Raw genomic sequence first — 57,907 nt, 5'->3', positions numbered from 1 at the left:
GTTCAATTAGTTCAACAAACTATGTTTCAACAAACTCTGATTAAAACAAACCATGCCTTATGTGGGAACTCTTTTTTTTTTACAGCTGGCCATAGGGTTGATCATTTTTACAGGTTTTTTTATGCTGCTGTTTTCCTTCAGCCGAGGTGGAGATAAAACATTCCTTCCTGAGGACTGAGCCCTGCATGAGGAGCTCCCTTCATAAAAAAGCATTTTAAGAAGCGAACAGAGCACGCCAACATAATGTGCTGCCTGGCAAATATATTACAACTGTTCTAGGACTACCTCCACAAATCTGGCCAGGTTACTCCAAGGTGTAGAGAAAACACATTTTTCTCCCTCTCAGCTTCAGGAAGGCATTCCTTATTCAGATATTCCTTCTTCCAAAAGGCATTCCTTATTCATACAGCCTTCCCAAACTTACAGCTCCAGATGTGTTGGGACTACACTTCCCAGAATTCCCAGCCAGCATGACCCATGCTCTAAAGCTGTGGAAGGCTGCTCCTGTCAACTGGAAAAGGGGGTCAGCAAATGGACTGTAATGAGATTAGGTGATTAAAAATATCCTTCCATTAAATTCCATTGGCCATGGCTTTCTTCCAAGCAGAGATATTCAGACTGTACTGACAGTTACAGAAGCTGCTGCCTTCCAGATGTTTGCAATGATAAGCCAGCCAGATTTGTTGAGAACATATCGAAAAGTCACCAATGTTGGGAACTTTAGACAGGAATGGCGGCAAGAGCAGACTTCACAAAAAAAGGTAGGATTTGAGAAAATATTTGAATAATACATAAGTTTGTAGTAAAGCCCAGTTAGTGAGAACTAGTTGCAGATGGAGCATTTTAAAAATTGTCTCTAAGCATTTTATACTGCGTTACTGTATGAAAATAGTAAGCTTCCTTTTAATGTCTGAGCACAAAGATGGCTTGGAGCCTCCCTTCTATCTTGTGAAAACTTTCTTAGAGACTCAAGGTTCATCTTAGAGTGTTGTGTCTCAACCTTAGCAAGTTTAAGATGCGTGGACTTCAACTCCCAGAATTCCCCAGCCAGCGCTGGCTGGGGGATTCTGGGAGTTGAAGTCCACGCATCTTAAACTTGCTAAGGTTGAGAAACGCTGCCTTAGAGCATCTCTACACAGTGCAGACGCTTAACCACCAGAGGGTAGCATCGTAATAGGCAGAGCAGCAACAAGGTATTTTCAACCTGATTTCTGTCCTCTTCAGGCTAAACCTTTCTCAGGGTAATTGGAGTTCCTGGCAGCTCCTTATTTTGGGCACAGGATGCAAAAACCTGGCTCCCTTAAGAATTCTCTGATTCTGGGAAAATTGGAAGGAAACCTCCAGCAGAAAGATGGATAGACTTGATTATAGTGACAATGAATGCACCCCTGACAGCCCTAAAGGGTCAAGTTGAGGACAGATCTTCCTGCAGAAAGTCTATCTATGGGGTTCCTAAGTGTTGACACCAACTTGATGGCACCTAATCAATCAATCAGTCAGTCAATCAATCAAATGGGGTTAGGACCCATTTCTTTTTCTTCAAGTCAAGGAGGACTGGAATTTGTGTCTTGGCCACCACCTTGACTTTTTTGACCATGCCCTGCAGACACCCCTGACTGAAATAGAGATTTATCTATCACGAATCATGTCCTCGATTCTCTTTCTCGCCTTTTAGTTTCGGTTTTCTACCCATCTCATTTCCCTGAGACAGTCCAAGAAACAGGGAAGTATTTCTTCTTTTTTTAAAATAAAATTTATTAAAAGTTTCACAAAGAACATAAAAACTAACAGAAACTAATAAAGAGTAAAAAGATGAAAAAAAAAAGGAAAGGGAAGGAAAGGAAAGGAAAAGAAGCAAGCAAAAGTGCAGAAAGAATAAAAAGAAAAGAACAAGCTTCCAATTTCTTTGCAGCAAATATAAGTACAATTACAAAATTATCTCCTACTCTCTGATTCCAAAAAAAATACTCACTTTTTTCTACTATCCAATTTTTTTCTATTCATCAAAACTACAAGTCATAAGTGCATTTTTTTCAGTTTCATGCAAAAAGTCTACAAGGAGTCAAGAAACAGGGAAGAATTTCTGATGGTCTTTGGACTCCCCCTATAGGGACTGTGGGGATGATGGGGAAGGAGTTTAACCCAGATTAAGAAGAGTGTTTGGGGGAAAGATACTCCCCGGTGCTGAATGGGCTTCCTTGTTCTCTGTTACTTGCTTAGCTTGATGCAACAACAGTTCTAGGGAGCAATCTTTGAATGTGCCCATTGATGGCGGTTTTGCCTGGCAAGGGTGCGGGGGGGGGGGGACAAGGGATTATTCCCTCCCCCCGCCAATACACATTGCATTGGGTTTTGGGAATAAGCAAGGCTTCCTAGCTCAGCTCTCAGTGATGATGGATCAGAGGGCTGGAATTTGGTTCCCTAGAACTAAAAGCAAAGGGAAGATATGTTGGAATAAATTCATGGCCCCTCCCTCGGTGCCCACCATGCTTGCCACCCCTCTGGGCTTTAAAAAGAACAATTGATTCTTTGATTAAAAATAAATAAATAAGAGGGAAATTGGCACGATACATGGCAAAACACTGACCCTGAGCATCTTTTTCATTGCCAGTTATATCCAAAGGTCACAAGACCCAGCAGCATTTGCAGAAAATAAAGCTGGCAGCTGGCTTCGACCCAGAAGCATGTCCTCCCTGCCCAGGAAAAGATGGCTTGGGACTGGGTTACCTGAGGGACCGTCTTTTCCCAGTTGTTTCTACCCGTTCAATCTGGTCCAGCAGGATGGGCACGCTCTGGGTCCCGGAGACGCACCTTTTCTGCCGTAGTGCCTGCCCTCTGGAACATCCTCCCTCTGGAGATTAGGATGGCCCCGATCCGGCCAGCTTTTCAGAAGGCCTTGAAGACCCAGCTCTGTGCCCGGGCCTGGGGTCCCGAGTACATGAAGGGCCCCATTTCCTGGTTGTGCTGACACTGACAGATTGTAGTATCTCTTGGCAGCTATTTGTATTTAACTTTTTTTTTTTGTGCTGTTTTAATTGTTGACTGTTTTTATGACTGTTAGCCGCCCAGAGTCGCTGGTTCGAGTTGGGCAGCTATATAAATTGAATGAGTGAATGAATGAATGAATGAATGAATAAGTAAATAAAATAAAATAAAAAGATATAGAGATGCGTGGGTGGTACAGAGCAAAGGGGCTGAGAGGAGTTGAAGCCCCTTCCCACTTTACATTCTGATGCAGGGGGTTTTAGGGTTAGGGCTAGGCAATATGCTCCTCCACAGCAGCCTTCTTGTAAGTGCCTGGGATGCGCTCTCCAGATGTGCCCGCTGGTGCACAAGAGTTGGGGAGGGGGTTCCTGCTGGAAAGTTTGGCCCAGGGCTGAAACAGAGGCCCTGTTTCAATGCCACATTAACAGTCGTACTACAGAACCAGATTGAAACTACTGTAGTCCCATTTGTGGCAAACTATGGCAGGACATGATGATCATACATCAGTGAGAGCATTCCATTGCGAAAGATAAAAAGGTTGCAGATGAAACAGTGTAAACAAGAAGCGGGGCGAGGGGAGATGTCATAACCACCTCTTGGCAGAAAAGGAGTCTAAGGCTTCCACTGCCTTGCCCCCCTTTATATTGTAGCTTGGCAGCCTTATTAAAAAAAAATATGTAAAAGAGGTGTCATTTACAGAGAGGTGACTTTCATGCTAGAAGAACAGCAGAACTGTGTTATCCTAAGATATCCTGGGATTCTTGGTATCTGGGGATCAACTGGCTTTCACTTGGTCATAATGACAGCATGGATACTAGACAATTTTGTTGTTTGTTCGTTTAGTCGCTTCCGACTCTTCGTGACCTCATGGACCAGCCCACGCCAGAGCTTCCTGTCGGTCGTCAACACCCCCAGCTCCCCCAGGGACGAGTCCGTCACCTCTAGAATATCATCCATCCACCCTGCCCTTGGTCGGCCCCTCTTCCTTTTGCCCTCCACTCTCCCTAGCATCAGCACCTTCTCCAGGGTGTCCTGTCTTCTCATTATGTGGCCAAAGTATTTCAGTTTTGCCTTTAATATCATTCCCTCAAGTGAGCAGTCTGGCTTTATTTCCTGGAGGATGGGCTGGTTTGATCTTCTTGCAGTCCAAGGCACTCTCAGAATTTTCCTCCAGCACCACAGTTCAAAAGCATCGATCTTCCTTCTCTCAGCCTTCCTTATGGTCCAGCTCTTGCAGCCATATGTTACTACTGGGATACTAGACAAATAGCTATCAGCATCTTCATAAAGCACTAACTGGGACAGAGATAGGAAGGGAGAATGCATTTTCCTGCAGATACGTTGCTGAATTTACTGAATGTCTATATCTCCAAAAGAAAGGCCTGCAATTTGTAGGGATAAAAGACCAAGGGTCGAAATTGGCATCTTATTCATGCAGATCCCATTTCTACTACTAACTTCCTTTTCCCCTGTGGAATTAAACTTCTGAACCAGATTTTCATCTCTCTCTTTTTTTTTAAAGAAAGTTTTTATTTATAAGCAAAATATATCACAGAGCATTCTCTAAAAACAGACCTGAGTGGGAGACGTGTTTTTACAAAAGCAATGGAGTGGAAAAACATTTCATATACAGCATTTTTCTTTAAAAAAGTATATACATTTATATATTTATATATATATATAAATCATTAATAAGAATCTAAAGGAAAATAATTCACTGGACTGTGTGCACATCAACACAATACACAGACTCTAATCTTAATGTAATAGCAAATAACGTCTAAAAAATAACAAACCAGGTACAGGGGATGTCAAAAGGGTCAAGAGGTGAGATAACTGCAGGGTTTTGACTGGGTGCATGCAGCTGCCATCCTGACTTTTTTGACCCACCAGGGAGGTCCCTGAAACCAACTGCAAGTGGAACACACTTTACATCAGTGTTTCTCAATCTTGGGAACTTGAAGACATGTGGACTTCAATTCCCAGTATTCCTCAGCCAGCCTGGCTGGCTGGGGAATTCTGGGAGTTGAAATCCACATGTTTTTAAATTCCCAAGGTTGAGAAACACTGCTTTAGACTAACAGAAAATGCCACATTTCCCCAATCTAGCCATTCCTTACACACTCCAAAAGGGAGATGAGGTTTATCAATGCATTCTGGCAAGTGGAATGGAAAATATGATTTTGCAGCTGAAATGAAGTCCCTGAAAATATGATTCAAGTCAGGGCAGGGAAGAAAAGACAATGTTTTCTCAAACAAGTTAAGAGAAGCGGCAATATTCAATTCTTTCTGATTGTCCCAAGTTGACACTCTAAATGAAATCATGGCTGCAAGTCTCACTTAAGAAAATGGATCTGCTGTGTTATGTAAAATGGGAGGATACCAACCCCTTCCTTCTGCTCTTAGCATCCCCCCTCCCCATACTACACCCTCTTTTATTTTTTCCAGCCGGGCTCTGAGATTGGAATTACTGTTGACTGAAATCATGACTGGTCACACCCAGCTGTGTTTGCAGAAACCTTAACTTGGTGACTAAGTTAACCCCTTTTTCTACTGTAAGTTCATACAATACATTCCGTTAGTTTCTGTTTCAAAGGGCTTGGGGGTTGCACAGCAATGTAACCCCCCCCCCCACACACACACATCTTAAAGTTGCCAAGATTGAGAAATGCTGATCTAAAGGAACAATAGCAACATTAAAGCTGGCCTGTAATGTCATCACCACCGGCAGGGAATCTGCAGGCTGGGTTTTTCCCAGGACAGCAACATGGTGATTTAGAAAGGTGTGCCCGTGATATTTCCATCTTCCATCTTCCTGCAGCTGTTCAAGGTACAGACTTTGCCAGGAAGAAACAGAGCTGGGCTTTCTCCTAGTTGATCCAGGTGGGCTCATCTCTCTTTTCCGCAAATGCCCTGCAAAAAACCTTCCCCTCAAAGCGGGGAAGGACAAGAGGAGTTGGCAATCCATTTTAATCATCCTGAGGTCCCCATCGGGATATGACTTTTGTCTTTGCAGCATCCTTGGTCAAAAAGGGCTTCCCAGAGATTGGGTTTCGCACGCTTCAGTTATGGCTAAAAAGGGATGGTTCTGCTCAGTCTTCCCGAGCGTTCCATATGCTACGGAGGATAAAATGAAGTTGTCTTGAGAGCAGAACAGTCTGCAGGGCCGAATATTTCACTTGGGATTTATCTCTGGAGCCAAACCGGGGGGGGGGAGAATTGTTTCTTGAGAAGCAACGGTGATAGAAAGGTTCATCTGGTAAAACATTATTCTGCTCCATCCAATCCAGGCTTCGGGGCAGAGGTGATCCAGTCTCTGTTTCATTTGCCCTTGCTGCCAGCTGGCACAGAGCAGTCAAGGGTGATGAGCAGAGAAGTCATGGCAGTGAAATAGCTGGATGGGAAAATAGGAAGGGGCCGGGAGCTGGAGGGAGAAAGCTACAGAGTATTCTCATTGGGAGATACAGGATAAAAAAGGCTAACTTGGATTTGGACATTGCTTGCGTTCACACAACACCCTTAATCTGGTTACTGAATTAACCTTTGGGGGGGATTCACACAGTGCCCTGAACTGTAAACAAAACTGAATGGTCTGGGTTTACGTGACATACGCATCCACACATCCACAAACACCTAACCTAGGTGAAAACTAGCTAAGTGTAGCAGGTTGTGTGAATGCAACCTCTATAGGTCTTTAGCTTACTTGGCGTGTTGTGTGAATACAATTCATGGAGGAATTTAGTGAGTAAAATTTTCCTCAAACCTCTACAGATGGGATGACTGGGTTCACGCCTTATGCTAAGATGTTAACTTGGTTCATATGTCACGCTATGCCATAAGGTGTCTTGCTTTGGCTTAGTATGCTGTATGAACCCAGCTAACTGTGCTTTTCTAAACCCTGATTTATGGCTCACAGCAGTGTTTCTCAACCTTGGCAACTTCAACATGCTGGCTGGGGAATTCTGGGAGTTGAAGTCCATGCATCTTAAAGTTCTCAAGGTTGAGAAACACTGGCTTTGGGTGATGTAAGAGCCAGTTGGGTTTTGTCCAATAAGGCAAACATCATTAAGAGAAGAGTGGCATAGCACAGCAGGTGAACCCAGCCATTGTTCGTAAGCCATGGTTTATGGCTAAATGGCTTCTGTAAATCCAACTCATTGTGATTTATTCAGTAAATTTGGATTGAGCCAACCACAGCTTTTTGCTTCAGGCTGCTACGCAGCATAGAGGAGAGAAAGATTGCTGTCCTGGTCCTCATCAGGTAGACTTTTGGGATGGAAGAAAGACAGAAAAGGGGAGATCAGGTGGCTCTGCTCCCTTTGGCAGCGGGAGAAGGAACAGGGCAACCTTTAGCTGGCCAAGTTAACCCCGAGCCCCTTCCCGCCAAGTCCTGAGAAGTCCTCCCTCTCTCCCCCATCTTTGCATCTCGGAATCTGCTATCTGGTTTTGCCTGATGGAAGCAAAGAGGGATGCCCTGCCAAGATATGGAGACAAAGTGGCTGTGAGACCCACGCAAGGGTGGCCGGCTTCACGTCACTCTATCAAGGGGAACTGACCAGGGAAGGAGGACCTTTTGCATCCCAGCAAGGGAAAGAGGTCAGCAGAATCAGGAGAGTGATTCCTTGTGTGAAGGGTGAGTGTGGGTCTCAAGGGTTTGGCTTTGGAATGCCCCTCCTTGGGGGGGGGGGTGTCGTCACCAGCAGGGCAGATTGCAACTTCTCCCCACAGCTCATGTGTCTCCAGAGCATCCCTTTTAGGCTCCTTCCTCAGTGGCGGCACAGCTGAGGGCCTCGGTCAACAGCCGGCTGTTCTCGTGGGGAGTGGGACACATCACATAGCGGCCCATTGCCTGCGGGGGATGGACCTCGGCTGCCGTCACTGTGGTCTTCAGCAGCTGGCTTTCCTTGGCCAGTGCCTCCTCAGGGCCCAAGCCCCCGACGGCACCCAGCTCCGCCTCTGTGGGGGCCACTCCATCGTCCATATTGACATAGAGGATCTCCTCAGGATCTTTGGCCGGGGGGAGTGACTTGAGGGTCTTCTCCAGCTCCTCACACAGGATTTCAAAGGTGGGCCGGTCCCGGGGATTCAGCGCCCAACAGCTCGTCATCAGCTCATACCTGAGTGAACAAGAAGATGGAGAACTTATTTCTGAAGAATAGATCTCCTGAGACTGTGGTTGTAAAGACCCACGTAGCTGGCCAGCTCAGGAAGTGAGAAGCACACCGATTGCAGAAAGGGCTTGTCTGGAGTACAAACACAATCTTGAAAACTCCAGCCACACTTATAGCAAGTCAATCTCCCCGATTTTGGCTGTGTCACCTCTTCTCACCCCAACTATACTCTTCCTCCTCTGCTTCCTTTCCAGTTCCTCACAGTAGTACAGTGACCTTCGATGGGACCCCTTTTCAGCCCACTGAGATTGTGCCAGACTTACTCAAGAGGGGGAAGCGGGAACTCTTGTATTTTCTGACTGCATGAGCAACTAAGGTGGAGGTACTTACAGACTGTCGAGGCAGTCAATCGGCTGCTTGAGGCGGTTGCCTTGACGCAGGTAGTCGTAAATTTCACTGTTTTCCACCCCTGGGTAGGGCGTCTGGCCTCGCGTCGCAATTTCCCACATGGTGACACCAAATGACCACTGCAGGGTAGGAATTAGAAGAAGGGATATAAAGGAGGCAGAAGCAAATGCAGTCCGCTGGCCCACCATGGAGTCCAGATTCTCCCAGTGATGCAGGAAGACGGAAGCTAGTTCAGTGGGAAGCAAAAACCAGCCCCACCTATTGGCTGGTAAATGAAAGAGGGAGATGTTGGCTCACCACGTCGCTCTTGGTGGTGTAAACCCGATCTGCCAGGCTCTCAATGGCAATCCACTTGACCGGCATCTTGGAGATACGACCTTGGCGGTAATAATCCCCGTTGTAGATCTTCTTGGAGAGGCCAAAATCAGCCACACAGGCTGTCATGCTTTCGTTTAGCCTGTGGAGTGAATGTGAAGGACACTTGTTGGAAAGGCTTTGAGGGTGAAGGCAAGGTGATAGTGTAATGGGCAGGAGGAAGAACCTTGAGGAACAGGAGGAAGAGCACCAGCCAAGACAAGGGTCACTTAAAAGAAATCTGTGTCCGGGGAGAACTGTAATCTGAGGAAGCATCTCAGACACGATCCTCCCTAGTTCTCATGAAGATAAAGGGAGGAAGCACATTCAGACTTGCAAGGTTCTGTTACTATAACCTTATAATAAAAGTGGTATTAACATGCATGACTTTGGTTTCCTAGTCTGGTCTACCTTGAAATGCCAACTTATACCACTGTTGATCCCTTAAATCAGAGATTGGAAACCCTTTCAAACAGCCTGTGTCTCCTCCAACCACTGAAATCTGGTGAGATTTGAATGATTTACCTCCTACAGGCCTGCTCCTCTGAGATTCCATGAGCTCTCTTATGAGAATAATAAAACATCCTAGCATTTTAATGATTTTATTTTAAATTAAGACTATGAGCACCCCAACCCAGGAACCTTCTGGATGTCAAGACTTCAACTCCCAGAATCCTCAGCAATGGCTGGGAAAGTCTGAGAATTAAGGTCCCCAGATCTGGATGGGGCTGAGCTGCAGAACGTGGAGATGGGGCCTCATGCTGAGCCCTGCCTCAACTCTCCCTTCCCAGGGTGCTCCAGCTGTACACACTCACATGCAGTTGCGGGCAGCAAGGTCACGGTGGATGAAGTTCTTGCTGCTGAGGTATTCCATTCCACTTGCAATGTCTGCCATGAACTTAGCCAGAGTCTGCGTGGGCAGGTACTGCAAAGGAGGAAGAACGCATCAGAGGAGACACAAGTAAGGACTGGGCTACCGGCCCCATCTCCTCCATGGGAATTCTGGTGCCAGGGACAAGCCAAAGACAGCTTCACACGGCCCACTAAACTAGCTAAAATGGGTTTCAGTAGCTTTAGCTTCAGTGTGTTGTGAGAAAAACAGCCCCTGGGTATGTAAGCTCCACAAAGCAGGCCACCGCCTTTCAACACAATGTCAGGGCATGGCATGCCATGTGAACACAGCCTTGCAATCTAACTCTAACCTTTGGTGTGATGTGTGAACCCAACGACAGTTTTGCTATAGTGCTTGGAATTGCTTCTTAATGGCCATTCCTTTGATAAGAGTGGCCTGTCAGGGCTCCCTGTCTCCATCCAGGGCAGGGATAACTAGTGCTTCAGATGGAACTGAACTACACATCCCAGGATCCCTTAGCATGGGCTTTGCTTCCCAGGGGTAGGTAGGTCTCTTTCCAGATGTACTTCTTTAACATCTGGAACGCTGCAGGTTTTCTGCCTCTGCTCTCAAAGCCCACCAGGGTGCAGCAAAACTAACTTCTTTGATTTCCTTGGACTTAGCCACTCTCTGAATGGAGCCAGCTGCTTCAGGGCTAAGAATAAACGATCTTGCAGGATTTCTACATACCACTGGGCTCTCTCCGAGCCGGGAATATAGCAGGAAGCTGTGCAGGTCACCATGTTTCATGAAGGGCAAGATCACAACAGGGGAGGGGTATCCTTCACTTTCTGTATTCTGTAGACAGACTCCTTGAGGAAAGAGAGAGAGGGAATTCCTGAATGCCCTCCAACAGAAGAGGATGTGGCTGATCCAGAAGGAAAAGGAAGGGACTGGCTTCTCTCATGCTAAACCGTGATGTAGTTTGTTTAGTTGTGCGTATGCTGTGTGAGCCCAGGTATTATGGTTTATGAACTTACAGGTAGTCCTTGCTTAACAACCATTCTTTTAATGACGGCCCAAAGTTACAATGGCTTCGGAAAAAGTGCTTTATGTCCTGTACTCACATTTACAACCATTGCAAACCCATAGTCAGGTGTTCGCAATTCAGGCACCTAGCAGCCGGCTCACATTTACGACCAGTTGCAGTGTCCTGTGGTCACGTGATTGTGATTTGTGACCTTTTTTTCCTGGTTAAAACGTCCACTGGGGAAGCTGGGTTCACTTAACGACCTGTGACTCATTTAGCGACCTTCATAAAAATGGTCATACAATCGGGTCTGGTCACATGATGACTCACTTAACAACCACACTGCTTAACAACCAGTTTTCTGGTTCCTATTGCGGTAGTTAAGTGAGGACCACCTGGATTTAGGTGGGCAAACTCAGTCAGTTATGATTCCTTTAATAAATCCAAGGGAAAAAACCAAAGATCCATCTTGAGGCTTTGAGGACTAGAACAGGAATGGGAAATCAACAGCCTTGTAGAGGGTTCCCAGTCCTTCAGAGTGTCACTGGGTTCAACAAGCAGCAAACTGCATGAGCCAAATCTCTGCCAGTCGTGACATTCCCAGAAAATAACAGTTTTTCATTGGCAACCCCTTCTGGTTTCCATTTAAAGCTCAGGAGAGATTGCAGAGTAGGGTGAATGTTGCAATCTCTAATGACTGCAAAAAGTGGGACACTGTGGGGCAGGAGGCCTTAGCACAGTGTTTCTCAACTTGGCAACTTTAAGAGGTGTGGACTTCAACTCCCAGAATTCCTCAGCCAGCTGGGGAATCCTGGGAGTTGAAGTCCACACCTCTTAAAGTTGCCAAGGTTGAGAAACACTGCCTTAGCATGAAGACTTCATCAGTCAACCCAGGGTTATGTGTTGGCTAGTCATGTTCCATGCACTCTGGTCAAATTCCTGGATCTCCAGCACAACTGCGAACCCAGAAGGTTGCCTTTGGGCTCCTTTGCAAGTCATTCCACTGCGCTATGGCAGAAAACCGGAAAGTAGACTAACTGGATACCCCAGCAGTGAGAGAGCAAACCTGCTCCTCTAGCAGCAGAAAGAAAGGAGGTCATGCCAGCCCCATTATTCTCAAATAACAAAAGGAATGGGGACGGCTTTCACGCAGCACCAGCTGCAGCATTATCTGTTTGGCATTGGCAAGAGAGTTTGTGGCAATCCCTTTTAAGAGCATTTAAAGTGGCAGGAGAAAGACAAGAGCCCAAGAGGACTTCTTTGTCCTTAATGCTAAACTGGCCTCGGACCCCTCCATGCCACACACCTGCCCCTACCCCTTCGCTTTGCCTGGGTTTGCAGCAACCTTTTCACCCACCCAATCCATGTGATTTCCGCATGCCTCCTGGCCGAATGTTATTTTTACCGTATTCCTCGTTAATAGGAACCAGAGGGCAGGAAAAAGGGATGGGGAGTGAGGACTGTGTGGGAGGCTCCCACTTTGCTGCCTTGCAAACCCCAAACAAGCCTGATTTGCATTAGCCGAGCTTCCGCCCACCAGTCTGTCAGCCCCATCCCAGTCAGGGCTCCCAACACCCTTGCCAACATCTGTTTTCCCAAGCAATGTTCTCTCCTCCCTCTCACTCACAGCCCGGTTCCCCAGGGGATAGTCTCTCCCTTCTGCCTTCCCCAGCCCGCCCCCACCCCAAGCCCAAGCACTGTTTCCTTTCTTTTCCATCATTCTTTCCCAGGCTCCAGCTGAAAAAAGTTTGCCCCGGATGGCATGAGCAAAGGTGTGTTTCTCAGGTCTTCCCAGGCTGGGCCAGCTCCAATGCCGGATGATGTAAATCTGCACATGATTAAGATGTCATTTGCAGTCCTGGAATTTACTATGAGGAGGAACCACGCAGAAGCAGGGGGAGGCAGTCCTTATGGGAAGGGGTAGGTAATCTGGCGTTCTCCAGGTGGCTTGGAATCCCTATACCAGTTTTTCTCAGCCTTGGCAACTTTAAGATGGGTGGACTTCAATTTCCAGAATTCCCCAGCCAGCCATGCTGGCTGGGGAATTCTGGGAGTTGAAGTCCACCCTTCTTAAAGTTGTCAAGGCTGAGAAACACTGCCCTATACTCTTAGCTGTCCTCAGCACTGGCTGGGGCTCACAGGATTTGTGGTCTACGCAACCTTTCTCCGTCGGTAGAAGGAGAATCCATCCTCTTTCTGATCTGAATCCATCCTCTTTCTGTGGCCCTGAGAATTCTCTTTGAGCCCAACTGCCCCAAATCAGCAGCATTCAAAAGCAGGAATCACACAAGCACAGGAACATCAATCCCCAAAATAAGTAGTAGAGCCGAACAAGATCAAATACTCAAAACTTCTCTCCCGTTAACAAACAAAAACAGTTTAAAAAGTCTTAGAAAATCCAGACAGGTCATCCTGTCCTGAGAGCCAGTTTGGCTTAGTGGTTAAAGGCACTGGACTACAAATACCCACACACACACTCTTCTCCTGCCCCAATAGAAAAGCATCCTATAAATGGAACAAATTTCCTATGGATCATTCTTGGACCTAGCTGTGGTCAAAAGGTCACCATTCGGGACGCTTTAGAGAAGTTTGTCAAATCTAGCTCACAAATACTACAGGATGAAAACTAGGTCCTTATTCTAGTTTTTCTACTGCTGATTTCTCCCCAGTTGTTCAATGTGATATCTGAGAGAGATCTTCCAAAATCTTCTCTCTCTCAACGAAGAGAGTTTTTCTTTGGCCGGTAATCCCGAACACACAAAAAGCTTATCTTGGATCTTGGGACCAGCTCATCAAGTTGACTGAGGAACACTGCAGCTCTGCAGATGTTTCTCTCTCTCTCTTTTGCATATACAGGTAGTCCTCGACTTATGACCATTCATTTAGCGACCCTTTGAAGTTATGACAACACTGAAAAAAGTGACTTATGACCGGTCTGCGCACTTACAACCAACGCAGTGTCCCTGTGGTCATGTGATCAAACTTCGGGCACTCAGCAACTGGCATGTATTTACATGCCAGCATCCCAGCTGTAGCATCCCAGGGTCATTTGCAACCTTCCCAGCTGGCTTCCGATAAGCAAAGTCAGTGGGGGAAGCTGGATTCACTTAATGACCATGTGATTTGCTTAACCACCATGGCAAAAAAGATTGTAAAATCAGGTGTGACTCACTTAACAACCACCTCGCTTAGCAACAGAAGCGCCGGTCCCAATTATAGTCGTAAATTGAGGACCAGCAGGACAAGAGTTTGTTTGTTTGTTTATTTAATCGCATTTTTCCACCGCCCAGAGTCATTGTTGAGATGGGTGGTGGAAAAATGCGATAAATAAATATAAAAACTCTTGTCCTGCCCTCTTCGCATCATTGCTTCACCCTCTCTGCTCCTTGGCATTGTTGGCCACTTTCTGTGCTAGGAGGAGATGATCATGGAAGCTATATGGGTCTGCAAGAAGCCGGGCATACAAGAAGAGGCATCCTCGTCCCTCACCGATCAGTTTCATGACGTTGGGATGGTCGAAGTCCTTCATGCAAACAGCCTCACTGAGGAAGTCCTCCATCTCGCTGCGGGTACATATGGCAACTGCCGAGAGAAGGGAGAAATTAAGGCTTTGAGTATCTCGAGGATTTCTGAGGGTAAAACTTGCTGTTCACTGCCAGGCATCGGCCTTGGAACACTTACTAACTCTGAGGAAAAGGAAAGGAGATCTCTGGGCATATGCAGAGTGGTATTTCTTCAGGACAGTTGTGATCTCCCTCAATATATCGGGGCTGGGACAGCTCTCTCCCCCCTCTCCCCCTGAAAAGGGACATGCTTTTTTTTTTCTTGCGGCTACTTACTCTTCATTGTCTTGACAGCAACTTTAAAGACAGCTCCATCTTGGCTGAGCTGGCCCTCCATGACCGAGCCAAATTCTCCTGCCGAGACAGAAAAAGCCAAAAAGGCTTGTGAGCAAGGGGACAAACACAGCCAGGAATATCAGAAAGGTGATGTCCCAGGAAATTTGGGCAGCGAGCGTGGCTTTTTTTTAATCTTCAGGACAATCAGGCAAAGCATAAGAGGCTAAGGTTTAACCCCCAGGCCAAGATGAGCTCCCAGACTGAACCCACTGCCTACGCCTGCACAACTTCTCCAGCTTTTTCAGTTTCCTTTAAAGGCCCTGCTACGAGCAAGGGAAGTAGAATGAAAAAGCAGGACCTTCTGAGCTGCAGCGCCTGGTCTTGGAATGAGTTCCTTCCGTCTCCTCATCGGGTTTTTTTTAAAAACAGGATATTGTTGATAACGAGAAATTCATATCCGACAGGGGAATCAGAGCATCTTAGGTTTACATACCGGTCTATTCGAAATGCCAGCAACGGGCCTTTGCAATGTCTTTCCTACTGCGCCGCTCCCAGGCAGGTATCACAAAGCTCCTGTCACCTGCTGCTTGTGCCCACAGGGTATGGAAAGGATCAAAACTATTGCACGTGTGCTTTTGCAGGTAGTCCTCACTTAACAACCACAACAGGGACCAGAAAACTTGTTGTTAAGTGGTGTGGTCGTTAAGCAAGTCACCAGGTGACCGGACCCGATTTTACGACCGTTTTTACAACAGTCATTAAGCGAATCCAGCTTCCCCAGTGGATGTTTTTTGCCGGAAACTGGCAAAAAAGGTCACAAATTGCTGCAACTGGTTGTAAATGCGAGCTGGTTGCCAAGTGCCTGAATTGCGATCACGTGACTGCAGGGGTGGTGAGATGGTTTGTGACAGTTGTAAGTGTGAATACAGGTCACAAAGCACTTTTTCCAAGGCTGTCGTAACTTCGGACTGTCGTTAAAGGAACAGTCGTTAAGTGAGGACTATCTGTACATGGAGATTTTGTTTGGCCTTATGCCAAAATTTCATTTCTCCTTTTTCAATAATAATGCCAGGGCAGACAGACAATGCTCCTACGGCCTTTGAGTTATGAGTTTTCAGTCACATATCACATTGCCGAATCTTGTTCCTCGGCTTCAAGATTGTGGCACGTATACGCTGAAGACAAATTTTCTCCTATATTAATTATTTGCCAGTCTCTTCATATTTGACTGTCAATTGCTGTATGTCTTTTAGCCACAATAACGTTTTGGATTCGCTGTTCATTTGATTTGATTTTAGGTAGACTGGCCTCCTCTAGAATTCTTGTGATTCAGAGGCAGGCATGGAAGAATTTCAAATGAAGAAAAGGAATGTTATAAAATTCAGCCACGTAGCAGGGAAAAGGGCTGGCATCCGAAGCTTCGAAGGGAATAAATATACCCCCAAAACAATATGTTGTTGGGTGTAAATGACAAAATGCTTTTTTCCACAACCCAGAAATTATCTTGAGCCAGTCCTACTTGAGTGAAAGAAAAAGAAATAGATCAGATAGGAAAGGAAGAACAGCCCAGATGGTAATTGCATTTCCATGAAAAAACGACTGATTTTCACCCCAGGCTCGCAAATGACATGATCGCCTGTGGTAAGTAGTAAATCACTTCTAGGCGACCGGCCAGAGAGATTTAACAACAATTGCTTCCTCTTTCCCGTTTTGAGGGCATGTGATTCATCTAGCCAGGACCAGCTAGTAATTTTTATGGAGGATTCCACTAGAGCACAACATTCAAGGAGCAATAATTAAAAATATTTAAGGAAAAATTTAAAATCCAGCTATTGACAGTCCTTTACAGAGGTTCCATATTTTGGCCTTCTGACTCAACTTTGGGAACTTGCAGCCTCCAGAAAGGCTGGTGGCCTTTGGAATGGTATTTAACCAAACAGTTTGCAAGAAGTTGGCACGCCCATTCAGATAGCCAGTTTAAAGTGCTTTCCTATTTATCTGACTATATTTATAATTTGTATGTGAGCCAGTTGGTTGTAGTGGTTAACGGCACCAGGGAAGAAACCAGTGAATTCTAGTCCTGCCTTAGGCATGAAGTCAGCTGGGTGACTTTTGTCCGGTCCCCCTCTCTTAGCCGTAGGAAGGCAAGGGCAAACCACTTCCAAAAATCTTGCAAGAAAACTGCAGGAACTTGTCCATGTAGTTGCCAGGAGCCAACAAGGTGCCCGCACGCACACAAAATTGTGTGTGTGTGTGTGTGTGTATGCATATAGCAAGGCTTGTGTTGAGAGAGGATAGAAAATGCCAATTGGACATTGCGTCAGATAAATAGGATGTCAGGCACTCAGCTGTGGTCTGTGGATGGTCTGCATCATCAGGATTGGTCCTTAACAACCAGTTGGTGAGGCACAGTTAGAGGGACACGTGGTGAGCCCTCAGTGAGGAGCACAAAATGGAACTTCCATGTTCACAGGCAGTCTACCTTTCTGAATGCTGGATGTTGGAGAAAAGGCAACTCTTTTCTCAACAAACAGCCATTGCTCGATGCTTTATTTGTGGGCTCTGGAAGTCTGGCCATTCACTCTTGGAAACGTGATGCTGGAATAGATGGATTCTTGGCTTGATCTTGGAAACCTTCCATACCTCCATGCATGGGATACAAATGGGATACAAATCTGGAAAAACGTATAGCACTCTCTGAAGCTGAAATAACCATTCATCTTCCCTGGGGATCATGTAACTGTAGCCCTGGCAGGAGGAAAGGAAATGCAGGCAGGTGGGAAATCCATTTCTCAATTTCTCCAGGAGTCTTGAAAAGGGATCTGCCTGCAATGCAAACGCCACTACTAACATTGCAGGACCAGATCCGACTTCCAGCCTCTGACTCAGCTGCTCCTGCTGCCTTTTGAAATTCAGGGCCCTTGAGGGACAATTCCAAACAACAAGATCCAGGCCATGATAGTACACTCCCCCCCAAAATACACGCCGTAAGAATGGATTGGGAGGTATAAGCAGTAACAGGAACCAAGGCAATCCATGCTGATTTTGAACTGTGCCAACTGAGTGGCAGGCTTCAGCCCCCAAACAATGGGAAGCTAGGAGAAAAAAGGTGATTCTGAACATGTGCAAAGGGCTTTTCTGCTCCCACTGGGCTGCCATAAATTGGACCTCTAGCCAAAACTTCCATGGCAAGGAATATTAAGTCGGGCATCAGCCATTCTTTTGTTACAAAATGATCTTTGAACTTAATTTGCTATGAAAACTTTTTGTGTTCAGCCAAGAGAAGCACAACAATTCTACAATTCTGTGTGTGTGTGTGCGTGTGTCTGTCCATCTATTCCTTCACATCAACTTAGATGCCTTCTTTTTCATCTTCTCTCCTTTCCTCCCCTTCTCAAGATCAGTTCGTAAATGACATTTATTTTGGGATACTTCCATGTATTTTGGGACAGAAAATTTGCAGTCTTCTAGATTTCAAGGACAGGTTAGTAAGTGGCAGCTGTGAAGTTACACCCTTCTCCCAAAGAGAATTTGCAGGCAAGATGCTGTGAAGTGGGGCAGTGTTGTAAGACCTGGGACAGGACAGACAGGATGGACAGACAGGAGGAAGGAAGGAAGGAAGGAAGGAAGGAAGGAAGGAAGGAAGGAAGGAAGGAAGGAAGGAAGGAAGGAAGGAAGGAAGGAAGGAAGATCCACTGACAAAAGCTTCTCCAAATGTTTTCCTCCTTTCAAAATGCTTCCAAACTAATTCCATCTGTGCTCAAAGGAAACATATTCATTTCCTAAGTAAAGATCAGAAGGAAAGTCTGCCAAGCCTCTGACCTAAATGAGCAAAACAGCTCTTCATCTTGTTCTATTCTGACGGCAGGAAAGCCAGGGAGAGTGCTTAGTAATGGTGTAGTGGATTATTAGGGTTGTTTTAGAAACCAGGCTCTACATTTATGGCCAGTTTATATGTCATTAAGCCATAAAGTTAGATTAGGGGCAAACCCCACTCCTGTTGCTGCCCAGTGCAGGTCATAAGCCACCTAACCCTAACCCAGAGAATGAAACAATTAGCAAATGAAACAAACCATAGTTCCATTCTCTGGCTTCCTCCAGGAGACTGGAGTTCTACAATCACAAGTCCCACTAGATTTCTGAGGCACCCCCCACCCTTGCAAGGGGTGCAGGGGTGCTTGCTATTGTGCAGGAATGTGGTCCTGGTCTTGGAGAGGGGGAAGAAATGAGAACCGGGAGGAGGGGAGTTTCAGAAAAGATTCCCCAGGATGAAGAGAGAGGAAAGTGTGAGAAAGAAGCTTGACATAGTCCCATCTTGATTTTGCTTGGTATAAGATGGAGTAGAGAGAAAGCAACAGGCTTTCTAGTTACTGTTTATTCCTCCCTGCAACAATAAACAGCATTGCTGAAATTCTGGCTGGGCCTGTTTCTTGCCTGCCCTACCTTGAAGGGCTGACAGCTATGAATCACCATGATGATTAGTGCAGAGGTGGGCAACCTACAGCACTCAAGCTACTTTCAACCCTCCTCTTCAAGAGAGCAATTCAGACATCTGGAAAAAGTGTTCTGTCCCTTTTGTCACTTCCTCAGGTGAAAGAGGAAGGTCTCCTAAATGAGTTGAGAGAAGATAGACGCCCATTTTTAAGTTCTACTCTGCCCACCACATCACCCTCAATAGCTGCCCCTGATTATTCCAATCTCCAGAAAAACAGGATTGCCCACCCCAGCTTAATGTGATGTGCAAATGAAGTCATTCTGAAAGGAAAAAGAATTGCTTGATTGGGTCTCTTGTGCAGCAATTCTCACATTATCCCAGAGGAAGCCATCTTGGAGTTGGATGGGTGGATGGATAAACAGATAGATATAAATAGACCTGCTGTGTGGTTCTATGGTGGCAAAAAATCGGGAGTCGGTAGCACATTTTCTGACCTACAAATATTATTAAAAATAATATATTAAAAAAGCTAGCAAAAGCTTCTGACTTTTAATAAAATGTTAGTCTGAAAAGGTGCTCTGAGATTCTTTTCTTTATTTTGGTGCAATAGAAGCTCAGGTGCAGTGTACAGAGAAGTCTTTCCTTGCCTCCTTCCTCTCAGCAGCCAGAGTTTCTACTCCCTGCTCTGGACAAGAAGTCAATTTAGCAGGCCAAAAAATGAGACAATTTTCAGAGTCTTCTAAGGCTCTAAAAAATTCCAGGGACTGAAATGGATTGTTATGCAATACTAATAACCTAGGATACATCCAAGCAATTATTTCCATGATGCAATTAGAGGCTTTTCCCCCTGGGATAATTTTGCAAATGTGTGGGCTATATTTTTTCCCCAAAAAAGTTTGCATGTGTTTAATCTTATGCAAGTGTTGCGGTTGTGGATTATTATTTTCCAACATATGCAAAAGGAGTCTCTCAGGCTGGTCCTTGGCTATGCAAGCTTGGGGATCTTGAGAGTTTAACCAATTAGGAGATCTCCCCCACCCCCCATCCAGGTACTGTCAAGGCAGGGTCATCCCCAGGGAGAGGCCAAAACAGTTAAGATGGTGGCTTCAAGATCGAAGGCACCATCTTGGCCCCACCCCACAGATGTCCCTCTAACAAGGTCCACTTAGCTTGGCTGGGAGCTGCTACCTGCTGCATTGTTAACCATGCTTATTTACTTTCTAATGAGACTGAATTGGAATGGAATCAGATTTTGTTTTTCAATCTGCTCCTGCCCGTCTCCATCTTGTGCAACCCTGCCTGAACGTTGAAACCATGATCCTCGGACAAGGGCATGGCCCATTACGGAAACCCGACAAACTGGCCACAAGACGTACCTTCACCAAGGGTCTTCCCCAGTGCCACTTTATGGCGGTCAATCATTACATCCTGAAGTTTTTCCTTCAACTCCTCACTAATGCCCAGACTGTTCACTGCAGGAAGAAAAAGAGTTTCATTTTGCACAAAATTAATGCCCAGAACAAATCACCCACCCAGAAGTGTCAAGTTTAAACAGGTGGCCGTGGGGGAAGAAGGAATGGTTTCTAAATGCACTGAAAGAAGAATTGGGGTTACAAGGGGTTTGCCCTGCTGCAGAAGGAGAACCAGGCCTCCTTGAGATACAAAAACAGAACCCACAAGGGAACTTGGATATAAGTCAACCAGCAGGCCAGCTCCGTCCAACTTTCCCACCCTAATGTTCTGGAAGTGCAATTGCCAAATTTTCAGATAGTACTGCAGAAGGCAGGGCTAACTCTTTTCATTTTCCACTGCTGCTGCAAACATCTCCCCACCTTGATTGACTTATATCCAAATTTCCTGATCGGGCTAGGAATGGGAACCGTATCTAAGTTGGGTCAATCTCCTTCTAGTGACCAAGGCCGGCAGATACTCCTGACGTGGTTCTGATTCCACATGGGAACATTGTTCTTTGATCTTTGACCCATCTTCTATATGTCACTCAGTGGAATGCACCTTGCCATGAAATGGACTGCTATTGATTATATGTATGGAACTATCACAGCCCTAAATTCTTACAGAGGTCCCCTACCTCAGGGCCTAGCCCAGCTTTGCCCATCCTGTTGCCTTAGTGGCCATGGACTGCAACTGCTAGAACTGTGGGGAAATGCGAATGCTTCTTGCTGGATCTTGGTGCAAAGCCAAGAATGCACACTGGACACGTGGGGAAGAGGAACTCACAGGTGGCTTCAGTGGTCCGGCGGCTGTACGATTTGCGGGCACGATAGTGAACCACCAGCTCCCCCTGTTCTATACTGGGCTCAAATGCTTCCCTGTTGGTGAGCAGAAAGAGACAATGAAATGGAGTCCTGATTGGTCCCACTATGAGAACCATCCAAATCAAGACTTAAATATTGAGTAGTTTTTCCTGAGGGCCACCTTTTCCCTACCCATAGCGTGTTTCCTTTTTCCTCATACGCGCCAAGAAGATGATGATGAAGATGGTGGCCGCCAAGGCAGTAGCCACTGCGATCACCACATACCACCAGTGCCAGGAGAAGACAGGAGTGGAGAGCCCTACTGTGAAGAAGAACAACCATTGTTAGTGAGCAGAGCCTTCTCAGCAGGTAAACACATATCTCCTCGCACAGGGAGGACACAAGAGGGAATCTGGTAGCTGAATCCTGGACCAGATACACCTCTGAGGAAGAAATGGAGAAATCCTACTTTCTCAATGACCAGCTGAGATCACCTAGTCACCAAGACTTCCCCATGTCCTTTTCAGGTTCCAACATCTAAACTCAATGCCTCAAGAGAGATGCTTCAGGAATAGATGGTATATATTCCCATGAACATGCCCTCCTTCCCATTAATAGATTGGTTGGATTTGTACCTTGGTTTTTGTTTATTGTGGTTTACTGACTAAGCAACAATCAGCTGAGTTGGTGACATTATTATAAATTATGGTCTAAAACTACAGTGGGTGGGCTCAGTAGCACTCAAGGCCACAACGAGGCTTGATTTTGGCTTGGTATGATGTGTCAAGCCACCCATGACAGCTTAGTACTATATGCTGACCATGGTTTAAAAAGAATCCTGGCTTAGCATTAGGTATAAATGCTTTTTCATATACCATCGTCCTTTGGTCATTTTGAAAAATGGGATCTAAATTCTTCCTCAGAGTTGTCATACCACAGACTCTGGTGAATTATCTAGTCTCTGGAACTTTCTAGAAGACAAATCCTCATTGGTAGGGCCACCAGACTTGCTCTGTAAAACTCCATAGGACCACTGGATAGAAGAAGTGATGCAGATCTAGTAATCCTAACTGTGGGAAGCTGCCCTTCCCAACTTTCCAGATCATTTTTAGTGTTCACTGGATTCAGACGAAAGCTTCTCACCTGGCTGAGGATCTGGTAGGGTTTCACCTGCAAGAGAAAATCATTAAGATGTATGTCTATATGTATAGATGGATGGATGGATACTATAGATAGGTGGGTGGGTGGGTGGATGGTTGGATAATATGACGTTACCTAGTTGGGCAATGAAATATCTGCAAGCAAACAACCAAGCTCAGAGAGCACCAAGAACTCTACAGATAGATGATAGATGGATGGAGATGATAGACAGACAGACAGACAGACAGACAGACACTCTTGGCCTCCATTGCCTCAATTAGAACAAAACTTTGATCTTTGGGGGCTCACCAGACCTAAATTTGAAAGCAGGGATTCTGCTTTAGAACTGGCTTATGTTTTACGACTTCATAGGTTTCCAAGCCACAAGAAATGGAGCAGAAATTAGAGCCAGGTGGTCTGACTGCATTAGAACCAGGCCTGAAGGTCTGCCAACTGCCAGATCCACCCTTGGAAAACAGGAAGCCAGAGGGAGGGCAGGGACCAGGCAAAACAAAACAGACACCAAGGCCAGCAATCAAAAGTCCCTTTTGGAAGAAGAATCAAAGAGATTGGACAAGGAATACTAGGTTTTTTTAAAAAATAATTTTGGTAGTCAAATTATTCCACACTCCCATTCCTCTCTGACCTCCACTTTCTTTGTTAATTTTCCAGTGCTCTTTAATTTCTTTTTCATTTCCCCTCTGCCACCCTCCCAGTAGTTTTGAATTGTGTCTTTCAGTTCTAATCCCAAGGCTATTTCAGTGTTTTGAACAGATTCCTGTCAAGATCCTTCTGCTTGTTCTCTGGAATTTTTCTCTCCCCATCGTTACCAGCTTCCAGAAAAATAGTTGCCTCTATCTCCTACGCACTGTTTCACACTAGAGATTGTTTGTACAATACACTTCACTTGGTTTCTAAATACTCCTGTTTTCTGGGTCCACGTGATATGCCGAACGATCCATGAACATGTAAAAAGGAGGAATGTTTGGCTAATGGTCCAAACGCAGCCGCTCTGTTTTTGACTGGCTGAGCGTGTCCTGCAAATTCCATCACTCTGGAGAACTTTGGGAGAAGGTCCTCAACGTGGCACATGGCACACGTGGCACATTTCTTACCTGGTCCTGAGGACACAACCATGATAGCCTTGCTCCAGGGCCCGTCTCCAGCACCGGTGTAGGCCGCAACCCGTACAGTCAGGTTCTGTACCGTTGAGTTCAGGGATAAGATTGTCTCGTTGGTCAGTCCCACATCCACAATCACCTTGGGGAAAGAGATGGACAAGGTCTTCAGTGGGATGTTGACCAGGGGGTGAGCAACTTGTGGCAACCAGGTGTTATGGGTCCCAGGACCACTAAGCAAGCCAACTGGACAAAATCACACAGGAGCAAGACTCATTTCTTCCTTTTTCCCTTCTGCCCCTGGATTTCTGAGAAGTTTTCCTTCCTTAAAAAATGGTGGTGCACCTATTTGGGGGGTTACAGTTCATGAGTTCCCAGGGTCCCTTCCAACCCTATGGTTCCATGATTCCCACCTGCAAATAAGGGGAAAGTATGAGATAAACCCTCAACGGGGGACCGGAATAGGGGATAGCAAGGGTCAGTTAGAACGCTTGGGAGTTGGGTTGCCTGCAGGTGCAGCGTACTCACCTCAGGTGAATCGCCACTTTGACAAACCAGCTTGTATCCTCGAATAATCCCATTGATGTTGCCTCGCGGTTCTCCCCACTGTATGATGGTGCAGCTGCCGTTCTGAATAGCCACGATGTCCTCCGGCGCAGTTGCAGGCACTATGGGGGAAACAATATGCACCGTGGCATGAGGTTGTAACTTGAGTCCTAGATACAAGAACGGAGGGCTGTTTCTGGCTTCCCTGGTTCTTACTCTAATCTTAGATATGCCCCAAAGAACCCAGCTGACCTCTTTTCCGTCCAAGAACCACAAACACCCCATTCAACACACCCGTTCAGATCTTAGCTTGGCTTAGCTCTGAAGTCTCTGTGACGTCTTGAGCAATCATCTCGCTACTATCTGCTGGGGGAGGGGGGTTGTCAAAAAAGTCAAGATGGCATCTGCCGCCATCTTGAAATGGGACTTTGATGCATAGCTGTGGCTGCCATCTTGGCCTTTTTTGACCCCTCCCCGCTGCAGACACCCCTGGCATCTAGTTCAACCTTTTCCTCCAGTCGTGTCAGACTTCAACTCCCATGAATTCCCCAGCCCTATGGCCACTGGTGATTCTGGCAATGGAATCATGGGAGTTGAAGTCCAGTACATCTAAATTACATGAGACTGGGTGAAGCTGGTTTGAGCCATTCGCTTTCGCTTTTCCATCAATGGACCGAAGTGGAATCTGGGAGTCTTGGCATCTCAGTCCTCCCCATTTCCCACCTTACCCCCTTCCAACGTCTCCATAGCCACCCAGTGGGTCCATGGGGAGTTGCCTTCTGTGGAATGACAGGCCACGCGCACATAGTAGGTGGTGAAGGGTGCCAAGCCGTTCAGCGTGTGGCTGAAAGGGGGGACACGGATCTTGCGGTTATACAGCTCGTCGGAAACAGTGCTGAGGTCTTCATCTGAGCGCACCGCCTGGGAAAAGGAGGACAATAGGCATGTGAAGACGGACCAAAGACAAGGGAGATGCAAGGAACAATGCTGTCTTGGGCCCAACCCTGATCATTGGGTTGATCGTGGCCCCAAACTGCAGACAGATAATTTTCAGTGGGAGGAAGGAAGGCGTCACCCTGTTGCTCAGTCAGGTTTAATCCAGTGAAAATGAAATCCTATTAGTACTTAAGATTAGTATTTTATATGATATGCAGTTCTATCTTAATTGTGGTGGTTGGCTGTTTTCCTGGCTGCTATTTAGGTTATTTATAATTCTATTTGTTTTAATTCTGTTTTCTAAGTATTGCTAGCTGCCCAGAGTCATGAAATTGAGATGGGCAGCCATATACCTTCAATAAATAAATAAACAAACAAATAAATAGAGTCCAAGACCTATTTTTACCCACAACAACCTTGTCAGGTAGGCTGGGCTGAAGTTTGGACTGGCCCAAAGTCCCCCGAAGGAGCTTCCATGGGTCTCCCCACTCCTGGTCCATCCATTTTGACATCAGACTGGTTTTCCAAGGAATTGAACCTTCCTCTCTATTCAGATCGAGATGTGTACAGATTTATGTGTCACTCCATCCTCAATTTTTCCCCACAACAACCACCCTGTAAGGTAGGCCAAGCAGAGAGAGAGAGATGCCCAAAATCACCCAGGGAATTTCTACGGACTTGAATTTGGGTTTTTCCAATGCTGGTGCAAGGCTGTAACGACTCTCAAATCAAATTAAACTGAGCTTGTGTCTTCCCCCCAACTATTTCTGGAATGCAGCCCCCCCAAATGATTGCCCCCCAACCAAGCTGACAACTTGCTATAGGAAGGATGTTTTCTGAAGCTACATTATAGCCCCTCCACTTAATTCATGGCCGCCTATTCAGGCTGCCAAGAAATTTAATGATTTTTCTTTTTAAAACCATTCACTTTATTTTTATTACTTTTTAAAAAAAACTTTTCTTCATTTTTTTCTTTTTTCCTTTCCTTTTTCTTTACAGTATATAATTGTGTGCATTTATTTTTGGAACAATGACAAATCATGGTGATTTCAATATTAATATCAATGTTTAGAGTTTTGTACTAATGCTTTGCTCTTTCTTAAGATATAATGAACCTAGTTCTATATGTTTAATTAATGAATGAAATTACAAAATAATGGATTTTAAATCATTCAAAAGTATTGTAAATCCTTTCTTTATAATGTTTTATTCTTCAACCACTATGTCTTTTTCCACTTTTTCCTTTTATTTAGCTATTTATTCCATTCTTTAAACATTTTAAACAAATAAATTATTGATTTAAGAAAAAGAAAAGAAAAGAAATTGACCCCAGCGGTAAATCCCTTGTTTGGAACAAGGCAGCCCATTTGGCTGTCCAAAATTCGGGGCCATTTTTGAAAGTTGCAGAAGGTATAATAGTGATATCAATTAAAGGTGCAAGACTGAAACTTTTTTTCTTCATTTTAAAATGGAAAACAGGGGTGCTATGTTTAATCTTAGTTTTACAAAAATGCAAAAAAGCATGCCTCTGAAAATACATGCTTTTTTGGCCAGATTTCTTGGGGATGTGGGAAGCCACCGAAGTAGGACAGGGTGTAGCTGAAGAACTGTAGGTTGCTGACCCCTGGTTTATATTTTGCAGGGTTGCACTTCACCTTCCTCCTCTTGCTGATGGTCATTTTCCTGTTTTATATGCTTAGGTTGCATTTCCTCTGAGATCACCTCCCAGCACAGAAGCTTCCAATACTGTGTGAGCGAGCACACGGTGGAAATACCCTTTTTACTATCAGTATTATTTCTTGGCTTCTGCACCCATTTCTCAGGATTTTCAGTTCCCTATCCTGCGGGGATGTCACACTTCATTCAGCCCACCAGGCTGACGGAGGGGGGCATTGGATGAGTAAGCCGGCATCCGGCGGAAGCAGAAGTTGGCAGGAAATCACTCCTAAAAATAAAACAAGTTCCCTCACAGGGCAATGCTGAAAAAAAAGTGGGGGGGAGTAACCTCTCTCTCTCTCTCTCTCTCTCTCTCTTTCTTTTTTGACAAAATGTGGATACCTTCTGCAATAAAGCCTTTTTGTAAATTCTTGGTGCTTCCAGCTGTGTGCTGTTGTTTTACCTGGATGGTGCAGAACTCCAGCGCATAGGCCCCGCTAAAACCGGGTTCCCACATCACGTCCAAGCTGTGGTCACTGCGACGTGCAGGGGATAAGTCGCGTGGCCCTCCAGGTAACACTGTGGGGAGAAGGAAAGAGAAGTCATTCAATTCCTCAGAAGCCCCATTACCAGCAAAAAGGATGTTTGCTTTGATATCTATCCACAAACACTCTGTTCATTGGAACTTATTTCTACAGAGAGGATTTTGCGTGCAGCCTTTCTGCAGACTTCCAGTGAGCAAAAGGAGACAGATACTCATCGTATTCCTAATTACGTGCCTTCCCATGCCTGCAGAAAGATAGCAGGGCAGGGCAGAAAAAAAAAACTTTATTAAAAAAAATCTACAAATAGCTGGAAGAATAAAATCTGACCTCAGAAATGAGGGAGGGGCGTTAAGAAAAATGACAGAATTTGAAATGCTTCTACATAATCAAAACCACTTATTAGGACGTGTCCAAAAACTCCGAGTTAGATATGACAGGGAGGGAGAACAAATAAATACTGTACATGTACAGTTGGATAAATTGGATGCAAAACTTCAAAGAAAGCAATAGGAAGAACTGTGGGACGAATCTACGAAATTCGCTCCAATCTAAGGTTTGAGAGAAACTTGGCGTAACTGACATTGATGCTGTATCATTGTTAAATAGAGGTGTTTTTTTTTAATGGGGGGGAGAACCCACAACTGTTTCCCTTTCTTCCTATGATATGCAATTCTAAAGTATCAGCTCCGTCTGAGAGCCAGACTCCGGTAGAGGGGATTTAAATACACCCTGCACTTAAATGGTTTAGGCTTGTAAAATGAAAATGCAAACAGAATTAGCAAGGCTAGACTGCAGGGAGGGGGGAATTTAATCCTTTCTTTCCCTGTTCTGACGAGGGTGGCAGGTGGCCATATCTATCCATGCTACCCAAGTATAGCGATTTGCAGTTTTTAAAAACATGCGTCTCAAATGCACAGGTGTCTGTAAAGTCAACCCACACACGGCATTGATACCAACCCTTTGCACCAGGGTTCCCCATGGCTTATTACGCATTCTTGCAGCTGCCACTCACCTTTCACCACCGCAGTTCGCGATGTGCTGACCCCCTTAGCATTGTGGGCCTCACATGAGAAGGATGTGCTGTGATTCAGCCCTGAGAAACAGACGCAAGCATTGGGAGAGAAGATGAATTACTCATAGCCCATCTTAATTCCTCAACAGCAATAGCTATTACCAATTTGATTGTGGGCTGGGTTCAGCTGCAGTGCTGACACTTCTCAGCTTGTGCCTTTTGACAATCTTTGGACCGAATGGGTGACTTCTGACCCTGCAGATGTCGCTTGGCCATTCTTTTTATCAACCACAGGTCTGGTTCATGGAGCGCACTTAGCCAGGATGGGATTGGTTTGCTTTGGCACAGCAAGTTGTGCAAAGCTAGCCATGGTAGTTTTAAACGGTGATTGGTGGTACAGCCTGTTGGGTGAGCCAATCATGGTTTATCCAGCAAGCCGTTGTTGTGCAAACTATGATACAGCAGGATGGGGTATGGGAAATAAAGCCACATCCTCCATACCCACCTTTCTTGGGAGTAATGTATAGCAGCTTTCACACGCAAAAATATACGTAGCATGCCCAAAAGAGGGGTTGTCAAAAACGTCAAGATGGTGGCTGTGACTGGGCGAACAAAGCCCCACCCCTTTCTAATGTGCATCCACCACCCGTAAAATGGGACAGGGTTTTGATCCTGCCATCTTGACTTTTTTGACCCACTGCACTCATACACAAGTACACATGCATGTCCTGTTTCATATTAAAGGAAGAAATGCCTCAAGGAAATACTGGGGATTATTCTGGGATGTTTTTACAAATATCCAGCATGCTAGATTCTCTGCAGACCAAGCTCTCTCTCTGCACCTTCAACTGTTCCCACAGAGAAGGAAATAAACAATCCTTGGTTGATGTCTGCCAGTTCCCATCCTGACTTCATGAATAAAACTTCTTCGGTTTCATTCAAATTAGCATTTCTGTTGTACAGAGTTCACTTGGTTTAACCATCGTTTCCTGTCTGGGGAGAGAGCTTTTAAAGTTTACTTCTGTCCCAGAGAGATCAGCCCAGACCACCAGTAAGAAAGTAGCTAGGATTTGAACCAGGAACCCCTTTTCCCAATTCTTTGTGGCCCACAATGTATTTGTTCTTTATACTTTGCCCCTCAGCAGGGCTTCCAAAGCAACTAATAGAAGGAAACAGAAATTATCTAGATTCTCCAACTATGACACCACGGAGCATCACTCAGGAAATAACAACAATAATTTAAAAACAAAACTGGAGCATTTCTCCACATATGCTGATCCCAGAAGACCCAAAACAACAAGTTTTAAATGCAGAGTTCCCCAGCATCAAAGTCTGCGGCACCCCGAGATTCACACTTCGTTGGCTGTCCAAGCTGGTAACTGTGAGCATTGCAGTTCCCACAGATGCCTTCCTGGGCATCCACTAGACCAGTGCTTCTCAACCTCAGCAGCTTTAAGTTGGGTGGACTTCAACTCCCAGAATTCCCCAGCCAGCGTGCTTTATGATGGGTGGACTTCGATTTCCAGAATTCTGGGAGTTGAAGTCCACACATCTTAAAGCTGCCAAGGCTGAGACACACTGCACTAGGCTTTATGTCCAGAGAGAAAGGAGAGGAAGAGAGAAGGAGGGAGGGAGGGAGGGAGGGAGGGAGGGAAGGGGGTGGGGGAGAGAGAGACTTTTAATGTTAAAAAATGGAAAGATTGTACTGCTGCAAAGAGAAGCATCAGGGTTATGCAAAGCCCTTATTTCAAGGAATGATTCTGGGCCTTCCACATAAACCCCAAAGGCGTTCTTAGAAAACAAAAGTCATGCGAGATGCAGCCCAGCCCAGTGTTTTGATGGGAATTGCCTCTTTAGTCAAATAACAGGCCATCCGTGGTGGCTGCCCATGCACAGTGCAGCAGTCTTTTGGCGAGTATGACCACAGCAGGCTCTTGAGATGCCTGTTATGGGCAAGACAAATACCCGGGATCTGGGAAAGATATATTGCCTGCTAGGCATCGCCCAGCCTAAAGTCTCTGCTCGGATCTAACTTTTGGCACTTCTCGTCCACCTCCTGGCGGACTATGGCCACTTCCACCCTGGTGCTTCAGGAGACCCGGGGGTGAAAAAGTGCACGAAGGAGACGTCGCTCTGGCTGGAGAAGCCAGACATCTGTCCTCTTCCAGCCAATCGGGTCTCTGCCCTCCCCTCTTTTGGAGGATAACATCTGGGGGCCAGACTGTCTCCCAGCCAGCCTGTCCCGTTCCTCCCGCCCACCCGTCTGTGGTTTGGGCTTCCTCATGTTGGCTTGGTCTGGCTTCCACCGGTTTCTGGTGCCAGGATTCCTGGTCTCGTTTATCATGGTTAGTGGAAAGGGAAGTTAGAAGAAAGAAGATACTCAAAGAAATGGTGGGGCCCAGAGTTTTTTTGTGCTGCCTTCACCTTTGGAGAGGCCTCTGGAATTTGGAAGAGGAAAATTGGCTCTGGCTGGGTTCACAGGTTGCACAAACGTGGTATGAACCCAGCCACTGGGGTTTTTAAATCATGGTCGATGGTTTGTGTGTAGTCTGAACTCAGCCGACTGTGGTTGACTCCCTCAAACACAGGTTATTTACTAGTCTAGTGGTTAAGGCATCAGGCTAGAAACCAGGAGTCTGTGAGTTCTAGTCCCGCTTTAGGCATGAAAGCCGGCTGGGTGACCTTGGGCCAGTCCCTCTCTCTCAGCCCAACCCACCTGACAGGGTTGTTGTTGTGGGGAAAATAGGAGGAGGAAGGAGTGTTAGGTATGTTCACCGCCTTGAGTTATTTATAAAAATAATAAAGGTGGGATAGAAAATAAAAATAAATAAAGGTCACCCACTCCAAAAGATTCAGGGTGGCGTACAATATCCAAATGGCCAATTAAAGCAGTTAACAGCAAGTTTGGGTTGCATATAAACTCCATCATTATTTTCAAGTTCTTGCTAGCCTAGCCGAGGAGTTGGGGGGGAGCTTCTTAAGTACCACACCTGCCTTCCAGAGACCTCACCTGCCTTAATGACTTTTCCATCTCAAAGGTGTATCCCAAAGCCCTTAATGTGTTGTGTGTTGCCTGAGATAGCAAAGCTCTCTGGAGGCTAAAATAGAATCACATTGCACTAAATCATGGCTTACTTAACTGTGGTTTGTTGAATAAACTGGATTTGTGCCTTGCACAAATCACAGCTTATTTGTGGTTTGTTGGATAAACTAGGTTTGCACATGTTTAACCATAAAACATGGTTTGCAAACTATAATGCAAACATGGTTTGACCCTGTAGTTCCAACTGGGGAGAAGTGTTGTATTGGCCCATAGTATGATGGTGTGAAAATCTGATGCGCCTCCTGGCCCGCACCCTTGCCACTTGCTGGCTGAGTTTAGGATTTCCCGCAACAGCCAAACCTAACTGTACTTTGAATAGACAGTTGCTGTGTCTTGGAGTCCAGCCCAGATTTAACAATAAGCACCACCACAATGGATGTTCTTTTCCTGACCACACTGTTCCTGCAAGGGCTGGGTCAACCAGTGGGCACTTGCAGCCACCTGGACAAACAGCTGGCATCGACAAAATGAGGCATGGGGCAAATGTTTTAGTCCAATCATTGCTGGGGGTGGACCAAATGCCACAAGTGCTAAAAACAGGGATGAGGAAGGGAGCAATGGGATTAACGATGTCTGGTCCACTCACAGTGGTTAATACCACTTTCTGACCACATCATTTCTGCAAAGACTGAGTCAGCAAGGGGGCAACATCACCAGCAGCCTGCAGAAACAGACGTCCTGGCACAGAGGAGTACTAAAAAAAAGCTTCATTTTTTTGTCCTGCCCACTTCCAGTCCTTTGGCCCACTATCATCTACTTATTGGAGTAAAACCCCATGGGTATCATTTGGCCCCCAAAAGTCCTGCCCAACATCCTTCTTGAGGGTGACCAATCTCCTGTAGCAGATTTTCTGGGGAACTGCTGAGGGGGGCGAGTCAACTGATTCTACACGCACCATCCTTGAGAAGATGATTGTGTGTGAACAGCCCACATCCACTTGGGAACAAATATGCTTCTGGGTAAAAAGGAAGCGTTGGTGATTGCTAGACTTACATTTGTATGCTCTGGGTGTGCCAGTTCACTACACTTGGTGAGTACCAGAATAAAGGTTGGTGACTGCACAATCCAGTGACTGTTTACAATGCGTTGCCTCCTCCTATATGAGACGGGATCTCTTTTCCTACCGACAAAGTGCATTGGATTCCTTGTGGATTTTAGCACCATGTTAGATCAGTGGAATTAAGTCAGCTCTACACCTGGTGACTTCATGAAAAAGAAAAGTGGTTCCCCATTGCCTTTTCCAGGGTGTTTTTCTGACATCCCAGTCTAGCCTACAGTTCTAGGATTCCTTAGTGGTCCCCCATCCAAGTCTAAACCAGACCCCACTCTACTAAACTCCCTGTGCTGGACAAGATCAGTTGGGAGCTGCCACTTGCCCAGCCTTTAGATCAGAAGAAATCTGGGGGCACCTTTTCTGACTAAAAAATGTTATAAGCCTTGTAAACTGCATAGTTCACACACAATTCTGCCTTTTGATAAAGCTTGTTTGTCAGAACAGGCGCTCCCAGACTCCTTCTGATTTCTGGCTACCGTAAATTAACCCGGTTCTCCAACAATATCTACATCAGGAGATGGCATCTAAATTCCAACAATTAACTCCCTTCAGCAAGGAATTATCGGCTGGGGATGGGAGGGAATGGAGCCACAGAGGAAATGGGATCTCCTACAGATGCAGGCACAATCTCGCTCCCTGTTAAGCTATGCAAACCCCTTCTAGTTCTCATTTTCGTTTCCAAAAAGCGTCTCGGCCAGAGGAAGACTATCTGCTCCCTATCCTGAAACTCATTCCTTTATCACTCCTTCTGACAATGAGGAAAGGGGTGGGGGAGGAGGAGGAGGAAAAAAAATGGGCAGCGCATTACTGCTTTCTGGAAGATTAATTGGAATTGTTTTGTCTTTGATTTTGGCCTCCCCCTTTTTTTTTTTAATGTCAGGATGCATTGGAACAACCTCTGATGCTCGCAGCAGGCAGGACTGTCCAAGATGGTAGCCCCTTCTATTTCATATCCTTCCACCCATCCCAAGACCTGCCTTCTCTGAGCTGGGGCCCACCAGATGGGTGGAATTCAACTACCAGAAATCTCCGCTCAGGAACCAAACACCAGTTTTAAAGCGAAGTCAGGGCCGGAAGTGTGCCAACGTTCACCCAGCTCCTTCTCCTGTGCTTTTAGCCCCAGACTGGTCTTGAAGAGGCCAGACCCCCTCCCCCTTCCCAGTACTCCTATGGGCTTTGATCCCAAAGCCTGACTCATGAGCCCGTCACCTCCTGACCAACATTCCCTTTCTTTGACTCACCAAACTGAAGGAAGACTAGTTTAATGGACCAGAATAGCTGAAGGAATGCAGGCATGTGGGACAAGACTAGGCAGATACCCACCCATCCTTGCCTGCAGCCACCCTCCCCTTGCCTGCATTTGAGTGCCCCGGAGGAGGGGGAGAAAATGAGAGGGGAGGGGGGCATCTTGGCAGCTGCAATGCCCACTTGGATATAAGGAGGGCTTCCAACCGAGCTGAACCTTCTTCTGCAGAAGAGCCAAATCTTCCTCCTGGGATGGGCAACGTGTCTTGTTTTGTCCCCTGGTTGCCTCTGGCCCAACAGGTCTGGCAAGACTGGGAAAGTTTCTCTTGGGGAATTTTATTTATTCTGTACTTTGGGAAGAGTTTCAAAACCCTTTCAAACCTGTCTGACTGCATCAGGGACATGCATCTTTAGAAAGAATCGAGAGGGTGGGGACCTGCTTTTCCACAGAACTGGGTTGCGCCAGTTTAAAGGAAATCCAGGCTCCCATCTCTGTGTGCATGTGTCTTTGTGTATATGTGAGTGGAGAAGAAGAGAGAGAGATCCCCTTTAGAGATCTTGGCTTCAATTCTCATAACCCCGCCCCAGCAAGGGTGTCCTCTGGTATGATCAAAAAAGTCAAGATGGCAGATATGAAGGTGCCGTCAAACCTCCCCCTGGTTTTTATAGGCTTCGTTGAGAAAAATAAGTCTCAATGGGAACCCCTTTGGGTACTGCTGCCAAGGTCCACAGTAAGGGGCAGTACCAAAATGACCTTGGCTGATCTTGAAGCAGCTCAGCAGGACTGGATGTAGGTAGTTCTTGGATGGGAGACCACAAGGATGTATTTAGAGATCTTTGGGAAAATATGAAATAACCCTGCCTTGGTTTGGTTTAGCATAAAATGGGACAGAGAGAAAATTGGACAGGCTTTCAAGATTCTGTTACTATACCTTACAACAGCGTTTCTCAACCTTAGCAACTTTAAGATGGGTGGACTTCAACTCCCAGAATTCCCCAGCCAGCATACTTCAACTTCTGGGAGTTGAAGTCCACCCATCTTAAAGTTGCTAAGGTTGAGAAACACTGCTTAAAACAATAAAGTAGCATCCCTGGAACCCCTTCAATGTCTGTTTTTTGACTTGGCCTACCTCAAAGGGCCATCACAGGGACCCCCAAGGTTGTAGACCAGACTGGAAGTTGCAGAAAACATCTTGGGAGAAGGCAACGGGAAACCACTATCTGCAGAGCTTCTAAGATAACAACATGGTCCATGGTCACGAAATCCTCAACAGTGGAGTTCCATTTGAAAGAGACTTGACAGTTTTCTTCTAACACAGAAGGGACCCAGTAGTATTCTTGATTCAACACTCTCAGATAGGAATAGGGATTGCTCAGTCCTAGGCACGCAAGCCCTACCAGGGTCAATGGGCCTTTGTCTCAAGCCTACACACTCAACATTGTGGTCTCACAAGGCTTCTTACTACTACAAAGAGGGTCCTGAGGAAGGGGGATAAGGAACGTTCCCCAACCACAGCCATCCTCCAGGGCTTGGAGTTCCTTACAATTGCCAAATCATCAGAAAAGGGCAGGGGGTGGTGTTGTGGTCAAACCAGGAATCCACAGTAGCCAGCATCAGTTGTGTCAGTGACTCATTCTCAACCCAACGGGCACCAGCTGGGAAATGGGTGGGAAGGAAGAATGGCCTTGGTCATTCAAGCTGTGGGCAAGGAAAGAAGGCCAGCAGGACCAGGTGGATCAGGAATTGGGAGCGGACAGAGTGGGCCAGGAGAGATTTAGCCTTGAAGCCCAACAGAATGGTAGCCAAGAACATCAACTCTGTTAAGTAAGGTCTGAGGTCCTCCTCCGTTGGAGCAAGTAGTTGAGGTGAGACCGAGGGGAAGTCATTAAAACTCTAGTTAAGTCTTTAAACATTAACAGAAATGATAAATAGAGTATTGAAATACCTGCCTTTGGGGGGAAAATGGTCTTTCCGCTTCTGGTGGAACTCAGCTTCATGGGCAGAGAGACAGGTGAAACAGGAGATGTGAAGGGCTGAACACTGGATCACTGAATGGCTGGAGGATCTTTTATGCCACCCAGCCCTGGTGAGGGCTGTCATGGCATGGACTCCTGCCAAGATTTGGCTCTGGGACTGGCAGTTTTATTAGGGGGGGGGCAAATCTTCCGGAATGAAGGGAAAAGGGGAAACAGAAAGCATTTCTGGACATACACAGATTTCTTTCAGGAGTGAGTAACTAAGACACCCCTGGAGTTTGAAGGAAGGTTTTTGGAGCCTGTGGGGAATTGTCAAATAGGCCAGGACAACCCCCAGCCACCCCCCATCCTGTCTTTCCTTACACAAGAGTGTTCCCTTGCCAGTGCGTCAGGTGATGCCAACTGTGATCCAAGAACACTTGCGTGCTAATCACTTGCCACGGTGTTAAGGTGCTATCCTGGTTTTTCCGGCAGAAATGCTATCATGGCTAGCCCTAGACACTATTAAGGGGCAGCTAACAGGGTGGGGTGGGGAGATCAAAAGCTGGCAGAAGAGGTTCAGTGTAATTCCCACCACCCTACTCTTGAGATGACAATCTCCCAGGGTTGTTGCAGATAAAATGAGAGGAAAGGAGAGGAGGCAGGAATGTGTTGGAAGAGGAAGGGTGGGGCCAAGATGCAATATTACGACTCCTAATAAAAAAGATGGCATGTGTGGTTCTCCCTCCTGGGCACTGCGGGATTCAAGGCACAACCCAGCCTCGTTGTTCCTGGAACCCGGGGAGATTTCTCCACACCCACTGCCCATAAATAACTCCTGCCTTTGCCCCTGCAAGGCTGATGGAAGGAGTCGAACTGTGGGCCTTGTGAGTCCAAGACATCTGGGCAGCTTGTTTTTCTTCCCATCTCTCTGCGCAGGCAGATAAACCCTGCCCCTGTGCCTGCCAGCTGCCCAATGGTCTTTGGTAACCTTGGCCCGGCTGGTTCCCACGCTTGGGGCGAACCCTCCCCAGCCAAGCCATCGGGAATCAGCCGCCTCCATAGAAAAGAGGAGAAAGGACGCTGCAGGTTGGGGACAAGCCAGACATTCAGAGGAGGGGACAGGAGACAATGAACAAGGACGAGCAAGCCTGGAGGGGGAAGGAGGGCCTGTCAAATGCGACTGAATGAAGGGAGAGAAAGGGGTCTCCATGCACCGCAGAGTCCCCCTTTCTGCTCCTTCTTCTCAAAGCAGCCAGAACAGGGTGGTGGGAAATCCAAGTTCCCTTTTCGCAGCCAATGAGACAGAGAGTGAAAGAAAGGGCCACTTTTTATGGCTTCGCTGGCCAGATATGAAAAAGGCAGATGGTGAAAGCATTGGGGCATGGGGCAAGGGGATAAAAAAGACTCCGTTGTGAGCCCGGATTCCTCCTGCCTTCAGCCCTACAGCTATTTTCAACGCTGGAGTCTGAAGCACAGTGAAATAAAACCCAAAGAACGTGCTATTGTGTGAACTGGTCCACCACGGTCAGATTCATAATGTTTTGTTGAATTCGGTAAACGACCACTGACTGTGTTCATACAACACACAACGCCACAAACCAATGCATCCCCCTTTCTGGGTACTGAGCAACCCAGCCAGCTCATGGATTCAAAGCGAGGACTCGCAAGGTACCAGTTGGATTCGTGCATCATCCTAAATTGTGGCTTTTTAAACCATGGTTTGTTGAACAAGTCAGAAAGAAAAAAATTGTATATCCTTGGTTTATCTGTGTGCCCTGTCCAAGCTTCCTGTTAATCTGCAGAGGTGTAGGTAGGTAGGTAGGTAAGTAGGAAGAAAAGAAAAGAAAAGAAAAGAAAAGGAAAGAAAAGGAAAAGAAAAGAAAAGAAAAGAAAAAGAAATTTGTAGGAATTGTTAACAAGCCATTTCTCTTCATTCAAATATCAGCTTTTAAACTACAGTTGCAATTTGTCAGACACTCAGAAACCTTGGTTTCAAACTGCAGTTTAGTTTATTCACTGGACAGGTTTGCAGGATCCCCTGAAGTCAACTGGAACATCAGGTTGAAAAAGAAGAAATATGCAAGGGAGTTTTGGAATCTCCAGATCCAGGAAAGACAGAAAAAGTTGACGAAGGACCCAGAGGCTTGTCACACCAATCATGACATCATGCAAATGACATGAATTGCATTTGCATCCTTTGGGTGATGATGTTATTAAGGGCAATGAGGTCATGAGGCTGACACCCATGTTGGCCAAGAAGGCAAAATTGCAAAATACCAAATTTGTCTCTGACCTCCCATCCCCCAACACACACTATTATTCTGGTCTGCAGCCGTAATAAAATATTGAAACACACACTATTAATTTGGGGAACTGTTGGGCTCCTGTATGTTCCAGGTGAGCAAGGATGTCATCTCGACTGTCCTGGGTGAGATCTCAACCCCAGACTTGGCAGCTACTGCCTTCTGAAATGTGTTCAGTGGTGCCAGTTTCGGAGCAGAATAATTGGGCATCGCGTGAGCTGACTCACCTCTCACCCCCAACAGGGAAGGGGTCTGTGCCAGGGGATCTGCCAAGGAATTGAGGGGAACACTGTCCTGCAACCAGATCACCAAGACAGGTTCTGGGGGTCCCTGAGCTCCACAGCTGAGGTTGAACGGGGTATCAGCTGTGACCTCCAGATCCTGGGGTTCATCGGAGAAAAAGGGGAGACCTGGCCAAGAGAGAGAAGAAACAGCTTGAGCAACCAAGCACAGGATTGGCTGGGTTCATAAGTTGTGCTAAACCACAATTTGTTGAACGAGCCCTGATGGTCCAGTGCATACCTCATACCTCATGGGTTGGTTCACATAAGACAAAGATAAACAGCCTTATGGCTTAGCTTTGGGTGTGAGCCAAACCAGGATGGCTTGTTCAACAATGTCCAGAGCAAGCCCATCTTGGTTTAGTCCTATATATGAATCAAGTCCACTGTTTCTCAACCTTGGCAACTTTAAGATGGACTTCCACTCCCAGAATTTCCCAGCCAGCATGGCTGGCTGGGGAATTCTGGGAGTGGAAGTCCACACTGCTTAAAGTGGCCAAGATTGAGAAACACTGCCCTAGGTCAATCCACTCAGTAGACAAGATCTCTGGGGAGGTAGTATAATTCACCTCTACCTGGTGCCTTCTAGCCCTGCTAGACAACAAAGTCCCAGAGTAATGGATATCTAAACAATAAATTACTTGAAGGGGATCAGATCTGTGACCATTTATGCTGACTGTTCCTTTAGGCCAACAATGGAAAAGACTCCCAATTTCTAAGCATGGCTGTGCCTCCCCAGGTCTCTGCATGGGAATCACCCGCACATTATGTTTACCTTCCAAGTGTAGATGAGCTCCTTCAGAGAAGATTTCAGATCCATTCACTGAGGCCACGCACTGGTAACTTCCCATGTCCAAGAACTGCAGGGAAGGGATGCTATGGGGAAGAGGGGGGTAGGGGGGATGGAAGAGATGAGGATATTGGTCAGTGAAGTGGCTTTGAACAGAGCCCATGTTGGCCACAAGACCTGGTGCACAGGAAATCCATGCCTGAGCTGGTTTATCACCTGAGCCAGTGTTTCTCAAGCTAAGCAACATTAAGATGTGTGGACTTCAGCTGGCTGGGGAATTCTGGGAGCTGAAGTCCACACATCTTATAGCTGCCAAGGTTGAGAAACACTGACCTAAGGGGCTGTAGGAGGAGGGCTGCGTTAGTCCACAGTAGCAAAGAAATCAAAATGAATCGGGTAGCACCTTTTTTAGCTGAGAAATTTTATTCAAGGTTATATAAGGTTTTGTGAACTTCATCAGATGCATGGAGCGGCTGAAAGGATGTAGGATTTAAACCAGGGTGAGGCTCATCCCAGACAAACTCTCCCAAGTGAATATTTGGGGTGATCAGACTCAGATTTATGTTAGCCCAAAGTTGTAACGTTGTGCATTTCTTGTTGTTTGAAAAAAAAATCCAGACAACTCTGGTAGCACCTTTTCCATCTAACGCATTTTATGCACAGGCATAAACTTTCAGGAACATCAGATGCATAGAGAAATTTAAAATTTCAGGAGTATAATGGAGGAGAGATAAGAGGCACGTAATCACTTGAAAAACACCCCGCAAAGCTGAGAGCCAGACTTAGATCGATCTGAACCTCTCTGCCCCAAATTCCCTGCTTAAGGATACTTCTGCCATTCGCAAAGCCTCTTGAGCCAAGGGTCTCCACAACAAGACTTCTACAGAATGAGGTTTGCCAGTGACTTTTTCTAACCACTTAAAGTGGTCTCCACGAACCACGGGGGCTGGACCCACAGGGACAAAAATTTTTTTAGCCAAAGGTGAAAAAAATGGTCTCAAGTTCTAACATCCCCAGAGACCCAGCCGGTCTTTAAACAAAGCGGCTGTGATGCATAGAAAAAAGGGGGCTGGTTTTGATTGCGGCTCCATCTTGACTTTTTTGACCTTCCTTTGCCAATACCTCACCACACCTGCAGCCAATGCAAGGGCTGGCAAAGCAGATTAAAGACGAGAGGGCTGCAGTCTTATGCAGCTGGCAGCAAAAGATTGGGAAATGCAGTTTACGGCGACTTTAGGAGAGTTTTCAAGATTTTTTTGTGGGGAGGTGACATTTATCATCAGGGAAAGGTCAGGAATTTTTACATATTTAACATCGGGGTCCTTTCCTCTTTCGTTTCTCTCCTCCTGGCGACCAACTGCCTCTTTTCCCATGTGCAAGGTCAGCAAAGAAAACCAAGTATCAATTCTGCTTGTTTTAGGGGTTGGTTTCACAGAAGTTCCTTGAAACTGTTTTTGTTTGTTTCAGCAAAACACGTTTTTCCCTGTGGTTTATCAAAACTGAGCCGAATGTAGACTTGTTTTTTCAAGGCCAATCACCGCCAAGCTCGGGGCAAAAAAAGAACGATGAAAAAGAAACTTAAGTTAAAACAAAAGATTCACTGATCCCACATAACTAATGAGGCAAAGTCAATTAAAAATGGGCAATTAAAAAATGGGTAATTAAGAAATGGGCAATCACCACGCAACATCATGAGGTGGGATATAAAGGCATTTGTTTCTGAGAATCATCCTCAGATTGTCAAATTACCTGATTATGGGAATTTCATTCTCAAAATTTCAAGGACTCTAAAACGGGAACACGCTTCCTGTACCCCAGGGAAAGCTGGGCTACCACCCCAATCAATCTGAACCAGGGGTACTCATCGGTGATGCTAAGTATGGACCATGGCATTTTTGGACCAAGAGGAACAGAGAGGTCCAAATTTTAACCCTGAAAATGAAAGAGGGAAGAAAACTCCTTTCTTGAGTCTGTTCAGCAGGTGCTACCGACAGACCGGGGCATCAGATGTCATCTGATATGGCACTGAAGCTCTGCTCTGTCCTATAAAATATAGTCAGGATAGACATTTCAGCACAAATTCCCACAGTGGAAGAATGGATGGTGAAATTAATGAAACTGGCAGAGATGGCAAAACTGACAGCATTGATAGGAGGAAACAATTTGGCTGGATTTGTTTCTACGCGGAAAGCGTTCCTGGGTTTTCTGCTTGTTATCTGAAAAAAATGAAGTTTTGATTTGGGGTTTTGACGATGAAGTTGTTATAGCTTATAGAAATAGTTTACTAGGGTCTGATTTAGAGTAAGAGATTAATGTATTACGTACTGTATTTGTACCTGTGCTGGAGAAGGTCGGAAGTCACTCTTTCTGTATTGCTTTCTGACTATTTCTGCACCTTGTAGTTTGTCTTTTTTCTTAGTCTTTTCCTCAATCTTTTCTATATTTTGCATTTTATCTGTATTTTGAAACTTTAATAAAGTTTTATATATATATAAAAAAGATATACATCTCAGTTTTTAAAGATTTCAAAGAAGATGACCTCACTAACAACAATAACAGCCCAGTGGGGTAATTTGGTATGATAAGCTCATCCTGTAGTGAGTGATTAGCCTCCATTTAAAAATCAAGTTTCTATCCCTCATGGGGTTAGAAAGAAGATTCGGTGTAAAAAGCTAAACGTGATCCTCATAAGAGCTGGAGAATGCAATAGGTAATTTCAAAGGACCACAGCTTTAGTGCCAGCTGTCTAGGACACCTCGCACACATCTGGAGGGCATCAGTCTAGACCAGTGTTTCTCAACCTTAGCCACTTTAAGATATGTGGACTTCAACTCCCAGAATTCCCTAGCCAGCATGCTGAAATTCCCCAGCCAGCACACTGGCTGGGGAATTCTGGGAGCTGAAGTCCACATATCTTAAAGTGGCCAAGGTTGAGAAACACTGGTCTAGAGAGAACTATGTTCACACAATAGGTGAACTCACACATTGCACTAAACAGCAGTTTGTGAACAAACCAGAATAGGCTAGGTTCACATGTGATGCTATACTGCAAACCAAACAAGCCAAGTTAAGGTTTAGGGTGCTGAGCGAACCCAACCCTTGTCTGACAGCCTAAAGAGTTGCCCCAAGGGTAAGGCCAAGGAGAGAGGCAGTTGGAAGCAGTGCCACCCCACAAAGAAATGCGGCTGCTTCTTCCAAGCTTCCCTGCCAAGAGTGGACAATCACACACACCCCTCACAGGCTTCCAGTGAGTATCCAGCCCGCCCCCACGTGACTTGGCCTGCCGGTCCAGAATGCCGAAGAAGGGCATGTGGGGCAGAAAGGCACCAGCCAGCTGGACTTCCACCCAGGTCCCCAGCTCTGCAGTTGAGTAACTGCAACACATCTTTCCCTGTGAGTCATATTAAACCATCCCGGGCCAGCTAGCAGACTTCAAGCCCCCTGCCCCACCACCAGCCAGGCAACTCCCATTTCCATGAGGAAGAGAAGGACCCGTTCACGTGGAGGAGGGCTGCCATGAACTTTGCCCGTGCCAGGATGACTTCAACATTTTCCATGCCCGGAGGCGTCCTCGGGATGGGACAGGCAGCCGTTTTGGAGATTCAGCTCTTCTCCCTCCTCTTCACCATCCAGAACAGCTTCTCTCACATGCCTGCCTCTGCTTCTCTTTTGGGGCAAAGGTGGCCATCTCTGCTCTGGGGCCTCCTGGATTGCTTGGACTTCAAGGCCCATCACTCCCAGCCACCACCGACTTCAGGAGGAGAAATCAGAATGAAAGCCACTTGCTACACATATGCTGACTCTTCCGGGCTTCAGAAATGCCCTTATTCCAGTCCAGGACCTTTGTCCATTCTGCCTGTAAATAGAACCAGCATCCCCCAACATGGGATTCCCGCATCACTGGGGCCTCCTCCATTTCATTTTCTGCTGAATAGTACAAAATGGCTGGGTTTGGCCACCTGTTCGTCTGCCATGATGCTCACAGAGATCCGAAGCCAAGCAGGGCCAGTCCTACCAGAGGAAGGCACAGATGCTATGGGGTGGGAAGGCGGTAGTTTTTTTTTTTAGATTTGTTATTCAGCCTTTATTATTTTTATAAATAACTCAAGGCGGCGAACATACCTAATACTCTTTCCTCCTCCTCTTTGCCCCACAACAACAACCCTGTGAGGTGGGTGGTGCTGAGAGTGAGCGACTGGCCCAGGGTCACCCAGCCGGCTTTTGTGCCTCAGGCGGGACTAGAACTCTCAGTCTCCTGGTTTCTAGCCTGGTGCCTTAATCCCTAGACCAAACTGGCTCCCTGCTGGAGGACAGAGCTAAGTGGCCCGGTCCTGCAGCTCCTAAGCCAGGCACCTTCTTTCGGTTTGCAAGCTACAATGGCCAGGTTCCCAGAACATGGTAGAACCCAACAAACCACGTTATGGTGTTGTGTGACATGCAAACCTAGCTACAGGGTTCATACCTTACACTGGGGGGTCCCCAAATGCTTCAGCTCATCGACCCCTTCATGAAGTTTGAGATTGTTCATACACCCCCAAACATTATATGAAAATAATTTAATAAATACTACTTTAACCAATAGTACTACTACCACTACTACTACTAATAATAATGACAACGCAAGGCTGCTCTCGCTGGCAGCTGACCATCCAACCCTGGGTCACACTGTCTCACCACCAGCCACCTCTCCTTCATGACTAGGGGCTGGCGTGGAGCTCTACAGAGGCCCCAATGGATTGACTGACCCCAATTGACCTTCCATCATTTATCAACCACCTATTGACCCCCAGACATTTATCGACCCCTTGGATACTCCCATCAACCCTTGAGGGTGATACATTTTGGCAGAGTGCTAGAAAGCCTTTGGCCCAGGAGAGATCAGAAAAGTCACACACCAGGCATTTCTATAAAAATAATTTTATTTACAGAAAACAAACATATTTAAAGGCTGTTTGCTGAGAGGGGAGATTTCTCTCAGCTGCATATTCTCTGCAAGCCTACACAGAAGGGAAAATGAAACTAAAACAAGTTCAGGCAAGTTCCTCCCTTAGGCAATGCAACCATTAACACGTGAAAAGGGGACAATTAAATTCAACCTCTTCACCCGCCAAAATGATTAGTTACCATAGTAACCTTAATCTGTAGTAGAAAACAATATATTAACAATACAGACCACTTTGGGGAACCCTGCCTTACGCTGAAGTATTTACTCTGAAAGAAGCAGCAGTGGGTGATATTCGCACAGCACGCCAGCACCTAAACCCTAGTTGGCAAACCACACAATACACTGAGCATAAACCAAGCCAATTGCAGGAGAGCCAAGTGCCCCATCCAGAACCAGCGAGAATGGTCTTCTCTGCCAAGCTTTCAAGGTATTGGTCAACTGGCTCCCATCGGATCAGCCGGCCTGTTAGTCCGGCCAGCCAGGTTGTCAGATGCTCACCTCAGTTCGCTGGTGGTCATCCATTCGTCTTCTTCTAAAGGCACCTGGACCTGGTTACTATCAGCAAATTCCAAGGCCACGCCATCTTTCAGCCAGCTGATCTCCGGTGCCTCACCCAGGGCAAGAACAGAGCAGAAGAGTTTCACATCCTTTCCCAAAGACGAGGTCAGGTTTGAAGGACTTTCTTGGAAGTATCCAGCTAGAAGGAAAGAGAGGGGGTTGAAGTCCCCGAATCAGGAGAAAGGGAGGCACAACATCACAACAGAAACGAGGAATTTAGCTCCCAAGTCCCCATATCAGCTTGATTCGGAGGATTTGCCTATACAGCTAGTCCTTGTTTAGCGACTGCCTTGTTTTGCAACCATTCACAGTCAGGATGGTGATGAAAAAGTAACTTTGCGACCAATCCTTGCATTTATGATCTTTGCAGGTCTGTAAAGCAAAGGAAAGCTGAAGGAAGATTGTAAGCACAGTCCCAGTTTCACTTAGCAACCACTTCACTTAACAACCAAGTTGCTGGTCCCAGTTGTGGTCACTAAACAAGGACTACCTCATGCAACCCATCTTCACAGCAACAAAGCTTTAAATTGTTTGAACTCTGTTGTAGGTTTTTTTTTCCCTGTGGGGATCTTGGGATTTATAGCTTTATGGAGTGTGCGATCTGACTCACACAGCACAGCAAGCCAAGTGTGCTTAACCAGGGTTTGTTGAACAAACCACAACTGGCTGGGTTCATACATCATGCTAAGGCAAATCCAAGCAAAGTACAGAAAGGTTTAGGAAGATGTGCGGACATCTTGAAAATCAGCTGGGGATTATGAAAAGGAAGTCATTATTATGACTATGATTTTAGTTATATTTTCCAGAGCTGTGCCTTGAGATGGCAAGATAATTCTAGGTCTTCTCAAACTGCATCCTAGATCTTATTTAGGGGACGCCTACATACCAAAATAATAGATCATCATAGAGTTGGAAGGGGCCACAAAGGTCATTTAGTCCAACCCTTTGCAAGGTGCTGGAAAACCAACTAAATCATTCGTGAGAGGCGGCTGTTCAGCCCCTTCTTTCAACCCCCAGAGATGGAGAACCCACAACCTGCACAGGTTATAACAGCTCTTGCAGCTACTATGACAATTACCGCTAGACTGGATCTTGTGTCCATAAGAGTAGCTCCTTCTGCAGAACTCAGCTGGGGAAGACTTTTACCCCACTGCAACCTGTCTAACTTGCACCTTAGATCAAGCCTACATTTAAAAGCCCAGGAGCAGAACAGACTCAAACTCCCCTGCAAGTTCTCTCCTTCTTTTTGAGGGGGTATGCCTTTGAGTCAGTTTTTGGCTTCTGGCGCCTCTCTGGACTAGTCCCTGCAGTTTTCCTGGCAAGGTTTTTCAGAAGTGGTTTGTCATTGCCTCCTTCCTAGGGCTGAGAAAAAGTGGCTGGCCCCAGGTCACCCAGCTGGCTTCATGCCTAGGGCGGGACTAGAGCTCACGGTCTCCCGGTTTTCAGCCTGATGCCTGAACCGCTACACCAAACTGGCTCTCATTCTGGAATGTACCAATTTGGGGCAGCTGGAGAGAACAGTGGCATTCCGATCTGGTTGGCTGCAATTGTACATGCTTCTCGATCCACAGCTGCATTATGCCAGCCCTACCCATCTAATGACGGCTCTGGTATGGCATGGCACCCCACAGAGATGCAGGGTGGACCAGGCCAGAACTGCGACTGTGGATGTGCCCTTTGCCTTGGTAGAAATCCCAGATCTGGGCTGTTAAAATCTGGATGGCCATCAGAGGGTGGCATAGAGATGCAGAGCTCCCTGACTGTCACCTAATGGTCATCAGGAATATTTGCAGCCCTGCCTGTTGCAAGAACTACAATCCATGATAGAGGAGTGGAAGTTGTGAGCAGAGGGAATGGCCTTGAGGGACAGGAGAAAGAGACGCAACCAAGACAAAGGAGAGATAAAAGAAATCTGAGTCCGGGCCAAAACTGTAACGTGAGAAGGCGTCTCAGACAAGGCCCTCTCTAGTCCTTATGGAGATAAAGGGAGGGAGGGGGAAGTGCATTCGGGCTCTCAAGATTCTGTTACTATAACCTTGTAATAAAAGCAGTATTAGCAGGCTTGACTTTGTTTTCCTAGTCTGGTCTACCTTGGAGGGCTGACAGTGGTGAACTTGTGGTGGTCCACATCTTGCTGAACTACAGCCCCCAGGCTCCTTCACTATTAGTGGCTGGCTATTTGTTCAGGAGCTGAAGCGCTCCTGGTTTTGTCCCTAAACTTCCACACTGACTTGTACGGCAGAAATTCAGCTGTTGAATTTTTTCTTCTCCTTTTTTCTGCATTCTCTGCATTGATATGTAATTTTTATAAGGCATCTCATATATTTATTGTTTTACTGAGTATTCTGTTGTAAACCACCCAGAGTCCCTCCAGTGGGAGGAGATGGGTGGTGACAAATTTGATAAATGAATAAATAAATAAATAAATAAATTTCTAGCTAGTACAAATGAACTTTACGGAGTTAAGTTTCTTGATCACTGTAATCTGTCTGTCTGTCTGTCTATCTATCTATCTAGGCCAGTGTTTCTCAACCTTGACAACTTTAAGACCTGTGGACTTCACCTCCCAGAGTTCTCCACTCAGCCATGCTGGCTGGGGAACTCTGGAGTTGAAGTCCACAGGTCTTAAAGTTGTCAAGGTTGAGAAACACTAATCTAGGCTGTCCAGGGATGGGGGAGAGAGAGGGCTCAAAAAAGTAAGATGGCAGCTACCCCCACGCCACTGAAGTCCTTTTTGATGTGCATTTTCTACGCAACACAATGAAAAAGAGGTGGAGCTTCAGTAGCGCAGTCACAGTGCCAACTTACTGTTTTGACTTCTCTTGCAGTCACCTCTCTTATCTGTCTGTCTGTCTGTCTGTCTGCCTGCCTATCGTTCTTCATCAACCTTTTTAAAAACACTCCCCACCTGCATAATTTAATTATCCAGTTTGTGAACATCTTTGGGGCAGAAATATTGGCAACTAAACGGGTAGGGTGAGAGCGGGGCCAGAATGCAGTGGTAGCAATGAGAGGTCTATATCTGGCATTTCTGATGCAATGATGTCGCAAGGAAGGAAGGAAGGAAGGAAGGAAGGAAGGATGGACAGATCTCCCACCCTTCACAACTACCACAACATGCACTTGACATGCACTCCCACATAGCAACCCCTTGCACTCTGCATGCACTCTCAACCCAGCTCACGTTGAGGCCCCCAGGGGCCGTGCGCAAAACCAGAAAACCAAGTGAACAGTTTCCAGCCAAGGCCAGGCAAAACTGCTGTGTGAATCCAGCCCTTGACTCTCAGGCTGACGAGTGAGTGTGGCAGCCCGCTGGGGCTGGTGAAAACAAGCCCGTTGTCCCCACGATGCGCAGGCCACTGGAAAGGATGGGCTTATGGGACAGAGGGGGCAGGCGGGCGGTCTCTGGTTTGTTAATAAATCCATCTGAGAAGATCCTGCCTGCGAGCCAGACTTAACCCTTGAGGAATGAGGGACAAATTCCAGGGCCTGAGAAACAGAAGTGCCATACTTGGAAGTAGCCCAAAGTTCATCCTGGGGCCTCTTGTTCCTTTCTCAAGGCAGATGGGGGTGGGGGGGAGAGCGCGAGAATCCTGCCTACGCCCAGACCCTGAATCTGTTCCCAGCCCTAAGCAAGAAATATTGCATTTTTTCTTTTCCCTCTTGCCTCGCCCACTTATTCAGAAACCGATTATAACCCCCTGGGCAGACATCTGCCATCCGTATTACTCTGGCCCAAGCTAAGGAATCCAAAATCCATCCGGGGACATCTTTAGTACTAACGACTAGCACAGTGTTTCTCAACCTCGGCAACTTCAAGCTGTGTAGACTTCAACTCCCAGAATTTCAATTCTGGGAGTTGAAGTCCACACAGCTTGAAGTTGCCGAGGTTGAGAAACACTGGTCTAGCAACTGCATACATGCATCCAAGTCACTTTGGGGCAACAAGGTGGAAGTGGTTGGCCATCGCCTTCTCCTAGCTAGCCTACAGCTCCTAGTATTTCCTTGTGGTCTCCCATCCAGGTTGTACCCTGAGCCACACCCAGTGAGCTTATCAAGATCAGCCACTGGAACATCCAAGCTAGGGAACATCAAACTCAAACATCTAGCATGCCATTTTGGGCTGCTTTGGTTAGTCTTACACCAGGCTTTCTCAACCAGGATTCTTGCCTATCTTTGAGCCTGGATGGGCAGGGCTTCCCTGAGGCCTGAAAACGTATTTCAAGGGTTCCTCCAGGGTCAAAAGGTTGAGAAAGGCTGCCTTATACAGACACCTTCCTGGTTTGGGTTTTGATTCCCCTACCAACCCGCAGATGAAAATGACTTTTTTTTTTTAAAGTGCTATGTGTATCATCTTTCTGGAGATACTCGCTCAGCGTTGCCCCAGCCAGAAAATTGGGACTTATTGTGAACGGAACAGGGAGAAACAGGCTTCTTTGGCCACGCTGCACAGGGCTGAACACTTTTGCGTCCTATTATGAACTATGACTGCACCGAGTGATGTAAACAGATCCACCTCTCCCAGCCCCAGTGGGAAAGAATTGGAGCAAGCCTCAACTCCCCTCTCGACTCGCTATTGCAAACCCAAAAAGTTAGCTCGGTGTCCCACTGGTTGTAGCCTCCCCGCCCACCCACCCACCCCCGCTCAAAACCTCCACCCAGTTCCCTGCTCTTCCAGCTTGGAATGAGTCACCAAGCCAAATGAAAAGTTTGGAATGTGGCATTCCAAATTGCTCATCCTCCGACCTTTCTTGCAAGGAAAGTCGCCCACCAGTTTGGCCAGCCCCACCCCTAGGCCGTGACGAGCGGTCCAGTTTTTTTCCCCTTAAGATTTGATTTATACAGCCGCCCATCTCACATGTAAGCCTCGTGTGGCGCAGAGGGGTGGGCAGCAGTATGGCAACCGAAACTCTCCCCAGGACCCGGGTTCGATCCCAGAGGAAGCCGGATTCTCGGGTGGCCAGCTCCGGTCGACTCAGCCTTCCCTCCTTCCGAGGTCGGTAAAAGGAGCACCCGGCTTGCTTGCTGGGGAAGGTGACGACTGGGGAAGGCAACGGCAAACCACCCCGCTATAGTCTGCCAAGAAAACGGCGTCCCCCCAGAGGGTCAGACGTGACTCGGTGCTGGCACAGGGGACCTTTCACCTTCACCGTCTCACATATGTGACTCTGGGCGGCTTACGATCAAACACATAAAACAAGTAAAGGACATCACACGAAAGAAAAACTCATCGCAGCCAAGCGTTATAAAATAACCAGCCTGCAGTCTGAACAACCAGAGGATGGATTGTTGGTGGCCTGAAAGTGTCACCTTCTAACTTCTTTGGATCTAGCCAGCATGAAAGCCAGAGACGCAGACAAACTCTGTTTTCCCTAGTAGGCTGGCAACTGCCGTCTCAGCCAAGTGGCATAAAGCAGCCTGCCATAAACAGAACAAGCAGGCTTGCAATCGGAGCTCTGCGTATGCCCAGCAGTCTCTGGAAACAAGCACCCAACTGATGAAACCTGCGCTGTATTAATTATTTTCTCACATGGATCTCAAATTAGGGAGCATAGCTGTGGACTCTGCATAATAACCACCCCTCTGTTAGTCCTCTTCTCTTTTACACGGTTCTTGCAATTAATAATAGTTCTGGAATTTCTCCTTCAGCGCTGTTAACTTCGCAAAGATGATGATGAGCTGTGCCCAGCGTATAAACTCTGCCAGCTCCAGTCCAATCTTTCTGGGAAGTTCATGGGTACAGCAACCAAGGCGTAGCCCTCCCCGTCGCTTGCCCTCAGCACTTGCTCTTCAGAGATACCCTGCTTCTGAACATGTAGGTTCCACCAAGCCATCAGGGCAAAGCGCTGTCAACAAGCTTTCCCTCTTAATGGGCTTTTCTTTTAAAAACTATTTAAATATAAAGCCATTATCTGCCAGGTTAGAGGTAGGAAGGCCCAGGTTCAAATTCTTGCTCAGCCACAAAGTTCATTGGCTGACTTTTGACCAACTGTCACTCTCCTCCTTACCTACCTTGGAGGACTGTTGTGAAATTAAGAGGTCTCTGTGTTTATGCAGCAGGGTTAGGGAGGAGGAGAGAGATCCAAAAGATCTAGTCTACCTCCCTGCCCCTGCTGGCAAGTTGAGACTACAGTCCCCATCATGCACAACCACTGGGCCCATCAGCAGGCAGCAGGCCCAGCGGTGATGGGAGTCACAAACAAACTCATCTGCAGGGCAGCCAGTTCAGAGGAGGACTGGACACATAGCCATGCAAGCCACAGCTATCACCCCCTTCCCAGGAAAAAACAGGGGACGATCATCTTAGTTCCTTTCAAACCCCACTTCTGGCCCTGCACAGCTTAGGATGGTGCTGAGCACCACCGGCTACAGCTGGGAGAGACCTTCTTTAAATGTGGGCTGTTCTGATTCTCCCAGGCCCAGCTCATCCCCCCAAAGGAAGGGGTGTGAGAAAAGCAGAGTGGATCTTGATAAGGAGCAACTCTTCTCCACCCCTCCACAGCCCCCGCCCCAAGTCTGGGGGGACTTCCTTGAAGACGTTATTTGTGATGTCCAATGTCCTCCCAGGGTATCCCTAAAGGTGACGCTTGTCCATGTGCCCTTGCTGGACTGTTGCAAACTGCATTAAAGCTGAAGGCATTCCTTCCCTAGTCTAGGCAGCATCTCCTAGGTAGGCAGGGAAGCATGGAGGTTGTAGTCCCAACAAGCTAGAGTGACCAGGGGTAGCAAGGAGGGACAGAGAGTGGAATGGGAACTTGTTCCCCCCCTTTTTTTGCCAGTTGGGTTCCAAAGGATGCCCTCCAGACATCTGGGATGAAACATTGTGGTCATCAGCCAATATTCTGGCAGTGGATGATGGGCTGAGATGCATATTTATGTCTCCTCAAGATGCACATCAACAGAACAGAGTGGTCTGGGGTGGGGGGGTTGCAAGAAGGAAAGAGAGGAGAGAAAGGAATAAAAGTTGATGAATCTTTGTACTGGGTTGAATTCAGCCTGTTCCCACTAGGTCAGTGTTTCTTATCCATGGCAACTTGAAGATGTGTGGACTTCAATTCTGAGTTGGCCTGGGACTACACCTCCCAGAATTCCTGGAGTTTATGGGAGCTGTGAGCCCTGCACTTCTGGAAGGCGCCAGGCTCAGAAAAGCTGGACTCATCTTGGATAGGATATTCTTGTCTTTAAGTATCTCCGCTGGTATCTGCCATCTGTGGGGGGTGGGGGGGCAGGCAGCTCAAGTGGGACATGGGAAATAACTGACGTTAATGGCTCATTGCTTTGAACCAGGAGTGTCTGCATGGTTTGGTCAAAAAAGTCAAGATGGTGGTCGCAATGGCACAATCCAAGCTCCACCTGCTTATATGCAATCCCCGTCATCCAGACCCATCAGCATCAGGCGCAGTGCTGATGGGAGTCTCAGTCAAACTCATTTGCAGGGTAGGCAGGACATAAAAACAAGTGAGCTTCATTTGCACCATCGCAGCTGCCATCTTGACTTTTTTGACCTTACTCTGCAGACACCCCTGCTTTGAACAACGAGGCAGCTTACAGATCCACCCTCTAAAAAACTCAGGAAATCTATCCAGTTGTGCAGCTGGCCATGAGGGCATCAGCTCAAGCCTGCGTCACTTTCCCTCTGAACACCCACCTGCCCTTCAACCCTGCAATGAAGGAGCGCCATGAGATCAACCACAGGAGGAAAAGGCTGGGCTGTTTCTCCACTTTTGCAGTGCAACCATAGGCTAGCAATCTTTTGGCTGCAGATATGATGTTTCAAGAACAAAACATGTGCATTGGGGAAAAAATGCTCCGGGCTCCCCATTGCCACAGCTTTTATTGTTCTATTGTTGCACTTGTTCTTTTGGATGTGTTTGATGGCAATATATGTGATTTATGAGTGTACACTATCCGGTAGAAAATAGAGTGTCTATTAATACACAGCCATGAAGTTTTTTCACTATTTGCACTGCTTGTATGTCACGGTTGAGAATCTGGCCCTGCCAGTTTGATGCCAGACATAGATTCCCATTCACCCACATTTATTTCAGATTAATACAACCAACCATGACTTTATTCCTGATCTTCCCCGTTATAAGGAAATCCACTTTGGAAAAAGCCTTAATCCAGGGAAAATGGCTCTGCCGGCAGGAAGCATACATCTGCTAAATTCATTTGTTATCCTTTTATCTTCCTCCCCCTTTTTCCTTCTTCGCTCCTGCCATCCCATTTAACGGGCACATCACGGACATGGGAATCCAGAGGGACAGTGAAGAGCCATGATGTTCCTTGGCAGCCCAAACCTCAGACATTCTGGGAGCATGTTGTTAGGATGCCACAAGACCATTTGCCATTCTCTAAACTTTAATTTTTTTTCTGGCAGCAACCTGTTCATCCGGGCCGTTGCACGCCGGTGGGTGAGCCCCATGGCAGTGATTTCAAGTTGGGGACATGGTAGGAAGAAGGTGTTAGTCTATATGAGCCTATATAGCCTTCGCTTATGCCTTTGAATAAAAATTGTTAGTCGGAAAAGGGGCTAGCAGACTCCTTTGGATTTCAAGCTGGGGAGTGGGCTAGGATTTGGTTTTGACCTCCGCGGACCACCCACTCACAGGATCAGAGGGTCCAAGTTCCTCCAGGGACCTGCGAGCACCAGCTGGCTGCCCCAAATTCCTTCCAGGGCCTGTTACCACTTCGTATTTTCTTTGCAGCTTTCAAATCAAAAGAATCCAGTTTCGCCTCTGAAGTTAAATCCAGGGGCAACCAGGGGAGAACCTAACCGTCTCCAGCAACTGATGGAGCCCAGCTGGAGCCCAGCTGGAGCTGAAGAGTAGATCAGAGCATGGGCTCCTGGAATTGGTAAGTGCAGGGACAGGTGGGGACAGTTTCTTTTACGAACTTACCCTGTCGAAGGATCTATTGGCTTGGAGAGATGGTGTATTCCGAGCGTGGGACTTGGGCCGCGGAGGAGAGCAGCATTTAAAATGCCAAAGACCCTCAAAGCTGTCACAAATGGGGGGGGGGTGCAGCTTGTGTTTAACTAGACTTTGCTGAATAAGCCAGGGTGGATGGGGTTGTCAGGTTGCAAGAGGCTCTCAAGCAGCGTTCGCACGACCCACTAAGCACCACATAGCTGGGCTTACACGACATGCTAGACTGAATCCACGTGATGGGTCGTTGCAATGCATAAACCCTAGTCCCAGCTTGCAGAGAATAATGGGGGATGCCACCCTGATGTTCCTACTAGCCCCTTTAATCAGGCTTGGCTTATCTTATCTTAACAAAGTTCCAAGTGGCTTACAGAAGGGAAAACAACGTGTGACCTTCACACCAGCCTTGGAGTTGGGAGACAACATCTTGCCCAAGGGATCTACTAAGTATCATAACCAAAGGGGGGGGGGGAGAGGTCTTTTACCGTAACAACCACACTGCACAGTAGACCAAGGCTGCCGTATAGTGACCCGCTTCTCCCTAAGCGATGTGCATCAAGTAGAATTTGAAACTGGTTCTGCCCAGCCCATGTCCCACATTTGAGCCCCTTGCATCACCCCTGTTTTGGGGGATCTCTGGTTTCTCCCAGCTTCCATCCTGACACCAACGCAACAGAAGTCAGATCACGTGAAAAGGTGCACCCAAACGCACACACTCACCTTCCTGGGTGCTGCTGATGCCCATCCACCAGGCCAGCAGACAAGAGAAGAAGCACCGGCTCACTTGGCCCATCTTCCGACAGCGAAGAGCCCCCTCGAGAAACATCCCAGCTCCCGAAGCAGTCTAATGGCTCATCAGTGGAAGAGGAGGGCGAGAATCCAGAAAAATCAGTTGGGGCAACTCTCTCCCCAGGAGCCAGCTGCCCGAAGGAGAAATTGTCGCTGGAGCCCTGTATCCAAAAACAAGTGACGAAATCTGCAGTGAAGTCAGCACCCAAGAGGTCGGTGGAATGATGGATCCAAAGTTGGTCCCCCCCACCCACGTGCCAAAACTTCTTTGGAAATTCGGAATAATTTCCCAACTCAAAACATTTGTCCGTATCATTAAAAGAAAAAGAAAAACAGAACAGGGGGGGGGTGGAATTCTAGGGCTAGCCAAGATAATTTTTTTTCTTTTCAAAGTTCCTGCACGACTTGGCTTCCCTCGTCACTCCCCGGGTTGCATTTCTTCAGGTCTCAGATGCACACCTGATTTTATTTTTCGCCTGTGTTCAGCTCTCGCTTCCTTCTGCTTCTGACCCCAGACAGAACGGGTGATCTGCCTGAAGTGCCCACACAGACCATATAACAAACTTGCTTACTCAAGAAAGTCAACTTCTCCAAAGACAAGAAAGAGTGAGAGAGAAAAAAAAATGGGGGAAGAATCCCTTCCCTTTCTTCACTCCGTCCCTGACTCAGTCACTCCTACACACAGCCGAAATATTGTTTGATAGCCGCAGCAGCAGCAGCAGCAGCAGCAGCAGCAGCAGCAGAGGCCTGAAAGATTAGCAGGCTGGATTGGGGCGGGTGAGGGGTGGGAGACTGGCTGCATTGGAAAAGCCAGAAGGAAGCAGGGAAGGGGGTCCAAATTCCATCCAGCTCCAGCAGGGTTAAGGGGAGGAGGAGAGGAGAAAAGCAGAGAAGAATCTTCCTTAAAGTTATACTCACCCACATTCCCAAAAGAGGAGTTCGCAAAAACACCCCGGTGAGAAAGCCAGCCTGGATAGGGGCACCCTGAGAAAAGAGAGAGAGAAAAAAAAACCCACAACTTGCCCCAACTTTCGAGACGGTGCAATCACACCAGACAGCAGACAACCTTGCCCGCAAAGTTAAACAATGCAAACTCAAAATATAAAGTTTATTGCACCCAACTAAGACACGGAGCCACTCTTTCCATAAGTCTAGGAGCGGGATGAAATCAATACTCGTCAATTTTCTGGAATGTAAACACTCTTGAAAGTATTTGTCTCTGATGCTCTGTGTAGAAGGACCCTCAAATTGATAAGGGGTGCGGGGAGATCTAGCTGGCTGATGCTGCTATGTAAGCCATAAGGAATTTCAGGATATCTCCCCTGTGATACAGCAGATGAAATCCAGCCATAGTGCGCACTTTCTGTAAACTGTGTTAGCCTAACCCCAAAAGGAATGCCTCAGCCCCTGGTTTCTGTTTTAAACAGTTGGCTCATCTTACCCAAGCAAGACAAATCCCCTCTGAACGGACACATTTCTGATCCTCTGAATTTGCCCGTACTTGTTCTCCCTTGGAGAAGCATGACTCAGAGGAGCCAACATTTTGAAGCTGGAATGAGAACTGTGCTGACCAGGAATTAGTCCCTTAGTACATATATGTCAGTTAATTCCTTTACCATCGTTTAGGTCAGTTTTTCTTAGGCTCAGCAACGTTAAGATGGGTGGACTTCAACTCCCAGAATTCATGCTGGCTGGGGCATTCTGGGAGTTGAAGTCCACCCATGCTGGCTGGGGCATTCTGGGAGTTGAAGTCACCCATCTTAAGTTGCTGAGATTGAGAAACACTGATTTAGGTGACCTATGCAGAGGCAAGGGTGTCAGTTTTAGCCAGTAACCAAAAAATGTGTTGAAAAGATGATGGTAGGTATCCATTTGCACTCTCTCTCTGCCCAACATACCTCACAGGGTTGTTGCAAAGAAAATTGGAGGAAGGAGTGCCGTGCATGCCAGCGTGAACTGCCGAAGGGAAGGCAGGATATAAATCTAACTCATCAAATCCAATGATGTCAATATTGGAATGTGTCAGTCTCTTGCCACCCACACACAACCCTGGTTTAAACTATGCTTACAACCCCATTTTCCAGGCTCAGATAAATTGATGGGGTCCATCTGGAGATTCAGTTTTGAAAACTATGATGGAGCACCTGTAAGCCTACATTTTGCTCCCATATAACTTGGGGTAGCTTGAGAAAGGGAAAAATCCATTCCACTTTTATGGGAGAAGTCCATAAACAGGGAGCATTGGATAAAAGTGGGAGGGAGAGATAGGAAAAAATGGATTTGATTTCATTTTGGCCCAACACCGTCCAGGGGGCCCGCAGGGTGTGGGCAAAGAAGTTGAGATGCAGCCACAACAGTGAGGTTGATGCTCCACCTATTTTTCACGTGCAATGTGCGAGTTGCACCCCGTGGCCATCTCGACTTTTCTGACCCCCAACCTGCAGACGCCACTGATGTTATCTGTGTTTTTTCTTTCCCTCTTTAACTGCAATCGCTCAGGTGTCGAAATATTAATTGCCAAGTTGAGATTTTGGAAAGCAGCAGCCGACCGGCTCACGGAGGTGTCTGCAAGACAAAGAAAGCAACAGGCTGCTGTTGCACACTCTTTTGTGTGGGTGCGGTAAGCTTTGCATTATGTCACCTGCTTCTGTCATTTGCCCCCCTCCCCTCCCCTCTGTGGATGCCTCTGCTGGTCCAAGAGCCTCTGAAAGCCTTTCTGGGCATAAGAAAACACCACCATTAGAGTAAAAGTGAAGTCTTTGTCCTTGATTAGAGCAATGTTTTCAACCAATGCTGGCTGGGGAATTCTGGGAGTTGAAGTCCACCATCTTTGCTATCAGTCTCCTTAATTTTTGCCAGCCTAGATTGACACAGCTCTTCTCCTACAATCTCTTTAGAGCCTAGACCTTCACAAAGACATCTGCCTGAGCCATGGGAAACATCTGATTTGCTGTTTTTTGACGAAGCATTCCTTGTGAATTCAGGCACTGTGGCTTATTCAGCACATCGTAGTTCCCCAAAGCATGGCTTAACATCACATCATGCATCTGGGTGTGAACCAGGTCATAAAGTGGGTTGATGGCTTTTGGTCTGGCATATTTTTTTTTAATATTGTTTGGCATATTGTGTTTTTATGGATATTTTTATTATTTTTATATTACCACACTCTGCAAGGACTCACTGCATAAACCTGGCCAGCTGTTGCTTATTCAGTTAACTGTGGTTAAGCAAAGCCAGATTAAACATCATGCTTGAACCTCATCATAGACTAATAAACACACACACACACACACAGAGTGGGGGCACAGAACCACCATGGGGCAGTTTGAAAGTGGATTGCTGGCTGCAGCTTCTCCCAAAGGATGCTGGGAATTGTAGTCTGCAGAAGCTCAGGCAACTCACAAATGGCAGCCTTTGCTGTGAAATTTATTTCGACATAGAATGGAAGGGTTGGAAGGGACCTCAGAGATCATCTAGTCCAGCCCACTTGTTTGCCCTTCAATGGAATCAGAAAACCTTGGAAAGCCAACACCACCAAGATTTAGAGAACACCTTCAGAGGGAAAGCCAGCTTGTTCCATTGCAGGGAACCTGAGAAAGAACCTCGTGGAACCTTGAAACTTTGGCACTGATTTCTTGCTCATCTCCTCTGCTCCTTGGCACCCTGTTAGCTCCCCAATTCTCTCTTCTGTGAGGGCAGCCAAGCCCCCCCCATCCCTCCCTTGATAAATGAAAGGTGAGATAAAGAGGCC

General features: G+C 46.6%; 1 protein-coding gene across 2 annotated transcripts; it reads right to left on the bottom strand.

Annotated features, from left to right (window-relative positions):
- Window positions 1-4,924: 4,924 nt before the first annotated feature.
- Window positions 4,925-54,482, bottom strand: AXL (AXL receptor tyrosine kinase). Of its 2 annotated transcripts, none has more exons than XM_063312582.1 (20): window positions 54,088-54,482; window positions 44,381-44,579; window positions 38,923-39,023; window positions 38,094-38,276; window positions 28,203-28,283; window positions 27,109-27,224; window positions 24,782-24,974; window positions 24,036-24,175; window positions 23,505-23,649; window positions 22,393-22,419; window positions 21,442-21,571; window positions 21,233-21,324; window positions 20,371-20,466; window positions 14,560-14,637; window positions 14,210-14,302; window positions 10,441-10,562; window positions 9,674-9,783; window positions 8,802-8,961; window positions 8,487-8,623; window positions 4,925-8,102 (listed from the first exon to the last, which is right to left on the bottom strand). In XM_063312582.1, exons 1-20 carry the CDS (start codon window positions 54,191-54,193, stop codon window positions 7,739-7,741), a joined length of 2,673 nt encoding a protein of 890 aa, XP_063168652.1. In that variant the 5' UTR covers window positions 54,194-54,482; the 3' UTR covers window positions 4,925-7,738. The 2 variants fall into 2 exon arrangements, with proteins under 2 accessions (XP_063168652.1, XP_063168653.1); XM_063312583.1 differs by having other exon boundaries at window positions 21,442-21,568.
- Window positions 54,483-57,907: the final 3,425 nt, after the last annotated feature.

The sequence above is a fragment of the Candoia aspera genome, chromosome 10 (assembly GCF_035149785.1).
Source record: "Candoia aspera isolate rCanAsp1 chromosome 10, rCanAsp1.hap2, whole genome shotgun sequence".
Lineage (NCBI taxonomy): Eukaryota > Metazoa > Chordata > Lepidosauria > Squamata > Boidae > Candoia > Candoia aspera.
This window is presented reverse-complemented; position numbering and strand designations above follow the sequence as displayed.

Excerpts from the sequence above, each read along its gene's own strand:
- AXL (XM_063312582.1), bottom strand. The coding sequence starts at position 54,193 with ATGTTTCTCGAGGGGGCTCTTCGCTGTCGGAAGATGGGCCAAGTGAGC. Across the intron at positions 23,650-24,035 it reads AAAGTGGCGATTCACCTGAG|GTGATTGTGGATGTGGGACT; the intron begins GTGAGTACGCTG and ends TCTTTCCCCAAG. Across the intron at positions 14,638-20,370 it reads GGGGAAGACCCTTGGTGAAG|GAGAATTTGGCTCGGTCATG; the intron begins GTACGTCTTGTG and ends CTGTCTCGGCAG.